Source organism: Panulirus ornatus, chromosome 21 (genome assembly GCF_036320965.1).
Source record: "Panulirus ornatus isolate Po-2019 chromosome 21, ASM3632096v1, whole genome shotgun sequence".
Lineage (NCBI taxonomy): Eukaryota > Metazoa > Arthropoda > Malacostraca > Decapoda > Palinuridae > Panulirus > Panulirus ornatus.
In genome coordinates, this window is record NC_092244.1 from 8,068,558 (window position 1) to 8,140,646 (window position 72,089).

The 72,089-nt window shown below is 39.4% G+C and overlaps 1 protein-coding gene across 1 annotated transcript; it reads left to right on the forward strand.

The window, feature by feature from the left end:
• Positions 1-6,203: 6,203 nt before the first annotated feature.
• On the forward strand, positions 6,204-58,965 carry LOC139756343 (citron Rho-interacting kinase-like). Its single transcript, XM_071675702.1, is given in 41 exon segments — positions 6,204-6,331; positions 9,316-9,537; positions 10,328-10,503; positions 11,910-11,990; positions 13,301-13,464; positions 14,985-15,171; positions 15,659-15,772; positions 17,816-17,975; positions 19,193-19,370; positions 20,234-20,357; positions 23,022-23,168; positions 24,802-24,942; positions 25,069-25,200; positions 25,659-25,985; positions 27,441-27,533; positions 27,731-27,908; positions 28,709-28,923; positions 30,579-30,710; positions 30,918-31,034; positions 31,469-31,582; positions 34,288-34,416; positions 34,722-34,819; positions 35,760-35,854; positions 35,857-35,978; positions 36,285-36,493; positions 37,118-37,256; positions 38,264-38,438; positions 39,036-39,231; positions 39,863-39,977; positions 40,390-40,538; positions 43,082-43,286; positions 45,146-45,259; positions 47,290-47,409; positions 48,531-48,678; positions 50,391-50,577; positions 51,600-51,754; positions 52,703-52,788; positions 53,810-53,936; positions 54,162-54,326; positions 55,449-55,590; positions 58,596-58,965. Coding segments are annotated over 41 exon segments (6,009 nt in total). The 5' UTR covers positions 6,204-6,318; the 3' UTR covers positions 58,714-58,965.
• Positions 58,966-72,089: the final 13,124 nt, after the last annotated feature.

Sequence of the window (72,089 nt, forward strand, 5' to 3'; positions counted from 1 at the left end):
GTGTGGGCCACATCCCACTGGGAACAAGAGAGAGAGACACACACCTGTGATCGGTGGTGGTCCCGGGATGCGGTGCAACTTAGGAGTAACGCGGATGGGTCCAGGATGCAATATGACCCTTAAGGTACAATTATTTTCGTGTGATTATGATTCTATTCGGGAGACTTTCTTGATCACTTGTTATTTTATAGAATTGCAGTGGCTGGTGCTGCCTGCAGTAGCCCCTCACCCCTGAGAAAGTAGACTCCAAGGGGTGATATTGCACTTCAAATGTAGCCCCCTTACATGTAGGCTCGCCCTGAGGGTGTGATATAATCCTCCAGAAGAAGGGTTGGCGCCCTGGTTGTGAAGTAGCCCTTTGGGTTTAAGGCAGCCCTCAGGGTGTGATGCTTCCCCTTTGGGTATAAGGTAGATCCTTTGGGATATAAGGAGGTCAGTGGTTTGAGGTTGTCCCATGCAGTAGTGTGTGTGTGTGTGTCTGTGTGTGTGGGTGAGTGGTTCTCCAAGATAAAGAAGTTGCCACCTGGGTCTTAGGTCGGCCCTTAGACCCGACAGAACCGCCCACTAGACGCGAGGTTACCCCTGAAAGAATGAGGTAATTCCACTGGGGTGTAAATCAACTCTTTGGTTGTAAGGTAGCTCGTAGATGTGAGATTACCCCATTCTCCTGGATGAACAGTAGTCCCTACGTAACCCCTCTATCCCCCAACCTACCCTCCGATTGAAGTGTAGTCCCCAGATGAAAAGACACCCCTCTGGATGAAAGGTATCCCCCTAGATGTGAGGTAAACTCCCCCCGAAACCTTTGGCTAAGTGACTGCCCTCTGGGTGTGAGGTGGCCATGGGCAGCGCCCCCCCAGCAGCCCCCCAAACTCTCCGTCCATTACCTAGATACCTCTCTTGTGTTGTCAGGCTTTACAAACTTACGCCTTAAGTTTTATAATCTATTTTTGTTGGAATTTTTTTTATTATATTTTTACTTCGGATGTTATATTATTTTTTTTCTCTCTCTCTCCTCTCTCGAGTCTCATGGCCCTTTGTAGATCATGAACAATTGTTTGTATTTTTATATTCTATGCCATGTATATTGGTTACAGGTTTGAAATCGATGACACTGTAATGAACTGTATTTAATATTTTCTCCGTTTTCTATTGGGGTGTGTATATAAGAGTAACTAATAGTAGATTAATCATTTTTACCCATAGTAATATTAATATTAATTGTAATGATATCAGTAATGATAACAGGTTGAAATCAGCTCATGAGGTATGTTAAGGGAGGTGCCATACAAGGGAACGTTTGTTATCGTAGGCTGTGAACATGACGATGCTGTTTGCTGATGATGATGATGTTGTCCCCCCGTGTCCAATTCATCACTCGACTCCTAATGTTAGCATTAGGCCACTAAAACGCTAAATGTGATATATATATTATTTTTTTTCTCTTGCTAAGCTCAAGTGCCAATAGCAATAGATTGAGAATGTAGCGATGTGATGTTGACGAAAAGCAGTGTCGCGATACATTAATAAAAAATGAAATTAGATGGTGAATCTGTGTAGCATAGATTACTGTTTACAATATGTATATACTAATGGGACGTGCACAGCAATGTCAGGTTATTACAGCCTTTACTTCTCTTTTTCTCTGCTGATTAGGTAATTATATATATATATATATATATATATATATATATATATATATATATATATATATATATATATATATATATATATATATACATATATATATATATATGGATTTAAGAAACCTGAAAATTTCGAAAAATCATTGTACCTCAGCTGATGGGACTGTTATCAGACTTGTAATGTATTTTTTCCAGTATTAAACAAATCTCATTCTGAACCCTCAGTAAATGAACCAATTAGTAAAACGAAATAATAATCCTGCTCTGAGATATCAGGCAAAAATAGAACATTTTCTCATTAACGGAACATACGAGTTAGATATTTTTGTAATATATATGCAGGGTAAATACTGCACATTCGATATTATTCAACGGAATTACAGGAGGGTTTTTAATTTAAAAAAAAAAAAGTATCACCTTTTTGCATGAAACTCAAACACGATAACGGAAATTTCTGTATTTTTTTTTTTTTTTAGAAGGTCTACATTGCTGTGGCCTCCGTCGACCAATTGCTTCCACCAGAATACTGTAGCTTAATGTTGTGTTTCTCGTGTTCGACACAATGCCAGTTACTTCTTTTGCTCTGTTTGATTGAGGAGAATCACAGGTTTTAAGTTGTTTTAAAGAGGAACAGAGAAATCATTACTGAAATTAGTGTTATATATATATATATATATATATATATATATATATATATATATATATATATATATATATATATATATATATATATATATATATACGTATATATAGGTGATGCAAGACCCCTCTTGCTTGAGGTTATTCCGCGGGTATAGAGTCGCCTTTGGCGAGGCTGCATCATCGTCAGCTGGAGAGAGTACTGTATAGTCTCGTCAAAGAACTTTTCGCCTCAAAGGAGTCTAGCCTGTCCCTGCAACTGTGTGCAGCGCAGCCTTGATGTTGCATGCTCCCTTGGACAAGTTGTCCCAGGGCTGTATAGCAGTAATGATTATATATATATATATATATATATATATATATATATATATATATATATATATATATATATATATATATATATATATATATATTCCTATGAGTCCACGGGGAAAATGAAACACGAAAAGTTCCCAAGTGCACTTTCGTGTAATAATCACATCATCAGGGGAGACACAATAGTAGAATCCCTTATACCGGGCTCCTTCAGGTTCAAGGCTGAACTACAATCAGTGGGCGGGATATGATGGAATCCCTTGGAGTTAGGAGTTCTTCGATGAGGTTGTGCTGTCTTCACTCCACTGACAGTACTGCCAAAGGAGATTGAACTCTTTGTGTAACCACATTGAGGAGGAGCCCGGCAACATATATATATATATATATATATATATATATATATATATATATATATATATATATATATATATATATATATATATATATATATATATATGACGGAGTTTAACTTGGCATTTATCGCAATAAAGTGTATATGTAGGTTTCGTAATATGAATAATTTAGTTATTTATAAGAGTGTATAGCTGTCAGATCTTACCCATTCCTTCAACCTGATCCTATATCTCTGTTATGATGTTGCCACTTGCCAACCTTTAAAAATCTCACATCATAAAAGTATTTCTGATGTGTCGGTAATTAGATTTTACTTAAGGTCGAAAAAACATTTACTGATACACTTTTTCATAATGCCTAGCGTGATACATGCATAAAAACTCACGGAATGTTGGTATACTTAATATAATTTGTTTTCCTGGACTGGAAAAGAACCCTGGATGATTGTATTGGGAAAAAAAAATATAAAAGGAATATTTATTTAAGATTATGCATGACGGTTAGAGAATAATTTATTTTTACGTTTGTGATTAGTCCATTAAACCCTTTGAGCATGTCAATACGATCCTTGAGCATGACGATAGCTCGGCCTCCTGAGTGGACCCTTGTGGGTTAGGTCGAAGGCCAAGTCTCATACCTAGGCTTGTGCACCATCTTGCTTATAGTGTCGTACCGACGCTTTCAAAAGGGCGAAGGTTTTTTCTGCATGATAAAGTAAGGTGACGCTTTGATAAAGGAGTACTAAATTACTTCATTGTGTTGTTGGTGGATAATGCCTGACAGTTATAGAGAATATATGAGATATAATTTTTTTCATTAAGTAATGAACTAACATTTTATACATATATATATATATACGTATATACATATATAAATATATAAGTTGTCTGTTATCGTTGTAATTTGTTTTATATTCTATATACAGCTAATATCAATGTATGACATTGTGGTTGTGTAGTACTATAGTGTAATCATAAATATATGCTTAACAACTTTGTCTATAATAAATATATCTGTGAGTATAGAGCTTTTTGATTAGCCTCAAATGACCAGTATGTTTCATAAGACATTTACTGAGTGCTTTGAAAAGAGAAATCACCTTTGAAAAGGAAAACGGATTGTGCTCTCAGATGGTATAAATGAACCTGGACATTAATTCCATCCTCCTCACCTTGTTCACCATCATTCTAACCACCCACTCCATCATTCTAGCCACCCTCCCTTCCATTCTAACCACTCTCACTGTCATTCTAACTACCCACACTTTTACCACCATTCACACCACCATTCTTGAATTTTGGCACTTGGAATATCGTTCGAAAACAAGGACAGGCAATTGAAAAGTTTGGTTTAATGATAATAACACTCATAGAACAACTAGCAGAACAGGAGGGGAAATAACAATATACCAGGATGGATGTCCACAGAGAACATAACATCGGCTATGAATCAGTCAGGCCCATTCACCGTTCCTCATCTTTGCGTTTAGTCAACATACATAGGGACCTGTGGGGTAAGCTCTCCACCAGTGTAAATACCTTTATAATGCATAGATATTGACACACACACACACACACACACACACACACACAACATAGAAGTATAGAGTTACGAGACAGCAACATGTGTAAAATTCTATGTAACACACACAAAGGGACTGCATCAGTTTACAAGGGGACCTAGTCAAATTCCATGGTTGGTGAAATTCAGTCCGAGTGAATGTAAAGCAATGAGGATGGGCCACAGTGGAAGAAGTCCTTAATATGAATAGTATATATCTGGAAATAAGCGTCTGGATGTTATAAGTGAGAGGAATTTGGAAGATGACATCTTCCCTAACCTGACGCCAGAGTCCCACACTGGGAGAACAGTTGGGAAGACGACTGTCTGCTGGCAAACATGAGAGTAGCTTCAAGTATATGGACAAGGAAATGTCTAGCAAGCTGGTCGTATTCTAAATAAGGTCAAGATCAGAATATGCTTGAAGAATACATAGATCTAATAGAAAAGGTCCAGAAGAGAGCAATTACCAATTGGTGAGTGTGTGTGTATACATATGTAGGAATGAAGTGTTATATATTTGCGAGGACAATAGACGGAGCAACACGAATGTAAAAACTTTCTGCTCGTAAAACACCAATCGTAATCACACACACATACACACTCACACACACACATTTAACTCGTAGGTTTACTATGGAAGAAAAGGGGATCAAAACATTGATTAATACATTAGCCAGCCATAACAAGACAAAGACAGACGGTAAACACCTTATAAAGAGAAGCCAATGAAAGAAAGCAAACATGTCATATCCCGCAAAATTCAAATGATAAAGGGGCAGGACATCCTCATGTGAGATCCGTGGCTCCAACCAAATTGCGCCATGTCTAGAAAAATACCGACATGCCTAAAAAACTTCAGCCATTATGCTAAACATATTTCAAAAACGTCTTGAAGCCTAAGAAAATTCTTGTATTCTTTTTAGTGCCTTCATTACTGACTTAAAATTCATTGTACTGTTGTGGGACAAAACCTCAAAATAAGTTTTATTTACATGTGAAGGTGCCTGTATTACAGCTGTACTGTCAAAATATTGAATTAAAGTGCTTGACACCATATGTATACTGAAAATAGAGTTCGCTAATCTTGTATACTTTCTTCGTGCTATTAATTTCCTGCCTATTTCAATCAAAACGGATCCTATAATCAAAGAAAACGACATTCCAAGCATCTAGCCTAGACTCCTCTAGCGCGTATTTCTTGCTATAGTGAAACCAAGCCATCCTACGCCATATATATTACATGTGTCTACAACCAACAGCATTAACTCTGGCCATACTGATTTACTGTTATGGTGTTCCCTTGCTTGATTGTACTTGTACTTCCAAAGCCAAGACGTAGCCTACGTCTGTATTAAAAGAATCAAACGATTTCCTAAATTGGTTGGGTAAACAAATTCTTCAAGATCCTATCAATAAAAAATCTCATATATATTATAATTTTGCTATAGTTCCTTCGAAACAATTCCTAGAAGGAAATAATTGATAGCTTTAAAGGAGCCCCAAGTGTACCAAATAGAATCAAATGAAACCCTATTAAAGACAAAATGGCCATTATTTATTAATCATATCCTACTTATCGTGATAGTATATGATAATAGAGAAACAACAGATATCGAATATTTTCAAATACTATTCGATTTATATTTATTTCAAAATCTGAACCTTCATTTGACGGTTTAGTTTGTCAACATCTCGACCAATCAGTGACCGACGGACGGCCTCCAGGTGTAGTTTGAAACTTAGAATTTCCGTCCTTGGGGGTGTGGTGGCGAGATAGATTAATAAACATTCTCCATGATATATGACATCCAGTGGTAAGCACTTAAGAGTGTTATTTTTGTTTAAGACAATTCATTTTTCGTTAGAGTAGATCATATCTTGTGAAATATATAGGTCGATTGATCGTGTCATTGTAAACAATAGTGAAGGAGTGCTCGGGTGTCACAGTTTGTACCCCAGAGTCCTGATGTTGTGGTACAGTATATACAAATTCATGTCACTGTGCATGATCTCCACTATGGCTGGGCACATGCATGCTGGTTGATTGGTGCATAAAATGTCGAGAAAGATAGTAATTTCGTCTTTGTTGATGATTAATGTAGATGGTCTTGAATGTTTATATTGTTATTCCACAATTATTCATTTTCGAAACCACATTAGCATTGCAGAACAAAATCACTTAATATTCAAAACTATTAGTGATGGGGAGCTAAATTACTTTAACTACAGTAGCATAATTTTAATGTCTATTATTTATTGATGTAGCCATGGATTATTTCGCTGATACCTTAGCATTAGTGGGCCAGTCGTTATTTTGATGACATATTTTGCTTTCTTGTGCATCTGTATTATTGTATATATAGACTTTCCTATAAAAAAAAAAATTGGTGCAAGTGTAATTTAGCTTTGGATTGTTCATAGCTTTGGATGTTGAGTGATTCTACTCTGCATTGCAAGTTTATAATACAATAACATTTGTGGAGCATGATGTAGAGCATTACATCCTATTAATTGATTTTTAATGAAAATGAAAAATTCTTAATCAAGGGGCCAATTGATTTCAGTAATATTGATGAAATCATATCAGTAGATTAATTTTAGCAAGTAAAACTTTATTCATATATATTTATATATATATATATATATATATATATATATATATATTGATTGATTGAGAGGGTGAAGGCATGTACAGAGCATCAGATTGGGGAAGAGCAGTGTGGTTTCAGAAGTGGTAGAGGATGTGTGGATCAGGTGTTTGTTTTGAAGAATGTATGTGAGAAATACTTAGAAAAGCAAATGGATTTGTATGTAGCATTTATGGATCTGGAGAAGGCATATGATAGAGTTGATAGAGATGCTGTGTGGAAGGTATTAAGAATATATGGTGTGGGAGGCAAGTTGTTAGAAGCAGTGAAAAGTTTTTATCGAGTATGTAAGGCATGTGTACGTGTAGGAAGAGAGGAAAGTGATTGGTTCTCAGTGAATGTAGGTTTGCGGCAGGGGTGTTACATGTCTCCATGGTTGTTTAATTTGTTTATGGATGGTTGTTAGGGAGGTGAATGCAAGAGTTTTGGAAAGAGGGGCAAGTATGCAGTCTGTTGTGAATGAGAGAGCTTGAGAAGTGAGTCAGTTGTTGTTCGCTGATGATACAGCGCTGGTGGCTGATTCATGTGAGAAACTGCAGAAGCTGGTGACTGAGTTTGGTAAAGTGTGTGAAAGAAGAAAGTTAAGAGTAAATGTGAATAAGAGCAAGGTTATTAGGTACAGTAGGGTTGAGGGTCAAGTCAATTGGGAGGTAAGTTTGAATGGAGAAAAACTGGAAGAAGTAAAGTGTTTTAGATATCTGGGAGTGGATCTGGCAGCGGATGGAACCATGGAAGTGGAAGTGAATTATAGGGTGGGGAAGGGGGCGAAAATTCTGGGAGCCTTGAAGAATGTTTGGAAGTCGAGAACATTATCTCGGAAAGCATATTCGAAGGAATAGTGGTTCCAACAATGTTGTATGGCTGCAAGGCGTGGGCTATGGATAGAGTTGTGCGCAGGAGGGTGGATGTGCTGGAAATGAGATGTTTGAGGACAATATGTGGTGTGAGGTGGTTTGATCGAGTAAGTAATGTAAGGGTAAGAGAGATGTGTGGAAATAAAAAGAGTGTGGTTGAGAGAGCAGAAGAAGGTGTTTTGAAATGGTTTGGTCACATGGAGAGAATGAGTGAGGAAAGATTGACCAAGAGGATATATGTGTCAGAGGTGGAGGGAATGAGGAGAAGTGGGAGACCAAATTGGAGGTGGAAAGATGGAGTGAAAAAGATTTTGAGTGATCGGGGCCTGAACATGCAGGAGGGTGAAAGGCGTGCAAGGAATAGAGTGAATTGGAACGATGTGGTATACCGAGGTCGACGTGCTGTCACTGGATTGAACCAGGGCGTGTGAAGCGTCTGGGGTAAACCATGGAAAGTTTTGTGGGGCCTGGATGTGGAAATGGAGCTGTGGTTTCGGTGCATTATTACATGACAGTTAGAGACTGAGTGTGAACGAATGGGGCCTTTTGTTGTCTTTTCCTAGCGCTACCTCGCACACATGAGGTGGGAGGGGGTTGTTATTCCATGTGTGGCGAGGTGGCGATGGGAATAAATAAGGGCAGACAGTATGAATTATGTACATGTGTATATATGTATATGTCTGTGTGTGTATATATATGTGTACATTGAGATGTATAGGTATGTATATTTGCGTGTGTGGACATGTATGTATATACATGTGTATGTGGGTGGGTTGGGCCATTCTTTCGTCTGTTTCCTTGCGCTACCTCGCTAACATGGGAGACAGCGACAAAGCAAAATGATAATAAAAAAATATATATATATATATATATATATATATATATATATATATATATATATATGTATATATATATATCCTTTTTTCCTTTCATACTATTTGCCATTTCCTGCATCAGTGAGGTAGCGTTAAGAACAAAGGACTGGGCCTTTGAGGGAATATCCTCACCTGGCCCCCTTCTCTGTCCGTTCTTTTGAAAAATTAAAAAAAAAGAGGGGGGGGATTTCCAGCCACCCACTCCGTCCCCTTTTAGTCGCCTTCTACGACACGCAGGGAATACGTGGGAAGTATTCTTTCTCCCTGATCCCCAGGGATATATATATATTATATGTGTGTGTTTGTGAGTAAATTTGGCCTTTCTTTGTCTATTCCTAAAGCTATCTCAGTAATGCAGGAAATGGCAATTGTGTGAAAAACTATTTTGTATATTCTTATGTATCTATCTATATGTTGTCAGGAGCAATGGCAGAACCTTTACTGGAGCCAATTGTGAAACGCATCAGGTACCTGTGCTCTGTGGTAAGCAGTTCAGGACTAGATGGTAACAAGGGCTCCGGGTTTTCTGATCTTCAGCTTATTGGCCAAGAAGGACTGCTGGATGCTCTTCTGGTGCTGTATGATGAAAGCAACACTGACCAACTAAAGAAAGAAAAGAAAGTTGCTGCATTTGTGGATAAATGTGAGAAAATATATTCTTTATTTAAATGTTTAGTAGTTATTTTATGAGAATAGCACTCATGCATTCATTGTTTATTGTGAATACTCACGACACCAGCAAGATAAGTGGGGGAACTATGTGTATATCATTAGATACAAGGTCTTGTTGCTGCTTTAAATTTTAGCCTTCTCTGTAACAAATGGGTTTTTTGATTTTTTCGGTTAGGTTATAATGGGTTCATTGCTTTTTTTTTTTTTAGATATTTTGATGAGAACTTAAGCTCAGTGAGTGTTCACATAGCCTAGAATGAATGTATATGCTCATAATAAAAATCCAGGTCTATGACTCATTGTTCTCATGGGGACTAGTTTTTTATTTTGAAATTGAAAAATATGTTTATGACCATCATTTCTGGCTTCACTCTTTTAAGTCAACAGGTAGCTACTGATTAGCTTGTAATGAATAGTGTAGTGATTACATCAAAAGTCATTAGCATCATCATCTGTGCCAAGCTAGTGAAGCAGTACCGTTTTATCAAATGACTGGCTGGTAAAGTAGATTGGCCTGGGACTGAGCTGCATTGCGGGTTATCCCTTTGACAGCACTTGAGCTCTCAGCAGTACAACTTGCAATTCGCAGAACTCCCCCTTTGTATATGTCAGTACAAGCAATAAGAGCCAGTTATCATGCAGATGATAAGTGGTATGGAGGGACAGATAGACAGAATGATTTGTCATGTTATGTTCAAATTAAGATTTTGTATATTTACGTGCATAATGTTTTCACATTCATTTTCCAACACTTTATCCAGATCGCAGCACTGTACATGATCTCCGAAAGTTACGAGTAAACTTGAATGATTTTGAGCAGAAGAAAGTAATTGGAAAGGGCCACTTTGGAGTTGTGCAGGTAGTCAGAGAGAAAGCCACCGGAAATGTTTTTGCACTGAAGAGTTTAAGGAAATCAGACACTTTATCACAACAACATGTGAGTAATTTTAGTGCTTTTCTGATAAATAGGCTTTGTTACAGACCTGTTGTCAGTCATAGGGCACAAAAGTTACTAAATTCACACTACATCCATTGGTTTTCCATGGGGCAAAGAGATCGTAAGGATTATTGATTTTTGTAGTTTATTAATGTCAAAAAGTTTTGAAATAAATTCCTTTACTGTAAGAAAAGTACTTCTTTTTGTTTTTTCATCAAGTTTCTTGCTTAATTTCATGTTACCTCTGGTTGTTTTAACCCTACATCTTTCAAAGAACTGTTCACTGTTTACATTATCAGTCTAGTTTAAACACTTTAAATGTTGTGATCAAGTTGCTCCTCACTATTCTTTCTTCCGTGGTGGACAAATTTAAGGCTTTTGGCCCTTTTCCCTGTAATTCACCTTTCATAATTCTGGTATAATCATTGTTGCCCACCCCTGGTCCTTCTCTGTTAGTTCTTATGTGCTTCTTTAGGGTGGTGACCAAACTTGAGAAACATGCTCTAGTTATGGTTTTATGTAGGATATAAACAGTTGGCTTAATATTTCGTTATCCATTTACTTGAAAGCTGTCCATATATATGCCAGCAGACAGTTTGTCCCCTTTACTCTTCTCATGTGGATTCTGGCAAAACATTTAGGCTGATGTCAACACTAAGTCTTTCTCATACAGAATCGAAGCTTATAAAGGCCTTTTTTCCCTGTGTCCTGTCCTCATTACTTTGCATTCATTTGGATTGTCATCAGCCATGTATCAGACCAGCTTTGGAGTCAGTCTGAGTACCCATGTAGGTTGATGCAATCCTCCTTGCTTTTCACTTCCCTTATGACTATTGCATCCTTCACAAAATGTTTAGGTATGACTCTATACCTTCTAGCAAGTCATGTAGGTTTTGAAAGTTGAAAACCTCTTCTCTCTAAGGCAGTGTCCAGTAAGGTTTTCTTGCTCCCTCCAGCCTTTCCTTCATTTAGCAAAAAACATGTTTACCTTTTGTGACCATCTTGGGTTGGCAACACAATGTGAAATATGTGCTCTGAAGAATTGGGAGCAGGTGGGATGGTGATGTTAACCTGATGGCAGTTGCTGATTAGCTGAGTGAACCCTGTTAGTCAAGCACATGACTCAGTGGTGCAAGGATTGACTAAAAAGGGTGAGGGAGATAGAGCATCCTCACTGATTTAATGGGAATATGTATGATACTTACCTGATATTTCTCAAGAATTATCTCATGCTCAAGGGACATTGCCTCAATGAGAAAAGATTTCTCAACCATCAGAACTATTTTGCAGATTAAAGTTTGAGATGATCTCCATGAATGTATCTGATAGTTACATAATGAGCTGCTTCTGAGGATAAATTTTGTAATGCAGCTTACTGAATGTCATAGCCAAACCTCTTTTTCTAGGTTGCATTTTATGAAGAAGAGAGGGATATCATGGCAAAGGCGACTTCCCCATGGATAACCCAGCTTCAGTATGCATTTCAGGTAAAGTATAATTATTTTCAGTGGCATCACCTGGGCCACTTTTCCTACCTGCTAGAAATGTTGTTTCAGAATCTTATGATCGATTCCTATTTCCTAGTGGAAAAATTCAGAATGTCTCTGTGATAAGGCTATGCTTATACATAATTACTGTATTCCAAATCATCATATTCAGAAAAATTAAGTTTTAGGAACTGGAATGATAAATATGTTTAATTAACAGTGATTTCACAGAATCCTATGATGAAGGCTTTTATAAACATGGAGTTAAGCTGAGTATTATTACAGTTATGTTTAAAGCTTTTAACTTTATGTAAAGCCCCTAGATTATGTTAACTTTTGGTTAGATGGGATACCAGTATTTGATAATCAGTAAATTAAAATGAAGTGAACATTGTATTTGATTTTGTTAATTGTTGAACATATGGGAAAAGTTCTAATGTTTTCTAGTGTTAGTACCATTATTTTTAGATAATGGAATATAAGTGATGATAATATTTCCTCTTCTAGAATTAGAAATTGATGGAGGAAAATGTCACACCTTAAACATTTCAAATTTTTCATTAAGATTGCATACTTGTATTCGTATTTGTGGAAATGTTATAGGTACTGTACTGCTGTTATCACTTGGTGCAAATATGCACTGGAGTTCTTTAGTTATGGGGACTGTTGCCGTGGCCACCCCTTTGAGGGAGTTCCATGTGGAACAGGCATCAGAGATTTAGATAGCAAATGTGCAGATGTCGGATTAGAGTTGGTTATCATCAGTAACTGCATTTCATCGTATAAATTGCATATAGATATGATAAGGTATATCATGCCTGAGGCAGATGCTAGTGATCAGTGAATGAATGGTTGGGGCTTGTGTGGTCTGCCACTTCTGCAGATTGCATGTATGTCATGGGGCTAGGGTAGTTTACTGTATGGCCATTGAGCCCAGTGGATTCCACTGATACCATACATTTTACTGAGGTCAAAGGCATGAATTCTCTTGGATTTGCCACATTTTAGGATGATTGAACTGATTTGTAACCCTCTATGATCATGTGTTATGGCAGATGCTCATAAGGCTCTGTCTTCAGAAGGGATATAGGTTTTCAGTTTCAAAACATTCATTTTTTATACTGATTGATATGTGCTGTAAACTGAGAGCCATTGTAGAAAACCTCGGGTAGGGTTATGTAACAAACCATACAAATTTGATTGGAATGGTTTCACATTGGTGACATGATGTGTAATAACAAAAAAGTGAGCCAATTTTTAATTTAGAGTGATTTTGGCAGTTTTGTGACAGTAAATAACGCTCTCTTCAGGATGATCAGCAGCTCTACTTGGTGATGGATTTTCATCCTGGTGGTGACCTCTTATCTCTTCTGGATCGTTACGATGGTTCTTTTTCTGAAGATATGACCTGCTTCTACCTGGCTGAAATTATATTAGCCATACATGCATTGCACTCCATGGGATATGTCCATAGGTATGGAAAGGGTTTATATAACTTTTATTAAATGAATATTCATTTTCTTAGCCTTATGCAGGCAAACATTGTGTTCTACACTATCATTATTAAAGTAGCAAAGCTCAGCAATGCTACGTAATTACTTTTGTTACTGCTTTTTCATTATAGTACAAAGAGTAAATTATGTGCTTGTGTTTTTAATTTTTTATATGAATGTATATCTTCATTCTTTCTCTCATACTTATTGCCTTTTCCTGCATTCATAAAGAACATCATGGTATTCCCAATCACTATTCCTTTTTTCAGCTTACAACTTAAAAAGCTGTTCACCATTTCTGTTCACATCACTGAATACCCCATTCCCCCCAGTTGTACCATCAGCTGCCTTATTACAGGTACACCACTGAATTACCAGCAACTGATGGTTCAGCACCTCCTTTAGTCCGGACAGAATTACGTGAGGGAACTTGAAATTACCGCGGCCACCAGACTAGTTTACTGGGTGGCCACAGATTGCATTGTGTGTAGGCGTGCCTATTTACATTCTTTACACCGCATTTGTTGGTGGTAATACCACAATTCTGTGAGATTCTTAGCTTATTTTGCTTAAATTTAACCCTAGCTATGGCTTCTAAGACATATGAGAGTGTCAGTTGTGGTGTCAAACGTAAACTCCAGTCCATGTCGATCCAAGATAAAGTAGATCTGTTGAAAATAAATGGACCGTGGTGTTTCGGTGCGTAAGCTGTGTGACATCTACAGTATTGGTTCATCAGCTGTTTATGATATAAAGAAGCAAAGGGAGAAAATATTGAAATTCCATGCAGACAGCGATTCCAAGAAGCAAATGACTGTAAGAAAAACTATGAAAGATGGTAAGGGTACTGGGCATGATCGAGTGATGATGGAATGGTTTCGACATTGCATGAGTGATAGAGTACAAATACCTGTATTTCATTTATTTATTTAATTTACATTTAATATTTGTTTGATTTAAATTTCTAGCAGTCCATGGTATACTTTAGACACATGGGAGATGTATAATTAGTAGATTAGAGGTGTGTTGATGAATTATTATGTGACCACAGTTTGTCTAGCAAAATGGTTAATCTGGCAAGGCGTTGGAGCCAAGAGCGTCGGAAAATCGGTGGTGTACCTGTACCAACTTTTACGTTCAAATACCCTGACTTTACCCCTATGACATTCCAGACCATCCTTCCCCCTCATCCTTGACCTTTATTTTACTCAGATCTAGAAAATCCAAGTTCCTTTCTTCAGACATACAACCTTTCTCTTTCTACTTATCTTGATTTCATCCAAACCCATTCAGACTCCCTAGGAAGATGAGCACTCCTTAATGTGCTCCTTCAGTTCCAGCCTATAGAAATTGAAAAACAAGAAGTGTAGGGTTTCCAGCTTCCCACTCTCACCCCCTTTAGTCACATTCTACAATATGCAGGGAATGATTAGGAAGTTATCTTTCTTCCCCCTTCCCAAGGATAATAAGTAATGTTTTCTCATACTTTTTATTTTTTTAGGGATGTCAAACCTGACAACATTCTCATCGATCGATGTGGACACATTAAACTTGCAGACTTTGGTTCAGCTGCAAAGCTCACTTCAAGTGGAGTTGTGCGAAGCAAGATACCTGTTGGAACTCCTGACTACATTGCTCCCGAGGTTCTGCAGTCAGTAAATGAAAGGGCTTGCAGTGTTTCCTATGGTGTAAGTAAACAAGTACTTTAAGAATTTATCTAAAGTTTTGAATATGGAGTTCCATATGGTGCGGGATATAAGTTTTCTGTTTCTTTGTGTTGTAGAAGGCAAATGTAATGATAACTTGGGGCTGATAACCTCATTTCTGGTAATTTTAATCATTAATGTAAATGCACATGGCCTTGATTGTATGTAGAGTAGGGCCCCTAGATGCCTCCTACACATTTTTCAGTCTAGTTGGCTGAGTGGAATGTGAGATAAGTGAAGATAAATTGAAAATGGAAATCGTAAATCTGCTAAGAAATGAAAACAGAAATAACAGGATGAAGGGCATTGAAATTTTTGGAACACAGGAGTACAGCTTGGTTTCATCATTTATGGAGACTCTTTGCCATGGCCACACCTTTGAAAGTTCCTGGAGGGAATAGGCATTAGAAGTATGTATATAGATAGGTGTTGGAAGGCCTCAAAACAAATTATTTTCATTTGGTTACAGACTGAATGTGACTGGTGGTCACTGGGGATACTGGCGTATGAGATGTGCTATGGATTTACACCATTCAAAGGAGACAGTGTGACGGTTACCTACAGCAACATCATGAACCATAAGGTTGGTCCACTAAAGCATGATAATGAATTTGTTTTCTGTTTTTCTTGTGAATGTTCTTATTCTTTAATATATGCCATTTTACCCTGAAAGTTATCAGACTTATGGTACTACTTGTAATTGAGTATCATTTTGTAAACTTTTACACATGTTTAAGTACTTGTATTTATGGATGTTTGTTTTTGTACTCATTCTTACATTTAAGTACTTTTACGGTGTGTACAATTACTACTACAAGAGTACTGCTTTAAAACTTATTTAGTCTGAATTATGTGATCTTGTGGAATGAATAACTATCCCCCCGAATGTCATGTTGTGTTTGTGACTGAGAAACAAGAAGCTAATGATTTTTTCCTTCGCTTTCCTTCTACCATCCTGCTCCAGGATTCCCTTTTCTGATTCTTCCTTATTAGTCAGGAAACCAAGGAGGATGGTGAGTTTGAAATTTAGTAAGGCACTTAGTGTGTTGATCAGTAAAGCAGCTAAGGAGTGTATCTGGAAGAGTTGGTGATGAGGGAAGGTATGTAGTGTTGATTATGTTGTAGAAAGTATTCTGAAGTTTTATTTTCATGGATTGTGTGCAAGAATGTTGGCACTGTTTATGATATTGTTTTGTATTCCGAATGATATTTGTGAATAGGGTGCTGTGTTGTTTTAAGTGTTTTGAGTTGTCATCCTTTTCTGTCTTGTTTAAGAGTTGTGTGGTTACATAAAGGAGGAAGAGTTGATCTGAGTGCAAGTTGGGGTTTTTCGATGAGTGCTTGGTTGATCATGCTGGTGACAGGTTCCAGTCTCTGTGAAAACATGTAGCTTTTATAGATCATATGTTGGAAATGAAATGTTTAAGGACAGTATGTGGTGTAAGGAGGGTTGATCAAAAAAGAAATGATGAAGTAATAGAGAGGTGTGGTAATGAGAGGAGTCTGTATGAGAGAGCTGAAGAGGATATGCTGAAATGCTGTGGAAATATAGAGAGCATGACAAAGAGCATATATATGTCAGAAGTGGAGTGAATAAGGAATTACAGGGAAACCAAGAAGGAGGTGGAAGGATGGAGGGAGAGATGCTTAGAATATATGAGAGTCTGAATATTTTGGGAGGGTGTGAGGCATGCAATAGATAGAGCAAATTAAAGCAATATGGCTTACAGTGGATGATGTGCTGTCACTGGGCTGAACCATGCCATATGAAGTGGATGGGGGATGCCATGGAAAAGTCTGTGGGACCTGGTTCTGGTTAGGGCTTCTAGTTTCAGCACATTATACACAGTAGCTGAAGTGTTTATCTGAGTAAATGAGGATTTTTCTTTATCTTCTTGGTGCTGCTTCATTAATGGAGGAAATGGCAAAATTGTGAAGAAAAAAAAATCTGATATGTAAGCTTTGATGTGGCGATAGTAGAATTGAATCCAGATTTGTACTGAACAAGGGGCTGGTAGAATTGAATCCAGATTTGTACTGAACAAGGGGCTAAGACCTGGAGTGCATTTGGATTATGTGTGGAGGAAGATGTTAATGTCTTCCTCTTTTAGAAGGAAATCCTTTGTAAACCTTTCACTGGTGTGACAGCCGAAGCAAGGTGTAGGTGCCTTAGTTGGTGATGAATGATGGGTTGACTTGGGGAAACACCAGACTCACATCCACAACTAAGGGCAGGGAACAACTGATATTATTACACTAAGTATAGGCAGTGCTGACAGGTTACAAGGAGCACACAAAATAAAGATTTTCATCACCATGTCACATCTGGAATCAAATGAATATTTCTCCCCTCTCTTTCAAATGTGTTATGGCTGTACATCAATGGTTTAGATGCTTTGTAAGAGGGTGTGTGATTTGATTTATGAGGTAGCTTATATATGCCAGCTGTTTATTTATCAAATGCAAGCATCAGTATTCATAATGAAACGATGTCAGATTTTCATCTCATTTACCATTATCATGTAGATAGATGAAAACATTCTCTAAAACTTTAAACATTTTTTTTTAACATTTTGTTGTATGATCTGGGAATGACATGGTTCTGATACTTGGTTCTCTATTTAAGAAAATGCTCAAGTTTGAGGATGATACTGAAAACTCAGCGAGTGAACTTGCCAAAGATGTGATTCGTGGATTGCTGGAGGAGTCTAGCCACCGCCTGAACCACTCTGCTCTCCTTCAGCACAAGTTCTTCCTTCATGTCAACTGGAATGATCTTAGAAATAGTAAGTATGTCTTTTTGATGGTGATTACATATTTTTACTACACAGGGAGAGTTTTACATATGCAGGGCCCTATCTCTTGAACATTCTCTGCTATCATGCATCTCCATGAATTTATGTATGGTGTTTGTATAAGCCAGGTTGTCAGTCATTCTGTTCCATTTATCCACTACTCTTGTACTGTAAAGTTACTTCAGTACATTTTTTTTAATAAATTTCTTACTTGATTTTATGTTATGTCCCCTGGTTGCTCATTCCCCTTGTCTCTTGAAGAACTATTTCCTTTCCATGTCATCAATCTATTCTAAAAACTTAAACAGTTGTGATCAGGTTACCCTTCACTGATTATACAGTTTTGTATAATTAGACAAACTTGTAAAGTTGTCATCTCTTGAAAAAATTCAAGAAATCTTCCTAACATTATGAGAAAAACCCTGGTTTAAAGAAATGGAAAATAATGTTTTGATTATTTTTTCAAACTTTGTTTTTGATATCAGATTGTAGACTATTTAGTTGTTTATCATGCCAGAAAATTTTGATGAACATTAGTATGTTTAGGAATTGTATATTGAATTACACAGAATTCATATCGACCTTGTATGAGAAGATATTCTTCGAGAGGAACTAAAACCTCTGTGATTTTATACCCCCTTAGTTTTTGTTTGTAGGAAGTACATGATTATGGCACCTATCTAAATTAAACTAATTTTTCTTGAAATTTTCACGTCTGATGCAATTGACACACATCAATTTCCCATAACTGTTTCAGAGCTGTAGATTTTATTAAGATATCAGTTCATATCACCAGTCAGCCATGATTGTTTTTACTACAGTTATATGTATAATCATTTAGCATAAGTCGCATATTCCATCTCAAAACACTTTGCTGTAGACCATTCAAACTTGTTTTTACTACAGTTACATGTGTAATTGATTAAAGTAGGTTCATCATCCATTACAAAACACTTTGCTGTTGACCATTCATACATATTTCTACTACAGTTAAGCATATGATTACTTAACATAAGTTGCATCTTCCATCACGAAACACTTTCCTAAAGACCATTCATACTTGATTTAGATTTTTTGTTTTGAGATATGAGTATTTAACAGTGCTAGAAGGATTTACATTAGTACTGTATTTATAATTATTGTAAGAAATGGAAAAACTTTTGTAATGATTTCTTTTCATTGTACTGTAATCTGCATTTTGTCTTCAGCTCCTCCACCATTTGTTCCTGTTGTAAATGGTGTTGATGACACCAGTAACTTTGAGGAGTTCGAAAATGAGAGGAGATTACCTTGTGTAGATGCCTTTCGTGTCCCTCAAGGCTTTACAGGAAAGAACCTTCCCTTTGTAGGCTTTACGTATAACAGGAAACAGCCAGATGGAGACGGGTGAGTGTTTTATATATACATTTCTGTGCACTGTGAAATATGATTCATTTTTAAGATAAGGATGGTCAAATAGGATACTGAATTATAATTACATACAGTTGTTTATTCCTGTTAATTCTTGGAATGATGGATTAGATAAAGAATTTTATATCTTTCAATCTATATCTATGATGCCCATTCCCCCTGGGAATTCCTATCAAGGGGATAACCACAGCAGAAGAGTCTCCACTTATCCCTATCCATACATGCTTTCTTTGCATCTTTACCTTCCAGCACTCTTCCATTCTATTTTCCCATGTCTCAGGTGGTCTAACTATTACACCAACCTCCCTTTAATTATACTATCATACACTCTCCTTGTAAACTTCATGTCTTGCATTCTTTCCACATGTCCACACCACCTCAAAGTATTATGTCTCACCCACTCTTCTACTCCACAATTTATTCCCTTTGTATTCCATGCCAAACCAAGTCCCTTATACACCCCCTTATTACTATCTTCATTCTATCTTGTGATACCACATGCTCCTCTCTATCCATCTTTCTATCTGTATTTCTGACATCTTTTATCTTCAGAAACTCCCTCATGGGTTACCACAGGAAGAGTTTCCTCTCAGATAACTTATTTCCACTGTATTATTGTCTAACCCTTTAGTATGTTCCATGGATTCACAGATCCTTTATTTGTTCTAGCCATGTTTTTTGGATTTAAGGTTTTCATTCAATTTGTTGTTCAGTTTCTCATTTGGAACTAATTTATGATACCACCTGGCTGTGGTAGGAAAGGAAAGTAGTGTAAAGACAATATGTTTACCTGAAAATTTTCCATGGAGCTAGATACCTCATGGCAATTCTGTCTGTAGGTCATCCACCCGAGGAAGTGCAGTGGCAAGTATCTCTGTATTGGATGAAAGCATCAGGGAACCATCACATCTTGAAGAGCAGCTTAAGGCCCAAAAGAAAGAGAACCATGAACTTAGATTACAGGTAAAGGTGAAATGTTTTTTATCATTCACATTTTTTTATTTTTACCTGAAGAGATTCTCATATGAAATTTGGAATACCTTATTTTAGAAAATTTGCGTATTTCCTAAGAAAGAGAATGTGGTATGGTACAGTTATAAAATACTGGAAATATATTTATAACTAAAAGATAGTTATTGAATAAAGAAGCTGAATAATTCCACTAGTACAGTAGATTGTTCAAGGTTATTTAAGTATGTTTGTATACATTATTGAACTACCTAAAGGTGTGTTAAACTAGTTTGACACCAGAATCAGTATGTACATGCTGAAGCTTTGTTACTGTAGAATGATAAAGCAATTGGTATTTTTGATAGTTATTTGCTTCTGATTTTACATTGAAGCAATATTTTGGGAGAAATAGATGGAATGCCATTAATCACATCACTGTCTAGGAGTGTAACCAGGAATTTGAAAGGGAATAGATTGGGACGGATATGCGATATGCATGCAAGCATCCACTCCCATGTATGTGTGTGTATGTGCCCACACTCATATATGCACTAGGGAAAACTGGTTAATATATTTACTTATAATTATAGCACACTATTATGGAGCATAGTAAAATATACTGGGAAGAGAAAGGCTAAATGGATGAAAATAGAATTAAGAAAATTCCCTATGTATGGCTCATGGTGAGGTGCCTGAGGATTGGCAGATGCTTGCATAGTGCCATTGTACAAAGGCAAAGGGGATAAAAGTGAGTGCTTAAATTGCATAGGTATAAGTTTGTTGAGTGTTCCTGGGAAATTGTATGGGAGGGTATTGATTGAGAGGGTGATGGCATGTACAGAGCATCAGATTGGGGAAGAGCAGTTTGGTTTCAGAAGTATTAGAGGATTTGTGGATCAGGTGATTGCTTTGAAAAATGTATGTGAGAAATACTTAGAAAAGCAAATGGATTTGTATGTAGCATTTATGGATCTGGAGAAGGCATATGATAGAGTTGATCGAGATGCTCTGTGCAAGGTATTAAGAATATATGGTGTTGGAGGCAAGTTGTTAGAAGCAGTGAAAAGCTTTTATCGAGGATGCAAGGCATTTGTACATGTAGGAAGAGAGGGAAGTGATTGGTTCTCATTGAATGTTGGTTTGTGGCAGGGTTGGGTGATGTCTCCATGGTTGTTTACTTTGTTTATAGATGGTGTTGTTAGGGAGGTGAATGCAAGAGTTTTGGAAAGGGGCAAGTATGCAGTCTGTTGTGGATGAGAGAGCTTGGGAAGTGAGTCAGTTGTTCGCTGATGATACAGCGCTGGTGGCTGATTCGGGTGAGAAACTGCAGAGGCTGGTGACTGAGTTTGGTAAAGTGTGTGAAAGAAGAAAGCTGAAAGTAAATGTGAATAAGAGCAAGGCTATTAGGTACAGTAGGGTTGAGGGACAAGTCAATTGGGAGGTAAGTTTGAATGGAGAAAAACTGGAGGAAGTGAAGTGTTTTAGATATCTGGGAGTGGATTTGGCAGCGGATGGAACCATGGAAGCGGAAGTGAATCATAGGGTGGGGGAGGGGGCAAAAGTTCTGGGAGTGTTGAAAAATGTGTGGAAGTCGAGAACGTTATCTTGGAAAGCAAAAATGGGTATGTTTGAAGGAATAGTGGTTCCAACAATGGTATATGGTTGCGAGGCATGAGCTATAGATGGAATTGTGCGGAGGAGGGTGGATATGCTGGAAATGAGATGTTTGAGGACAATATGTGGTGTGAGGTGGTTTGATTGATTAAGTAATGTAAGGGTAAGAGAGATGTGTGGTAATAAAGAGTGGTTGAGAGAGCAGAAGAGGGTGTTTTGAAATGGTTTGGTCACATGGAGAGAATGAGTGAGGAAAGATTGACCAAGAGGATATATGTGTCAGAGGTGTAGGGAACGAGGAGAAGTGGGAGACCAAATTGGAGATGGAAAGGTGGAGTGAAAAAGATTTTGAGTGATCGGGGCCTGAACATGCAGGAGGGTGAAAGGTGTGCAAGGAATAGAGTGAATTGGAGTGATGTGGAAAACCGGGGTCGAATACTTCCCACATATTTCCTGTGTGTCGTAGAAGGCGACTAAAAGGGAAGGGAGCGGGGGGGGGGGGGGGGGGAATCCTCCCCTCTCATTTTTTTTTTTTAATTTTCCAAAAGAAGGAACAGAGTAGGGGGCCAGGTGAGGATATTCTATCAAAAGTCTGGTCCTCTGTTCTTAACACTACCTTGTCTGTTTTCTTTTCATTTCGACAGGTGAATCAACTTGGTGTCTTTAAGTGAAGAAGTAAGAAGTTCTTTTTTTTAGTGTAGAAACTAATTATTATGTTGGAAAAGCTATGAAATTGTACTTTTGTATCATTAGTGGTGGAGTATAGCAAGCTGTTTCAAGACTTTGTGAAGTCAGACTATGAATATCTTAGGAATTATATGGTAGGTTTGCTCCTAAAAGCCCGTTTGTTTCTAAGTAATTTGTAGATAATTGTATGCTGCATTTTCACAGTAGAAATTTGTACTTTTAATAAGATATCTGATGTTCTGACTTTCCCTTGAAGGGGTTCACCTCTTGAAGGGAATGGGCATCAGACTTATAGATGTACATTCTCGGACATGGTCATTGACATGGTTCATTTGCCTAAAATATGTAAATATTTGGGTAATTATTTGCTTTCAGTTGGAAAATATGAAAGATGGTGAGGTTGGGCATCTTATGAAAGCAAAAGACTGCAAGTTGAAGGAGGCAGAGTGTCGAGTGGAGTACTTAGAGAAGGAGAGGCAGCGCTTAGAAGATTTAAACATCCAGAAGGAAAGGGCTGCTGCTGTGAGTATTCTTTTTTCAGTTAACGTGATAGAAATACATTTATTCAAAGAAAAGCTATGAATGTAGATATAGAATGGAAAAATTTAGAAAAGGAGCGGGACTGAACTTTTTTGAAGTTCTCAGAGGAATTTGATATTTTGAGCCTGACAGCAAGCTCATGATTTCTGGGGATAAGGTATTCATCCAGGATCTGAGTCATAGAGTGTGAAAGGGGGCAAAGGTCCTGGGAGCACTGAAGAATGTGTGAAAAGAGAACATTATCTGGAAGGGCAAAAATGGGTATGTTTGAAGGAATGGTAGTCCCAGCAATATTATATGGATGCAAGGCATGGGATATAGATAAGGCTGTGTGGAGGAGGGTAGATGTGCTGAAAATTGAATGTTTGAGGATGGTACATGGTATGAGGTAGTTTGATTGAGCAAGTGATGAAAGGGTAAGAAAGGTGTGTAATAATGAAAAGAGTGTGGTTGAGAGAGCTTTAGAGGGTGTGCTGAAATGGGTTTAAACTTATGGAGAGAATGAGTGAGGAAAGGTTGACAAAGAGGATATACGTATCAGAATTTTTTTTTACATACTTGATCGCTGTTTCCCATGTTAGTGAGGTAGTGCCAAAAACAGATGAAGAAAGGCAGCATCTGGTCATGCCCATTCTCTCGCTGTCATGTGTAGTGTACTGAAACCACAGCTTCTTCTCTATAACCAGGCCCCACAGACTTTTCCATGGTTTACCCTGGATGCTTCACTTGCTTTGGTTCAGTCCATGAATGGTGCACCGATCCCAGTATACCACGTCGATACCACATCGTTCCACTTCACTATATTTCTTGCATGCCTTTTACCCTGCCCCACAAGAAACAGCATTGCCCTCCTCTGTGTCAGCGAGGTAGCGCCAGGAAATAGACAAAGGAAGGTCACATCTGCTCACATTCATATATTATTTTTTCTTTTATACATATTTGCCATTTCCCACATGAGTGAGGTCACGTCAAGAACAGATGACTTAGCTTTAGAGGGAAAAATCCTCACATTGTCCCCTTCTCTGTTATCTCTTTTGGAAACTAAGACAAGTGGGAAGTATTTCCAGCCCACCACTCTCACCTCTTTTAGTCACTTTCTACGATAGGCAAGGAATACGTGGGCAGTATTCTTTCTCCCTGATCCCCAGGGATCAAGTACCTGTGTATGTATGTATATATTTTTTTTCTTAATATTTGCCTTTCCCGCATTAGCAAGGTATCGTTTAGAACAGACGACTGAACCTTTAAGGGAATATCCTCACTATGCCCCCTTCTCTGTTCCCTCTTTTGCAAAATTAAGAACGAGAGCGGATTTCTATCCCCATAGACTGGTCTTTATCACATTATGCCTTTAGGGCTTTAACCCATAGGTCTCTGTAACCTCAGCATTGTCATTAGTCCCTGCACACTGTCATCATTTTTTCCAGGCCAGCAGTTATCTTGATTATGTGATTCTGTGCACCATATTTCATGAATTTCTTAATAAAGAATTATTTAATTGAAAATAGGTATTAGTTATCATATTTTTGGATGTAGTCTGGTTAATTTCAAATATGATTGAAACTTTTTCATTGTTAAAATGTGCTGACCAGTGTTAATACTTCTTTTTATGTAGACCTATAAAAGAGACTTGGCACTTGAGAGGGCAGATCGAGCAAAAATTGAGAGCCAAACCATTGAACTGATAAGAAGCATGAAAAACAATTGGAAAAAGACTGAAGCAGAGAAGTTAGAAACACTGTCAAATAAATTAAAAGTATGTACTTTTGCTGTATATGATTGTATTAGTGATATACCTGAAGAGATGCAAATGTGAAAAAAAATATCAATAGTTGCATAACTTTTCTATTAATGGCTGAGAAATATTTACTTTTCTTTATAGGCATATGAGGAGGAAATAGCCCTTCTGGAGTCACAGCATAAGGAGGTTGGCAGAGCACTGTTAGAGAGGGAGAAGGAATTCAAAGTTACTGTGGCGGACAACTTAAAGCTTAAGAATGCACTCCAAGAACAGGTAAAGACTTATAGGATTCTATGTAAAGTACTTAAGAACTTCATGCTTGATATTTCACAGTTTGAAAGTACAAATGTAATTTTGGTAAATAAAACCATTATTTTATGTAATTATCCCAAATAGCCCTCCAGAGACCTCACATTAGGCATACTACATAGAAAGTACATCGAAAAACTTGATTGTTTTTTGTCTTACATAAGTTTCATTGTAAATTTATTTGATTGATTTTACTTAGAGAATAGTATTCTTTTATTATTCATTACTAGAGGATGAGTTATGCTCTGGAAAACTGTAGCACTATCTTTTATGTGTAAATTCCATTATATAAAGCACCTTTATCTATGGCCATTTTAGGTTAATGTTTCACTGTGTCACATTTCTCAGTATAATTAGAATAAAGATATTATGCTGTCATGACTTCTTGACCAAACTCTTAATGCACTTGGTTCGCCGAACAGGATAGGCAGACACAGATGAAACAGAAAGGAAATGTTGAAAACAAATGTATGGGAGACTGTCAAATAGCCCTTGAAACAAAGAAGAAGGCTGAGGAGATGACAGAAAAACTGAAAATGGAAAAAGAAAAATATTCAGCTATGGCTGGTCAATTAGAAGAGGTGATGATGGAAACAAATAAATTAGAGAAGAAACTTAGTGAGAAGATGCATGTTGAGGAGGAGAGGAAACTGGTGGATAAGAAGTTGAAAGAGATGGAGAAGAAATTTACTGAACTGGAAGTTGAATTGACAACATCACAGAAAAATTTACAGGAAGCTGAGAAGCAGGTATATCATTTTGTTTCTGTGTTTTTCTTTCAGTTGCACAATGTTTTGCATGCTTCAGAATACTCATGTTTCCTGATTAATGTTTTTAGAAAACAGTCACTAGAAATATTCATTTAGTAAGTTTGTTATTTCATATGTAAGTGAATTGGAGATATTTGCTAACATTCAACCAATACAGATATATATATATATATATATATATATATATATATATATATATATTTTCTTTTAAACTATTCGCCATTTCCCGCGTTAGCGAGGTAGCGTTAAGAACAGAGGACTGGGCCTTTTTTGGAATATCCTCACCTGGCCCCCTCTGTTCCTTCTTTTGGAAAAAAAAAAAATGAGAGGGGAGGATTTCCAGCCCCCCGCTCCCTCCCCTTTTAGTCGCCTTCTACGACACGCAGGGAATACGTGGGAAGTATTCTTAATCCCCTATCCCCAGGGATAATATATATATATGTATATGTGCGTGTGTGGGCGTGTACGAATATACATGTGTATGTGGGTGGGTTGGGCCATTCTTTCATTTGTTTCCTTGCACTACCTCACTAACACAGGAAACAGCGACAAATATATATATATGTGTATATATATATGTATATATATTCATTTATTATACTTTGTCGCTGTTTCCTGTGTTAGTGAGGTAGTGCAAGGAAACAAATGAAAGAATGGCCCAACCCACCCACATACACATGTATATTCGTACACGCCCACACACGCACATATACATACCTATACATTTCAACATATACATACACAGACATATACATATATACACATGTACATATCCATACTTGTTGCCTTCATCCATTCTCGTTGCTCCACATGAAATAGCACCCCCCCCGCGCACGTGCAAGGTAGCGCTAGGAAAAGACAACAAAGGCCACATTCATTCACACTTAGTATCTAGCTATCATGTGTAATGCACCAAAACCACAGCTCGCTTTCCACATCTAGGCCCCACAAAACTTTCCATGGTTTACCCCAGACGCTTCACATGCCCTGGTTCAATCCATTGACAGCATGTCGACCCCGGTATACCACATAATTCACTCTGTTCCTTGCATGCCTTTCTCCCATTTGTATGTCCAGGCCCCGACTGCTCACAATCTTTTTCACTCCATCCTTCCACCTCCAATTTGGTCTCCAGCTTCTCCTCGTTCCCTTTACCTCTGATACATATATCCACTTTGTCAGTCTTTCCTCACTCATTCTCTCGTATGTAAATGCCCATACATCTTTCCTCACTCATTCTCTCATATATAAATGCCCTTACTTGTATATGTACATATGTAAACATATCGACATATACATACGTATACATACACATACATACACAGACATATACAAATGTACATATTCATAATTGCTTGCCTTCATCCATTCCTGGTGCTAAGAATGATTATTTCTAATATGATACAAATGATCCTCACTTTTTTTTTCTTCAAGGAACAACTAGAGAAGAAGAAACTCATTGATCATCTTGAGGTACAGTTGGTTCAAGAAAAAAAAGAGTGTTGCCAGCTGCGTCACCAGTTACAGGTAATTTTCTTTTTTCCAGACTTATTCTCTAAACTTAACAGTAACTTTGCACTTGAGATGTAATTCGTCCTGTGCTGATATTTACCTGTATTTTATTCTCGTTATATTTTTTGTCGATATAGGAATGACAAATCCTGCTCATATACAAAATGAGTTATTCAGTTCTTTGTTGCCATTTCTTAAATTTTCTTTTTCAGGAAATTTCAGGACAGCTGAATGAATCAGTAGCAAGTTTAGAAAATCTGAGTTCCAGTTACAGCTTAAAGGAAGAAGAACAAGAAGCAAAGATCAAAGAACTAGAGTATGAACTGAAGAACATTGCTTCAGAGAAGGTCAATCTTCAAAGTCAGCTCTTGGTGATCAGGAACAGAGAGGGTAAGGTTTTTGAATTTTTTCTCGTGAAGCTACAATGAAAGTTATTTATCTTAATCATCAATAGACCAAATATCTTGTATTTGAAAATAATAGTTTTCTTACACACTAAGTTGCATAACAGCAGAATTCCTGCCCATTACTTAACAGTAGCTTGCTTACAGGAATTTTACATAAACAAAACTTATTAAGGAAACAAGCTAATTTACAGGATGGCTCATCCTTGCTGTAATAGAATTTAGAATCTCTCACAAGAATTTTTGTATCTTTTTTTCATAGTTGTTTACTGTTTTCTCCCTTAGTGAGGTACAACCACAAATAGATGAACAGTGGCCTCATTTGTTCACATCTACTGATACCCCACGTTTACCATTTGCTTCTGTTCATTTTGTCCAATGCACGGGTTTCACCCTTTTGAATGCCCTTAAAAAAAAGCAGTAATCTTCAAATCCTGTTTGATTCATTTGCTGAGTAATTTTCTATTTTGGTGCACAGGAAACAGTGAAATATTTTTTTTCTAGTTTATGAATAGGTGCACAAGAAATATACGTTTTTCATTGATATGTGTATGTATGTATATGTGTGTGTATGGGCGTTTATGTATATATGTGTGTATATGAGTGGATGGGTCTTTCTTCATCTGTTTTCCAGTGCTCCCTCGCTGATGTGGGAATTGGCGATCAAGTATGATAATAAAAAGATATGTATACTTTTTCTTTCGTACATATTCGCCATTTCCCACATTAGCGAGGTAGCCTTTAACAGTGTCTAATCTTCTGGTTGATACTCAAACATTTTTGCAGGAGAACATAAGTCAAAGATTGCCGAGTTGGAAGTTCTTCTTTCAAGGTTAACTGAAACTGTGCAAAGCATTGAAAGCAAGAAATCCTCATCTCAGGCTTATGAAGAGACTTATCAGGCAAAACTGCAGTTATTAGAGACGCAGCTAGAATCTGTTCGCACTGCTCATTCCCAAGATAAGGACAAGATGACAAAGTTATCGGAGGAATTAAGAGAGGTAAGAAGTCTTAACTGAGTTTATGAAAAATGAATAACATATCTCCTCTATGTTGTATTTTGTGAACAACACAGTGATTTAAAGATGGATTTAAAGGCAAGTTAACAAGTTTCTTGTAGGAACTACTTTTCCTTCAAACATACCCATTTTTGCTGCTCTGGAAGATAATGTTCTCTCCTTCCACACATTCTTCATCGCTCCCAGAACCTTTGCCCCTCCCAACCCAGTGACTCACTTCCACTTCCATGGTTTCGTCGGCTGCTAAGTCCACTCCCAGATATTGTTGGAACCACTATTCCTTCAAACATACCCAGTTTTACTGTCCAAGATAATGTTCTCACCTTCCACGTATTTTCCAACGCTCCCAGAACTTTCGCCCCATCCCTCACCCTGTGACTCACTTCCGCTTCCATGATTCCATCCACTGCCAAATCCACTCCCAGATATCTAAAACACTTCACTTCCTCCAGTATTTCTCCGTTCAAACTTACCTCCCAGTTGACTTGTCCCTCAAGCCTACTGTACCTAATAACCTTGCTCTTATTCACATTTACTCTCAGCTTTCTTCTTTCACACACTCAACCAAACTCAGTTGCCAGCCTCTGCAGTTTCTCACCTGAATCAGCCACCAGCGCTGTATCATCAGCGAACAACTGACTCACTTCCCAAGCTCTCTCATCCACAACAGACTGCATACTTGTCCCTCTTTCCAAGACTCTTGCATTCACCTCCCTAACAACACCATCCATAAACAAATTAAACAACCAACATTCACTGAGAACCAATCACTTTCCTCTCTTCCTACAATGTACACATGCCTTACATCCTCGATAAAAACTTTTCACTGCTTCTAACAACTTACCTCCCACACCATATATTTTTAATACCTTCCAAAGAGTATCTATATCAACTTTATCATATGCCTTCTCCAGATCCATAAATGCTACATACAAATCCATTTGCTTTTCTAAGTATTTCTCACATACATTCTTCAAAGCAAACACTTGATCCACACATCCTCTATCACTTCTGAAACCTATGGGCATCTATGGAAAGTTTTGTGGGGCCTGGATGTGGAAAGGGAGCTGGGGTTTTGGTGCATTATTACATGACAGCTAGAGACTGAATGTGAATGAATGTGGCCTTTGTTGTCTTTTCCTAGCGCTACCTCGCGCACGAGGGGGGAGGGGTTTATTATTTCATGTGTGGCGGGGTGGTGATGGGAATGAATAAAGGCAGACAGTATGAACTATGTACATGTGTATATATGTATATGTCTGTGTGTGTGTATATATATGTATACGTTGAGATGTATAGGTATGTATATTTGCATGTGTGGATGTGTTTGTATATACATGTGTATATGGGTGGGTTGGGCCATTCTTTCCCCTGTTTCCTTGTGCTACCTCGCAAATGCGGGAAACAGCGACAAAGCAAAATAAATAAATAAATAATGTGTGTATATGAGTTGATGGACCATTCTTCGTCTGTTTCCTGATGCTACCTCACTGACGCAGGAAATGGCGATTATGTATAATAATGATAGTAATAATGATAATGATGATAATGATAATAATAATATTTAGGAATTTATTGGCAATTTTGGTGTATATTTTCAGTTAATTACCATAATGTAAATGTTGTTACATCCATAGACAAAACAGGAACTTTCTGATAGCAAACTTGATGTCCGTGTTGCTCAAAGGGAGTTCAAATCAGCCCAAGATACCATCTTGTATCTTCGTGAAAGAAACAAAGAGCAGCGTAGCCTACTTGATGAAAAGGAGGTAGGACTTTTAAGATTTTGATATTAAAAGGGGTTGACAGTGTATAAATGAACTGAGGGGTTGTATACTCCTGGTCCACCAAATGGAAATTGAAGTGGAACTATTGATAATAAATTAAAAAGATTTTTCGACACATGATACATTACCCCATGGAATTATGAATAAAATAACCTCTTGATGCACATTGATTAGTGTCTTTTCAAACAGGAAGCTATTCAGAAAGCTGCTGAATCAGAGGCTGACTTAAGAAAAACTATTGATGATTTGAAAAAAGAAATTGAAGCACAGGAGGCAGAAATGGCCAAGAGAACATCTGACCATCTGGTGAGTAATTGGTGCATTGCAATATTCTTTCTTGATAGTCATTATGATTATTGTAATGGATGTGTATGGCTAATATCTATAAGGAAGGAGCCTTGGGTGATTGGAGGCATAGAAAAGAAAGTGGTAGGAAGTCAGGAGAATGCTGCACAAGCAGAAAAAGAGAACAAATGAGAGATGGGGGTGATTATTAGTGAAATTCAGAGACAATAAGAATATATTTTGGAAAGATGTAAATGGTGTATATAGTGCTGTTGTCTGGGCCTTTTCTGTTAACTCTGTGCTACTTAAGTGTGGTGACAAAACTTGAGAAACATTTCAGTGTTGGCCTTATTTAAGATTTGAACAGCTTGCTAAATATTTCCATATCCACGTACTTGAAAGTGAGAAAGTGTATATAATATAGAATACTATAATCATTTGTAGTTTTCTTTCAGCAATTGGTTTCAAGCTTGAAGGAGAAGATTAGGGAATTGGAGGATGTTCAAAAGTCGTCAGAGAACCTGCAGAAGCAGTTGCAGCAAGCCCACCAACAGGCTGATGGTCATAAGGTATGCAAAGTGTGTGCATATTTGTGGGTTGGTGGGTACATGGTTAATGTCCATTACCTGTTTATACAAAATGAGAGGATTCTGTATTCATAATGATCCCATCTCAAACTTTTACTCTCATATGATTATTTCTTCAATTTTTTATATCATTTGTATGTATAGATTGCTTGCTAATCTTATTACATTCATACTGAAATAATTTATATTTTTTTGGAGTCACTGATATCCTAATTTCTTACTGTGTCCTTTCCAATTGCTAACAATCTTGAATTTGAAGAACTGGTCCCTACTGATATTATTAAGTAGGTTCAGAAACATGAAAATTTTTGTCAAATTAGTTCCTAAAATTGTTATTGTGTCACCCTTGTACTCTTTCTCTTCCAATAGGGACAAATTTATGGCTGCGAATCTATCCCTGTAACCCTGTAATACTTCTCCCTGATTACATTGACAATCTTGTTGCCCTTAATTGAAACTTTTACTGAAGATCTATATAATTTTAAAGTGGTATAACCAAACTGTTGAAGATGGGAATGAGTGAGAAAGAATGATTCCTATGCATTCTCTACATGCCATAGAAGGCAATTAAAAGAGGTAACATCTGGGGGCTGGAAACACTTTCTCCTTTATTTCAACATTTAGAAGTTGGAACAGACAGATGGGATCAAGTGAGGAGTGCACATTATCCTTGAAGGCTCAGGATGGGGGTGTTTGAATGTGTGTGGATGAAACTAGGATGATAAGACAGGAGAGATAGATAGTGTGTTTGAGAAGAGGAACCTGGATTTTCTAGGTTTGATTGAAACTAAGCTCAAGAAGAAGGGGGAAGAATGGTTTAGGAATGTCTTTAGGGGTTAAAGTCATGGGTTACTGTGAGGACAAGAGCTAAGGAAGGGGTAGCACTTCTGCTGAAGGAGAAATTGTGGGAATGTGTGAAAGTGTAAGGAAGTAAGCCTCTGACTGAATTGGGTAGAAATGAAATTGGAGCATTAAGTAGGTGATTAGTAATGCATATGCATCTGGGAATGAGAGAAGTGAGGAAGAGAGGTGAGGATTTCAGGATGAGCCTACTGGTGTGTCAGCAATTTTGATGTGAGAGAAAAAGTGTTATTTATGGATGACATGAATGCAAGAGTGGTTAATGTGGCAGTTGTGAGTGTAATTGGCGAAAATGGGTTACATGGTGTAGTGGATGAAAATGATGAGCAGCTTGGGGAATTGCGCTGGAAAAGGATTGGTGATTGGGAATACCTAGTTTAAAAACATGGAAATACATAACTATATGTGGATGATTGGGAAAGATAGTAAGTGGTCAGTATTGGATTATATACATACTAATTAGCATGCCAGAGATACTTTTGGATATGAATATGCTGACAGAGGCAGCTTTTGGGATGTCTGGTACTTGATGGAGGTGAGTAAAGGTTTATATAGGTGTTCAGAAAAGAGGAAATGACATTGGTGTGACGACACCACATCTGTTTAATTTTTCTATGATTGGGGTGGTGAGTGAGGTGACTGCAATGGTCTTAGAGAGAGTGGTAGTTTTGTAATCTGTCAAGGAAGGAGAGGCTTGGGGAGTGAGTCATTTGTTATTTGCTGATGAAAGATTCAAGCGAGAATTTGCAGAAGTTTGGTTGAGTATGTGAAAGTAGAAAGTTGGGAATAACTGTGAATAAAAGCAAGTTTATTAGGTTTAGCGCTGAAGAGAGAGAAGTTAGTTGGAGTGTGAGGATGAACGGAGAAAACTTGGAGGAAATGGGGTGTTTTATATACCTAGAAGTGGTCTTGGTAGCAAATGGGACCATGGAAACTGGAGTGAGTCATAGGATGGGTGAGGTGGTGAAGGTCCTGTGAAGATTTGGGAATGTGTGGAGAGATAATTATCTGGGAGGGCAAAGACAAATATGTTTGAACACATAACAGTACATTTGGTATTTTATTGATGCAGGTTATGGACAATAGATGAGAACATACGAAGAGGGTGAATATGTCTAAAATTAAATGTTTGAGGACAATATGTGGTGTGAGGGGATTGATGAAGTCAGAAATGATTAGATGAGAGAGAGGTGAGGTAATGAGAAGAGTATAGTTGAGAGAACTGGAGAGGGTGTACTAAAATAGTTTGTACATATGGAGAGAATGAGTGAAGAGTGGATGACAGAGGATACATGTCTCTGTAGTGGAGGATACCAAAGTGTGATGAAAGGATGGAATGGAAATGGTTTTGATTGTTAGAGGCCTGAACACGCAGGAGAGTGTAAGACTTGCATGGGATAGAGTGAATTGGTGTGACTGGTGTATGGGGGCAATGTGCAATCAGTTGACTGAACCAGGGCACTTGAGTTGGCTGAGGGAAATCATGGAAAAGTCTGTGGGGCCTGGTTGTGGGTGGAGAGTGTATTTTTGTGCATTACACATGACAGCTGTAGAATAAATTGAGTAGATGAGGCCATTTCTTCATACAGGTTTCGAGTTTATATAAATGTTAAAGAATGAGAAAACTTGTGTAATTAAATCCATGAATATCATTTGGAATTATTATTAGTGATGGGATTTTAGAAAACCTATAACTCACTTTGAGACTAGAAGACTCATATGATCGTCAGTTTCTGTTATCCACACAGTTAAGAAAATTTGGGCTTTATTATACCTGTTTTGTCTATTGATTTTGTTTATGTCTGTATCTACCTCTACTTATTCAGCTTGAGAAGAGAGGCTTGGAGTCTCAAATGAAAATGATTGAGGCAGCTAGGGAGGAAGCGAAGCAGGAAAAGGTGGCCATTCAAGAGGAAATCAGTGAATTACAGAAGAAACTGCAACATTCAGAAATGGTAGGTAGTGTAAGAAAATGTAAATCTGTATCATAAAATATTTAGGAGTACAATGGTTTAGTCATTTTATTGTTTTAGTCTTAACCTTAGGGTCCCAGGATTCATTTGAGCTTATGTCAGAGGATTTATTACAAGAATACATTTGCTAGTAGGAATTGATTAGTTCACCAGTATGCTGCTGGAGATACTAACTTGGAAGTTGGGGTTTTTTCATGATAAGTATACATTAAATGTTAAAAGGCTATCTTATAACTGTTACATTTAATTCTAAATCATTTTTATTGCTTAACAATTTTCAATTTCAGGTGATAACACAGTTGAAGCAGGTGTGTTCTGATCAAGATGAGGAGCTATCTATTATGGAATCTCTGTCTGAAAGGATTTCCCAGCAGGAACAGGAGGAGTAGGTACCCAATTAATAAGTTTTAGAAAAATACACCATATGAAGTGGATAGAAAGTATACCCAAAGAAAGGTGTGTCAGACTTCTTTGCTGTGGTTGCCCAGATTTGATGTAAATGTACTTCATTTGGGCCATACATAGCATAAAATATCAGAGTACAACACTCAAACATTACGTAGTATTATTCATTTGTTAGACGTCAGCAGTATAAAAAATTATAGTAAAATCACTTCAGTAACAAGGATTTTGCAAATAAGAGAATACATTCATAGTTAAATAGCACACAGGTATGTACAATGTATAATTTCTTGTTGTTTTTACTGCTGTTTCCTGAACCTAGACACCTCATTGTTTTGATTAGTGTATCAATGTTTAAGGCAAATGTTACTGGGATTACATGCTGTCAGTGGGCTGAACTAGGGCATATGAAATTGTCGGAGGAAACTATGGAAAGGGCTGTGGAAACTTATTGTGGATAGGGGACTGTGGTTCAGGTGCATTGTGCATGACAGATTGAGAGTGGATGTGAGAGAATGAGGCCATTTCTTTATTTTTTCCTGGCACTACCTCATTAACATAAAAAATGGCAAATATATATATACATGGAAAAACATGATATACATAATTTTTTTCATACTTGTTCACCATTTTGTGCATCAGCAAGGTAGCATCAGGATCAGATGAAGAAACGCCCTCATTCGCTCACATCCACCATCTAGCTATCCTATATGATGAACTAAAACTAAGTCCCACAACTAAGCCCCACAACTTCATGAATGAAAATTGTACACTAGACCACATTAGTTACATTCATACTTTCATCTTTTGCAACCAAAAATGCAACAAAGGACATGACTTTGCTCTTGAGTTGATTGCTAAGGTTCTCAAATAAATCAATGTTTCCCTCTGTGGCTGCATTTTATGGGAGGCTTATATTTCAGGGTAAAACTGCAGAAGGAAATAGAGAAACTCCAGGGTGAAGTCAGAGAAGCCAAAGCATCTGTTAATGAAGAAAAATCACTCAAGTTCTTCCAGAAAGGAAAGTAAAAGAACTTGAGAGTCGCTTGAATGTTGTGGATGAGGAAACTGATCAGCAAATTGTCCATCTCAACAATCAGTTAAAAGAGTCAGGGAAGACTAATCTGGAGCTGCATGAGCAGGTATGAAAATGTTCTATTCAGTAATCATTTGGTATTTCTGGTTATATGTCTTTTGATTGCATGTTTATATTCTTCCTCTTTGTTTTTGCACAGTGCTGCATTGTGGTTTAGGCTGAACTTTTTCCACTCATGGCATGTAAGACAAATAAGCTGTTGATTTTTTTTAGTTATGAATTATGAATTTTTATAAAATTCATCTTTATTAAAGCTGTGATGTACATATTCTGTGTTGTTTTAAATTTGTCATATTTCTTGTTTATTTTTAGTGGGCTTTTAGCTATACATATAGATGTTTTGTTTTAACAGATTGAAACCCTAGACAAAGAACTAAGTGAGACAATGGTACTTATACGAAATTTGGAGAGAAAATTATTGGAAGTACAAGGCCAGTGTGATCTTGCTCAACAGGAGTCAGCTGGGCATATTCATCACATTCACACGCTAAAGGATTCAAACTTTAGACTAACAGAAGGATTAGAAGAAGCAATATGTAAAGCTGAACTCTATAAGAAAAAGTTTGTATCTAAGCATGCTAGTATACAAGATCTAATTTCATTTTTTCATACATTTTTTAACCAACAGTATCACTTTCATGCATTAAGATGGTCAGCTACCTCATGCTAGTGTTTCAGTCTTAACTGGTAGTTTTAATACTAATGAGATATTTTTTCAATAGTCTTAATACTGTATAGAGATGGTTTTGATATTTTGATGGGAGTGGTCATTAATGTAAATATTGCCTTATTAGTTTGGTTTGTACATGTGGAGAGTTTCAGCTTTTGTACATGTGGAGAGTGTCAGTTTGAGGGATAACCAAAACAAGTATTTTTAAGTGTAATGCATAGGAATTGGCTAAAGGGAAGGCTGCGAGTAAGGGCAAAGGAGAGCTTATGAGTTTATGTGGCAAGGGTGAGCACAATAGGTTAGACCCCAAATCAGGACTTATATGCATTAGGATTTGATCATTTGGTCTTGCTCTTAAGGTTCAGTAAGTGATGCAGATCAGCAGCCTTATATCAATAGATTCTCATCCTCCTTTGCCTTTGTACAAGAGTACTCTTCATGCAACTAAGATTGGGCTGCATAGCCTTTTTCCCCCTGATGTATGTCTCTCATCTTAAGCTAAAGAATGTTTTTAGGATCCAGGATATGGAACAGGTGACTGCAGATCATCAAGCTCTGTATGAGGACAGCAAAGTGAAAATGAAAGGCACAATTGATCAACAAACTAAACTCATTGACTTCTTACAAGCAAAGACAGACAGTAAGAAAAAAAAGGTCAGTACATATTTCAACTAACTTTTTACATTTTATTATGTATACTTTTATGCACCTGATGAACCTAGTGTAAGTAAGATTGAAGCTAATGATGATGAATAAATATATACATGCTTTAAAAGAATCATGATTTTCTTATTGCTGGACAAAATCGTATCACTGAAGAATACTCCAATATTTTGTTGAGTAAAGCACAAGTTAGGAGAGGATGATGAAGAAGTATACGTATATGAAGTAGAGAAATAGCCTATGCCTCACAACCATATAAGATTGTTGGAACTATTATTCCTTCAGACATAGCAATTTTTGCTCTCCTTCCACACATTCTTCATTGCTCCCAGAACCTTTGCCCTCTCCCTCACCCTGTGACTCATTTCTATTTTCATGGTTCCATTCATTGCTAAGTCCACTCCCAGATACCTAAAACACTTCACTTCCTCCAATTTTTCTCCATTTAAACTTACACCCCAATTGACTTGTCCCTCAACCCTACTGAACCTAATAACCTGGCTCTTATTCAGATTTACTCTCAACTTGCTCCTTTCACACACTTTTCCAAACTCAGTCACCAACCTCTGCAGTTTCTAAGACAGAGATAAAATTTCAAGTTACTGGTACTATTCTAATACTTGTAAAGAACATGAAAAAGCTTCTGTTGTGTTTTGTAACATCATATGTACATAATTCTTTTTTTTTTTTTTTTTTTTTTTCATACTATTCGCTATTTCCCGCGATAGCGAGGTAGCGTTAAGAACAGAGGACTGGGCCTTTGAGGGAATATCCTCACCTGGACCTCTTCTCTGTTCCTTCTTTTGGAAAAAAAAAAAAAAACGAGAGGGGAGGATTTCCAGCCCCCCGCTCCCCTCCCTTTTAGTCGCCTTCTACGACACGCAGGGAATACGTGGGAAGTATTCTTTCTCCCCTATCCCCAGGGAATAATTTAATAATTCTTATTATAGTATTTTTGTTAGCCAGCAAATTCCTTGATTCTCATCTTAATTTTACAGAATCTTAAAGGCAAGTTCTTTGGTGGTAAGGAAAACAAGGAGAACACAGGCTTCTCTATGCCTCATCAATACCGAGAGCTGGAGGACCTACTGGCTCGGGAACGTATGATAAACAAACAGCTTGAGGAGCAGCTTGCCAAATCCCGTGCTGAAATTGTTGCCTTAAGGGCTTGTGGTTAGTATTTCTCAAAAGCTTAACAGACGAAAATACCACATTTTAAACAGAGTAACAAAAGAATCTTAACACATTTTGGTAAAATTCTACATGTTTTAATGTTAAAAATGTATGATTAAAGTTTACAGTTTGAGGAAAGTTTTGTGTAATTGTAACTTGGGGCTATAAAGGAGACTGGTATTGTTTGAAGAAGTTGGTCTCCTATTCCTGTACTGTGTGCTTGCCTCTCAGTAATTTTAAGGAATGGGTCTCAGATTTGTAGACGAAATGCTCTTTGATACATGAATAATTAGCTTAATAAGAATTGTTCCTTCCCTACCCTCCTGGTTTGCATTTGTGGCCCTGGTCAGAATGAGCTCTTATTTGTTAACTCGACACCCAGGAAGTGTGGCGCATGTGTAGGAAAATGGGAGTTTTCTCTAGTTTGCACTGACTGTAATTATTTAAGGGCCATTTTCTTTGTTGTTTTTAAAAAGAAATGGGTCCATGCAGCTTCAGGATGGACTAATTGAGGGCAGTGATTGCTACTGAATTGTGTAAAACCTGGGACTGTCTCTTTGTTTTTACTAATCAGTTTTTCTTTTATTACTTTCTTAGGGGGAGATAACAAAAGTGTTGTGGGTACTCCTAGAGCTCCTCGGACACCGCTTTTGCCATGTACACCCTTGCCTTCTCATACTGCACTTCCATCTTGGACACCACAGAAAAAGAGGACTCTGCAGAATGTCATTGATTCACCTAGTGTCCAACAAAGTGCATCAAAGCAGCGTATGAGACATAATATTCCTCATAGGTATGATGTAACATGGTATCAAAAATGCAGAGTACAGTTGAATCCTTTAACACCTTCAGATGTATATTCATGAGTCAGTAGTGCTTCTCGATTGATATTAATGCATTGAGTTTCTCACCTTAATATCAAGGCTGCACACCAAGCCTACAAGATACCATTGTGCAATAATTTCTCCTTAGGGTTGGTCTTCCACCATCCATGTCATTGAGAGCACACATTCGTGACTTTTTGAGGAAGGAAATTGCATGCATCTGGTTACACCCGGAGTTAAAAGTCACTTTTGGTAAAGTTGTATCATTAGCAGTGAAAGAAAAGGGGTACAATATTATTGTAGAAGTTCTCACTTGAAAGGAGTCCATCTTTTCCCAGCTCCTGATTAAAGCACAGCCATGAAGCATAGGACTGACATTTTTTCATATATTTGTTCATGTGTGATTGCTCTGTATTATCACATACACCAAATGGTAAATCTTTTAACATTACCGTTAGACTGTTTTTATTGTAATACATGTGTCTGTAGCATTCATTCATTATTACTCACATACTGGAAACATATCTCTTATCATGATTTATTACTCACTTTGAATACAGAATATTTTACTTGTTCCAAATCAATATATAAATTTTTCAGGTGGCAATCGGGATTACAAATGCGTGCAGCAAGGTGTTCTGGGTGTTTAGACAGCATCCCATTTGCTCGTAATGCTGCCAAGTGTCATGAATGCGGTATTATTGCTCATAACAAGGTATGTGCATCATTTGTCTTATTATTCATAAAGTTTTGATGCAAGAGTCTTCTCTATCTCCTTGTACTAAGAAAGGGTGATCCTGGACTTCATCTGCTTGTGGTTATTCTGCGAGTGATGAGCTGATTTGGACTAGGCAGTATGGTCATTAATGGGTGGAAAAATTGCAGTCTTGTCAAGGATCTTCCTACTTCAAAGGAATTAGTCATTTCCCTGCTCATGATTGGATGCAGCTTTGAGGCTGCAGGAGTCCCATGAAAGGGGTCCTGGGTTTGTTTAATTGAAAACTAAGAAAGGCATTCTTGTCTTTATATTCATTAAAAGTTTCTCATGTTTAAAAATTTTTTTGCATATATTGGGTTGGGTAGATGTGGCCCTGTATTTTCTTTTTAAAGTTGTTTATATTCCACAGTGCTCATTGGAGTTACCATCCACTTGTGGCCTTCCTGTCCAGTTTGCAGAACACTATTCAAAGGGTTGGACTTCAGACTCACCTGTAAAGGCACAGGAATATCAGCTTAACACAGGGATATTGATCCAGGGTTGGCTGAAGATGCCTAAGTAAGTAGCAGTACTAAATGCACCATGAATACATTAACCTACCAATCTTAAGTTCTCAGTACCTTAGATATATTTTCCAAGAATAATCATCTCTGAAATATGTCCCTTGTTCTTTTTCTCTAGAAAACTTTACGTCCATTGAAGAAATGTCCAACTTATGCCAGCCTGAAAATCCAGTTTCTTGTGGAATGGCATTAGATGCCTTCTGACAGATGAAGAACACCCAGTCCACCTACCTATCTCATTTCTAAACTCACTCTTACCAGCACATTTCCAAAGACTTTGTTTTGCATGTTTTCTTCCATTTGAACCCATGGCTTCACACTCAGGTAGTTTTACCTTTTACAGAATACATTCATCAAAAATTCTGGTCTGATGTTCATTGCATTTTTCTAATCTTTCCGAAAGATGAGCATGCCATTTGCATGTTTCTACTAACAGGGTACTAATTCCTCTTCGAACTTTTTTTTTTTTCCCCTTCCCCAGTTGCCCTAACAACTGTTTGTGTACAAATACATCTTTTCAGTGTGCCACACATGGATCAAAATCTTTCACTGGCCCTTTTGTCATACCCAACAATTTCATTGCTTTTTGTTGCCTCTTACCCAGTGCGAGAGGTGGTTGTTTCTTTCACTGTGGATAACTTTGAAATGTTCAGTTCTTCATATTTTGTCTTCTGCAATAGCCCTTCCACCATAATCTCTCAGCATGATTATATATACCTTAACATGATTAAAGCATTTGATTTAGTTGATAGAGATGCTTTATAAAAGCTGTTACAAATATATGGAGGGAGGGGGAGCTATTAGAAGCAATGAGGAGTTTTTACCATGAGAATAAGGCATGCAAGTGAGTAGGTAGAGAGGAGGATGAAGCTAGAGATGGATCTGCAACAGGGGTATGCGATGTCACCATGGTTTAATGTTTATGGATGGGGTGGTGAAGGTGATTGTAGTGGTTTTGAGGAGAGGGGTGGGGTTACCTGGAAGGTAGTCAGTTACTGTTTGTTTACTGATGACATGACACTGGTGGTGGATTCAAGTAAGAAACAACAAAAGGTGGTTTCTAAGTGTTGGGAGCACGTGAGGACGGAGAAGGTTATGAATAAATGAAGGGCATAAAGTTCTGCAGTGCTAAGAGACGGGTTAGTTTGGGTGTGAGTTTGAATAATGAGAACTTAGGAGACGAGAAGCATTTTAGATACCTGGGAATAAGCATGGAAGTGAATGGATTCTTGAGAGGTGAAGTGAGCCATTGGATGTGTGATGCGGCAAAGGCCCTGTAGGCATTGAGGAATGTGTGGAAAGAGAGGTCACTGTCTGTGAGGGCATGTTTGATGGTATAACAGTCTCAGTGGTGTTGTGTGGACGTGAGGCATAGGCATTATTTGACAGAAGTATGGACGAGGATGAATATGTTTAAGATGAAACGTTTAAGGTCAGCGTGTGGTGTGAGGTGGTTTGATCAAATAAGAAATGATATGGTACGAAAAAGATATGGTAATAAGAAGAGTATGGTTGAGAGAGCTGAAATGGTTTGGACATATGGAAAGGGTGTATGTGTTATAAGTGGAGGTGACAAGATGAGGAAGACTGAATTGGAGGTGGAAGATGGAGTGATATCGGTTTCGAGTCCTTTGAGGCCTGAACATGCTGAGGGTGTAAGGATTACACAGTATAGAGTGAACTGGAGCAGTTTAGTATAAAATGGGTGATGTTCTGTAAGTAGACTTAACTAGGGCTTATAAAGTGATCAGTGTAAAGCAAGAAATAAAAAGGTGTGTGGGGCCTGGTTGTGGAGAGGGGACTCTGATTTGTGGTGCATTTTATATGACAGCTAGAGAATGAATGTGCACGAATGAGGCCATTCTTTCACCTGTTTCTGGTGCTACTTCACAGGAATGGGAAACAATGAACAAGCATGAACAAATTAGAAGGTTTGTCTGTCAAGGCTATTTATGTAGAGAATTGTATTCAGTTCTCAGATTTAGCTGGTTCTTGCCATTCCCATTCTTCTTCTTTTCTTTCATACTATTCGCCATTTCCCGCGTTAGCAAGGTAGCGTTAAGAACAGAGGACTGGGCCTCTGAGGGAATATCCTCACCTGGCCTCGTTCTCTGTTCCTTCTTTTGGAAAATAAAAAAAAAACGAGAGGGGAGGATTTCCAGCCCCCCGCTCCCTCCCCTTTTAGTCGCCTTCTATGACACGCAGGGAATACGTGGGAAGTATTCTTTCTCCCCTATCCCCAGGGATAATTCCCATTCTTATCTGGAGTTTTTCTAAGGGGGCTTTCTCTACCTGTTAAGAGAGTCACATGTTTACACATGTTTACATACAGATTTTACAGCATTGCAATATTTTTTCTCCTTCACCATATGGCCATTGTTTTACAGTGCTGTCCAGTGACCTAGAGAAAATTTTCTTTGTATTATTATTGTCTTCATTGACTAAGTTTTGTTGCTTATATAAGTATCAGGGTAAAATATGACAGTGTGAAATATTCATTAAGAATATGCATTTTGAAATTTTTCATTTCTTTGCTAGGGCAGGCAAAGCATGCTGGGAGAGCTACTTCATTTGCCTTCAAAAGGAAGAAGTTCTGGTGTATGAACATGAACCAGTAAGAGGCATGCAACCTCGTTCAAAAATAAGTCTCTCACAAAGTGACTGTTGCATAACAATTATATCAGCAGTTCCTAGATCTGAGTTACCTAATATTAGCAGTGTGGATCTTCCTTATGTTCTTAAGGTAAGTTTGATTTATTTGGGATTTTTTAAAGTCTAACAATAAGCTTTCCTCCCCAGCATAAAATGATTTAGTGCTTAGATTATCATTAAGTATTCAAATACAGCCACGGAGTTTCAAGTGTTCCATATCTACAGCATCAAGTATACCTTGAGAAGCATCCGACAATGAATCAAATAAAAAACATCAGTTTGATGTGATTGATATTAAATTTCTTGTGTGTTGGATACAACTGAGTTGGTTCTTACTTTCTCCGACTACCTTCATTCTCTTCCCTCATGACTTTCCATCATCATCTACAGATCACAGTGGGAAAATTTTCTCATAGGGAGAAGACCTGAAAATCATATTGAAGCATTCTGGCGCTATGCAAGCAATAACAAACTTGCAACGCGACAACAATTACATCGCTGGCTCAACCAGAACACTAATGTTTACACCTCCACAGAAGTCAGCCGTTAACTTATTACTACAAGTGGATCATAGGGTGGGGGAGGGGGCGAAAATTCTGGGAGCCTTGAAGAATGTGTGGAAGTCGAGAACATTATCTCGGAAAGCAAAAATGGGTATGTTTGAAGGAATAGTGGTTCCAACAATGTTGTATGGTTGCGAGGCGTGGACTATGGATAGAGTTGTGCGCAGGAGGATGGATGTGCTGGAAATGAGATGTTTGAGGACAATGTGTGGTGTGAGGTGGTTTGATCGAGTAAGTAACGTAAGGGTAAGAGAGATGTGTGGAAATAAAAAGAGTGTGGTTGAGAGAGCAGAAGAGGGTGTTTTGAAATGGTTTGGTCACATGGAGAGAATGAGTGAGGAAAGATTGACCAAGAGGATATATGTGTCGGAGGTGGAGGGAACGAGGAGAAGAGGGAGACCAAATTGGAGGTGGAAAGATGGAGTGAAAAAGATTTTGTGTGATCGGGGCCTGAACATGCAGGAGGGTGAAAGGAGGGCAAAGAATAGAGTGAATTGGAGCGATGTGGTATACCGGGGTTGACGTGCTGTCAGTGGATTGAATCAAGGCATGTGTATGGGGGTGGGTTGGGCCATTTCTTTCGTTTGTTTCCTTGCGCTACCTCGCAAACGCGGGAGACAGCGACAAAGCAAAAAAAGAAAAAAAGATGTATTTTGTATGTTTGTACATCTGTGGAGATTTTACTGTACACCATCCCTCTTGGTTCAGTGAAAATGAAAATAAACTGCAGAGGATAAAGAAAGATGTTGAATATGGCATACTTCCTTTGAAGGAATTGCCATTTTGAGAAAATTCTTTTGTCATACTATGTTGTCATGGTGACCTGTCCCTGTATGTGGCACCTGCATTTGCAGTGTTACCAAGGAGGAAGTATATATGGAATGCCAAAAATAATGTAGTCCCAGCATCAAATATGAACTGTTTGACAACAATGGAAGGAGTAAAATTGTTGGAGAAATTTTAGTTATTGTAAATAGTCTGATGTATTTTTAAAGGAAGCCAAGTTATATATTTCCCGAATGTTTAACTCGGGGTAAATATTTTGAAGTTATTTGGTATCTTTTTTTTTGGCTAAAAACACAAAATAACCAGTAGGTTCTGTTACTTGAGCATGATCATGGAAGTATATTTAGATTTTTGTATTTCACTTTGTGTTATGTATGAATCAAAACAAAATATATTTGGTACTAAAAACGATGTGGTTGATATGTGATTATCTGTTGTGCAGCCAATTGACTTCTTCCTATATATTACAGGCTGTAAAAGAATGACTCTATTTTGTTTTTACAGTAATGTATTTTCTGTGTAATGCACATATTCCAGAAGATTGTATGGAGAGTCATTAAATTAATTTTACCTTGGTTATTCACAGTAATATACTTTGCAGATTGAGGTTGTTGCAAAGAGCTTGTCTGGGCACTCGGATACTCTTTACTTCATGACCACAAATTTTGAGGAAAAGCAGTCATGGGTATCTGCGCTTGAAGGAGTTGTAGCTGAGGTATGTTTCTCAAGATGTGTATAAATAATTATGTTAGAGTATGATTATTTAACATTTTAACAGACATGAAGGTAAATTATGCAATGTATAAAGAACAGATAAGAGGAAGTTTATGAAAAGTGTGTGAACTTGTGTAAGCTATATAGTCCATAAATGATTTTAAAGTTCTGTTCCTCTTTCCAATTTGAAGAAATATTAATTGGCGTGCTCAAATTACAGAGGTATAAGTTTGTTGAGTATTCCTGGTAAATTATATGGGAGGGTATTGATTGAGAGGGTGAAGGCATGTACAGAGCATCAGATTGGGGAAGAGCACTGTGGTTTCAGAAGTGGTAGAGGATGTGTGGATCAGGTGTTTGCTTTGAAGAATGTATGTGAGAAATACTTAGAAAAGCAAATGGATTTGTATGTAGCATTTATGGATCTGGAGAAGGCATATGATAGAGTTGATAGGGATGCTCTGTGGAAGGTATTAAGAATATATGGTGTGGGAGGCAAGTTGTTAGAAGCAGTGAAAAGTTTTTATCGAGGATGTAAGGCATGTGTACATGTAGGAAGCGAGGAAATGATTGGTTCTCAGTGAATGTAGGTTTGCGGCAGGGGTGTGTGATGTCTCCATGGTTGTTTAATTTGTTTATGGATGGGGTTGTTAGGGAGGTGAATGCAAGAGTTTTGGAAAGAGGGGCAAGTATGAAGTCTGTTGGGGATGAGAGAGCTTGGGAAGTGAGTCAGTTGTTGTTCGCTGATGATACAGCGCTGGTGGCTGATTCATGTGAGAAACTGCAGAAGCTGGTGACTGAGTTTGGTAAAGTGTGTGAAAGAAGAAAGTTAAGAGTAAATGTGAATAAGAGCAAGGTTATTAGGTACAGTAGGGTTGAGGGTCAAGTCAATTGGGAGGTGAGTTTGAATGGAGAAAAACAGGAGGAAGTGAAGTGTTTTAGATATCTGGAAGTGGATCTGGCAGCGGATGGAACCATGGAAGCGGAAGTGGATCATAGGGTGGGGGAGGGGGCGAAAATTCTGGGAGCCTTGAAGAATGTGTGGAAGTCGAGAACATTATCTCGGAAAGCAAAAATGGGTATGTTTGAAGGAATAGTGGTTCCAACAATGTTGTATGGTTGCGAGGCGTGGGCTATGGATAGAGTTGTGCGCAGGAGGATGGATGTGCTGGAAATGAGATGTTTGAGGACAATGTGTGGTGTGAGGTGGTTTGATCGAGTAAGTAACGTAAGGGTAAGAGAGATGTGTGGAAATAAAAAGAGCGTGGTTGAGAGAGCAGAAGAGGGTGTTTTGAAATGGTTTGGGCACATGGAGAGAATGAGTGAGGAAAGATTGACCAAGAGGATATATGTGTCGGAGGTGGAGGGAACGAGGAGAAGAGGGAGACCAAATTGGAGGTGGAAAGATGGAGTGAAAAAGATTTTGTGTGATCGGGGCCTGAACATGCAGGAGGGTGAAAGGAGGGCAAGGAATAGAGTGAATTGGAGCGATGTGGTATACCTGGGTTGACGTGCTGTCAGTGGATTGAATCAGGGCATGTGAAGCGTCTGGGGTAAACCATGGAAAGCTGTGTAGGTGTGTATATTTGCGTGTGTGGACGTATGTATATACATGTGTATGGGGGTGGGTTGGGCCATTTCTTTCGTGTTTCCTTACGCTACCTCGCAAACGCGGGAGACCGACAAAGCCAAAAAAAAAAAAAAAAAATTAATTGGCGTGGTGGTGACGGGAATAGATTAAGGCAGCAAGTATGGATATGTACATGTGTATATATGTATATGTCTGTGTATGTATATGTATGTATACAGTGAAATGTATAGGTATGTATATGTGTGTGTGTGGGCAGTTATGTATATACATATGTGGGTGGGTTGGGCCATTCTTTTGTCTGTTTCCTTGTGCTACCTTGCGAACGCAGGAGACCGACTAAGTATAATAGAATGAAAAAATTAATTAATTTTTTTTTTACCAATTCAACTTTATCATGTTTAAGGATTTTTTATTTATGGAATTCTTTATTTTTCCAACAGTTGCAAAAGAAGGATGATGATAATGGTAGCCAGACAGATTGCATTCAGTTAATTACACTTCTATCAATGGACAACCCAAGCCCTCTCGATGTCTGCACAGCAGTCTTTCTAAACAAAACAGTGAGTTCTCTTCAGATCTATTTGTACTTATGCAATTAAAAAAACAAAGAAAATCATCTGTCAGAGGTTGATAGAAATGTTGCAGTCTGCAGTAAAGTGGAGGATGAGGATAATCAGATTAGTGCAAGTTATTTAGAAAATACAACAGGATAGGATGGAGATTAAGTAAATGGAAGTAGTTGGAAAGGACAGTTATATAAATAACAGGAGACTTGATGGCCCATGATTAGGCTATCTGCTGGAGGACAATAGCAGTGTTTTAAGGTCGTAATTATATTTGTGTTAGAGACCAGATAGTGAAGTGGAAGTCACTTCCATACCCACCAATCTCCTTATGGGAGTGGAATGAATAGTGGGAAATTTAAAGAATAGGAGAAAGGAGAAAAAAAATTAGCAAAATAGAGGTGAAGAGGGGGAGCAAACTGATGTACTGGAAGAACAGACAGTTAAGAATAAAGTACTATAATAAAAAGGAAAAACTGGGAAAGATAAATTTTTTCTTGTAAAGTGGGAGGGAATCGACAGGCTGAAGAAATAGTAAATACTTATTATTGACAGCTTAACTTCTGGGGCATCTTATCACCATGAAAAAGAATTTTTGGTTCATGGGCAAAAAATACAGTCAAGTGTGTCTTGATTCTGATGGTATATCTCATAAAACCATAAAGGAACTGGTAAAACTTTATACCTTAATGAAAACAAAATCATGTTAAATACCTCTTCATTGTAGAACTCGGCTTGGTGTCATGAGCCTGATATGTCTAGTGCCTCTTTGGCCAATCACTAATCAAACAGTGGGTCTTTGATCACATGGCCATGCTCAGCTAGGCACCGTCCCTCAAGGGTGGCATTGCTGGTTCAGTCAGTGTTTATAGTGCTTGTGGGAATATGACAGTCTTGTTTTTAATGTGAGAAATTGCTTTAACAATGGAATAAAGTTCTACTCCAGCTCTCAGGATTTGATTTAATCATCACTGATATTGTCTGACCTATACTGTCTTTGACATTTGAAGGATCTACAAATGCTCATTTTCTCTTGCTGTAGATACTTGAAAAGATTCATGTATATGTATGAAACGTAGATGAAGGTTTCTATGCTTATATGATATTTCTTGTTACAGACAGCTGTTGTTGGAGCAGCAGAGGGGCTCTACTCCTTTGAGGTAGATACAGATGGAAAACTGAAGTCTCGGGCACGTATTGAGGGGTTTTCAGCTGTTCATCAGATCCTTCTGGTAGAGGGAGCTGCTATGGCACTGTTTATAGCAGGTGAGGAATACTGTCCATACAGTTAATTTTTAACGAGTCAGCATGGGGTTGAACCCACATAGGTTAGAATCTTTGGCATGGCAGTCAGCTTCCACCAAACCCATGTGTTCATCCTCCCTACGAAGCTGGTCGATAAATGGGTATCTGGCTTAGGGCATGGTGTGCGTGTGGGCATTTATACATAGGAGTAAATACATGACACAGATGTAACTGGTCTTAGACAGGATAACATAAATGTTAAACTGTCTCCCCATTATGCATAAACAGCAATCATACACACACACACATAGAGTAGAGAATATTCAAGAGTTTGGGCCAGATGAGTGTAAAACATACAGGAGGGTGAAAGGCATGCAAGGAACAGAGTGAATTGGAACGATGTGGTTTCCCGGGGTCGACGTGCTGTCATTGGATTGAACCAGGGCATGTTAAACGTGGTTTCAGTGCATTACACATGACAGCTAGAGACAGTGTGAACGAATGTGGCTATTTTTGTCTGTTTTCCTGGTGCTACCTTGCTGAAGCAGGGGGTAGCAATGCTGTTCCTGTGGGGCGGGGTAGTGCTGAGAATGGATGAAAGCAAGCAAGTATGAATATGTACATGTGTATATATGTCTCTGTATATGTTGATATGTATATGTATTTATGTGTACAGTACATGTATGGGAAACCCTCCCCTCCTTGTATTTTAACTTTCTAAAAGGGGAAACAGAAGAAGGAGTCCTGCGGGGAGTGCTCATCCTCCTCGAAGGCTCAGATTGGGGTGTCTAAATGTGTGTGGATGTAAACAAGATGAGAAAAAAGGAGAGGTAGGTAGTATGTTTGAGGAAAGGAACCTGGATGTCTTCATTATGGAAGTTGCATCTTGGACTTGAGGGGTCATGTGTTATGTTGCATCAGTGTTTATAATTTTATAGAGATGGATGATGTCTCGAGAAAGTGTTACTCTTATTTGTCTCAGGATTGTAGTTTCATATGGTTGTATGTCTGGAAGGCTGCTGTTTAACCCATAAATACTGGTTGAATAACTGAAAGTTGCTCATGATTTGAATCTAAAATGATATCTTTAATTTCCTCCCTTTGTAAAATGAAATATATACATGTGAATGTAAAGGATATGAACAAAACAGTGAGTTAATATTATTTATACAGCCGTGGTATAGCTTTGAAGTAGTTTATGCATTGGGCTCCCAGCAAGGGTTGGAGGAAGACCAGGAAAGAGCCTCTGATGCACATTCAGTAGTGACTCATCACCATTTATAATATGTACACTTACAGGGTATGGAGAGGCATGTTAGCTAACAGTACTTATAGGGCAGTGTAACAGGCCTAAAGATAATGTATAGTTACCCTGGCAGAGGTGTTGGGAGCCGAGTTGTTGTGTAAACCTTATGGCTCACATTCATTAAATTATATTCCACATGTGTTTTTAGTTACTGTTTGCACACATTTACATGAATTTTTCATTTTTTATTTATATATTTACACTCTAATATATAATTACACTTAAGTTGCTTCTGGAGAGTGGTAGCCTCCATTGTAAGCACTTAGCAGCCATATACATACATCAAAATACTGGCAAGTTTAAATCACTTCAAAAATTGATGTTTATATGCATTAAACATTTTATTTGATATTCATGTACTTTGAAAATTATATATATTATTATATTGATTTTGTAATTCTGATCATAGTTTTTCATTTTCTTGTAGGTAAAGACAACATGGTGTTCATGAATGATATAGGTTCATTAACAGTCACAGCTGAAGCTATGCAGCTGACCAAACCAAGCTTGAGTCCTGTACGTGTGGAACCACTACAAGGATGTCATCTTTTGGCTAGTGGTTCAACAAAATCAGGACAGATATTTGTCTGTGCTTCTGCCACTGACCGGATAAGGTACGGTAATACTGAATCCTAGTTAGATGATTCTGTAATAAATTTTCTTGATACCAAACCGTTGTTTTAATCCATATTTTTGGATTATTTTTGCACATATTTCAGCATGTTAGTTTTGCATTTAACCCTAACATTGAGAGGTGGGAATCATGCTGAAAGGGATGACAGATGAAATGCCTGATCATTTGTAAGCTGTGTTGAGTGAAAGTTGTGGGTTGATAAAGAAGACAAAAAAAGTGATGAAAGTGAGTGAGCTTGGAAAAGTGGCTTACGTGCACAGATACAAGGAGAAATTGATTGAAGAATGGTATTGGGTGAGAGGAAATGAAACAAGTGAGGTTCTTAGTATTAAGGGAAGCAGTGCTTTGTTCATGGGAAGGACTGATAACAAGAGACCTGATGGTCCATGATGAGGTTATCTGCATCATCCTCTGTGGTGGAGACGATATAAAAGTAGAAAGGTGCAGACAAAATTTGTGGAATGCAGAATGTGGACATACGAGAAAGCAAGGCGAGAGGTGGAATGAAAAAGTTACATTGCTTGTGAAACAGAACTGAAGTGAATGGAAGACATCTGCAAGGAAGGATTATGTTTAATCAAAAATGCAAGAGAAACCAGTGGGAGGTTAAGAATAGAGTATGAGAGCAAAAAAAAAAAAGGGTGAGTGAAAGATGGGAAGAAAAAGTGTCTATGAACTTTAGACTCCAGGGAGCTGATACGGTTAACCTTAGCTCCTAGTATTATAATATTTAGCAGGTCATACAGGCTCAGCTTTAAGATGCAGGCCATCTGGCTGGGGTACATACAGTGATCACATGGCCTGCTATGCAAGTTGATCTCATGGTTGGCACGCAGACTAAACACTTTTCCCTGTTGCTTTCAGTTGGGTCATCTGGAATCTTGGGTACCCTCATTTTGGCTGGCAACCATCCTTGTCCAAGCCTGCCCATCCTTATTAAAACAAAAACATGGTTTAATAGTATACTGTAAAATGGTTTCTAATGAAAGTCTTTGTTAACAGTATCCTTCTTTGGAATGATTTGGAGGAGAAGTTTACTGTGTGTCGGCAGTACAGCACCCAGGAGCCATGCAGCTGCCTGCACTTCACCCAGGCTTCACTTATTGTTGGAGCTGAGAAGTTCTATGAAATTGACCTCAAGACATTTGATATTGAAGGTATTGGCTTTTGTATTATGTGCACTCTTGAATAATCATAACTTTTACAAAGCAAGGCTATCTCACGTTTTACCCATGATTGGTTAATCTGCTATCCTTGGATGAATTTCTGTTTAGAAAATATGAAAGTGGTAACAGTAAAACAAGATATATTTTTTATGTGCAAATTGTCAAAATGTTGGTGGTGCTGGTGTTTGAGTTGAGTACTTGAAATATGTTGCGATGAATTTTTTCACTTTTTGGTGATTAGGAGCTGAAAATCCCTGTACAGTTGAATTAAATTACTTATTAGGTTATTCAAGGTTTATAACCACCATAATTATATGACCATAGACTTTTTTGTACATTCATCTTAATTGATCATAGTCAACAAAATATGCAGCTTGTAACTTTGGTTTTAGGCAAAGTATGGTTTACAAAACATTTCAGTATGTAGTTTGACAAAAGGGAAAGGTTGGTAGAGGGTGAAGGGTTACTGATAATCTGTTTGCAAAAGCAAGACAAGGGACATAGTTTATTTGCAGTAGTATAAGCATTTTCAAGGTCTGGGTGAGAATGTTATATTTGGATTGTAGAGTGTTCTCAGACAATGAACCACTCTTTGGGAACTCATTATAAGATTTTAGAGATGAACCCATTGTATATATGACTCTGGTATGCCAGCCAGCTGTAAGTTGGCCAGTCATTGTTTGCGAGGTGTGTATTATTATTATTGATATATTGATGTTATTGTACTCCACCAGCATTTAGTTGCACTATGAGTGAAAAGTTGCCTTCATTGAGGTTATATTATTGTCACTGCAAAAGGAGAATGATATCATCAAGGAACTTCTCATCCATCATTTTATTACTCCTTATTTGAAAAAAGTCTTAAAGCTGCAGGAGCCCCTTAAGAGGGGGTCCTGTCCATGTATAATTATGTATGTAAGATGATAAATTTTTTTCCAGAATTTCTTGATGAATCAGACACCACACTGGCATATGCCATTTATGGATCGGCTCAAATGTCTTCATTTCCAGTGGCAATCATGCAGGTAGGTGTTAATTAGATAAAAGTGTTACTTCATACAAGACCATAGGATATAAGTTGTCTCATATATTTACATTTATTCTTTCCTAAGCTGACAGTGCACTAAGCTTACATGGATACAAGGCAGGACCAAGGTTACAAAGGGTGGTGATTTGTGTGTCTGTGTGGGGAAAGCACGGCATTTGAGAAATAAAGCGTTCAGTCTTCATTGTGAAAGTTGTATTATGTGTATAAGGGCTCTTATGGTATGTTGAAATCATGATTGTAATATTGCAGCAAAGGATGGTTTTCAGAGCACAAACAGGAAAGGATAACTTGTTTATGCCTAAGGAGTGTGTGTGTGTGATGGGTTGGTGTTTAAAACTTTCTTGAAAGTTTTTTAACACTCATCTGATCATTTTGGTGTGTATGTGCTTTGTTTGTTGGGGGAAGGGAGTTTTGTAAGTATATGGGTTTTTGAAGTGTGAGGCAGGGGTCAGTTTTTCATTTTTACTTTTAGGGGTTGGTGGATGGTCGAATGTTTATGGTTATTAGGTATCAGGTGACTGTTGTAAGAAAGCAAAGTCTACTGCTGTAGCAAAGCCTGTATTATGTCATATCATACTATGCATGATTATGAGAATGAAGATTGGAAACTGAAGATAGAATTTTAAAGATTCACTTTAGAATATTAACAGAAATGATAAAAAGAGAAATAAAATTAAAAAATAAGAAATACCAAGGACATAGTACAGAGTTCAGAAATCCTGTATGAAAAAATTTTGGTGGATACGGATGGAAATTTTGGGCATATGATGGAGAGAATGGAGGTATATGTGATGGACTAAGGAAGGGTTTGAATGAGGGGTACTAGTATGGGAGAAATTATGAAATTTTGGAAGGGTAGAGGTGCATTGGCCTTGTTGATGGGTATTGGGAACCTGCATAAAAGATGTAATGCAGACTGTGGATATGTAGACAGAAATTTACTGCTTCCCATTTTGAGGGCTAAAAGTGTGTGACACATTACTTCCTTGGTTTTTTAGGTGTCTAAGCCTGGGAAGTATGAAGAATACCTGCTTTGCTTCCATGAATTTGCAGTTTTTGTTGATCCATGTGGACAGCGATCTAGGGAACATGACATAAAGTTCACTCGATTACCGATTGCTATTGGTAAGGACCATTACAATTCTTGTGTAAGGCTGTAATGTTTAACTTGTACATTTAATGTAAATGAAAAGCAATTTTAAGTACATTTTATGTAGATTGGAACTCAATATTCCCTGCTTATATAGGAACCTCTTGCATGAAATTCCCATATTTTTTATGCACTTTAAGGAAGCTGTTAGAAGGAAGTGGTTTTGGTGGATTTCATAACCATAGGGTTTAACTTTTCAGTGTTTCAGAGTCCTTACTTGTACATTGTACATCAAAATGCAATGGAGGTGATTGAGATTCGTCCTGACAGCTTTACCAAAGTTTCTAATGATGCCGACTCAGACAGTGATGCTAGTCCCCCTGTCAGAGTATCTTCAAAGAATATAGGTAGACCTTCATATTTAGGTAAGTATTAACAGTACTTTTGGAAATATTACAAAATCAGACAAGGAGGGGCAGCTCTTTCATTGATCTCTCCATATTCCAACTAAAAGTAATTTTTTAGAAAATGATGTAGAGTAGTTAGTTGACAATTCTTTTTATATTGAAAGTTCTTTTAGAAGTGGATTTTTATCCCTTTAAACTCTTAATAATTGTGTTTGAGAGTGATGTAAATGGAGAGAAAATATAAGGGGGGAATATAAACTGAGAAGAGTGACTTCTTTGATTTGTTTTTGCCCCCACAATGCCCAACATGGTATGGGCAGAATATCCCCTAATCAAGGCCATCTTGGATGAAAAGAAAAAAATAAAACATGAGACAAAGAATGTCGAAATTAATCTTGGCTGGTTGATAATATGGTTACCCATCTTAGGCTACATATTACAAAATCTTCAGAGATGTTTCAAAGCCCATATAAATGTTGGAGGGAGCCAAAAATACTGGAGTGCAGATGGAATAGGTATATCATCGTTGATCCTCGGAAAATCCTAGAAGGCATGGTTCCAAACTTATGTTTGGAAATAACATCCCACTGGTATCACAGACTTTGTAGAATACTACCTCTGAAATCCAGAGATGTGAAATATCCTAAAGGAAAGATCACCTTAAATAAATATCTGGGGCTCAGACTTGGTACCTTGCCAGTTACCATCAGCAGCAAGATGGAATGCACATTAGAGTTTAAGAGTGCAGTGGACAGGTACCTACAAAGTGTACCAGACCAGCCAGGCTGTGGGAGCTATGTAGGCCTGAGGGCTGTACTGCAGCTTCTAATAGCTTGGTCAACCTTTGACCAAATTCAAATGCCTGGGCTCAGCTTGGGCTGATGGGGTGAAGATCCACCAACTGCATCAGGTATACATATTGTTAACAAGATGGCCTTAATTAGGGCATTCACTTGCCTGTCAGAAAAAAAAAAAATTTTTTAGGTGAAATCTTGAGATTTCATTCAGAAGTCTGGTTTAAGTAAAATGCTTACAGTACCATGTCCAGCTTCTTGCAAATATTTGTATGATGATACATGTTCTTTATGTTTTTTTCATACCATTTTGTAACTAATCATTTGCATCTATTTATACTTCAAGGTCCATCTTTAAATCCAGCAAGCATTATCATTTCTTCACGAAGTTCTGACAGACTGGAGCTTGTGCAGGTCTCTGTAAACTTCCCAGATGACATGGACCTTAATTCCACTTGGGATACTCTGCCCTCATTCTCCCTCAATAGGTTTGTTATAACAAGTTCATAATTTTAAAATCATTACCCCAAATTTTATATCTTTTAGGTACTTTTATGCTTTGTCATCCTTCACAAGAACTTTCACTAAATCAAATAGATGTACGGAATTTAAGTCCTTCAGGCTCAGAAAATTTTTCTATGTGGAACATTGTAAATGAAACATAGATTTGATGGAACTGAAAAATGTAACAGACTTGAACTAACAGTTTGGGCCATACACATTCTTGAAATCATTATTGTTACTGTTAGTGTTGTTTGAAAAATATATTTTATTTTATTCATTTTGCTTTGTTGCTGTCTCTCGTGTTAGCGAGGTAGTGCAAGGAAACAGACGAAAGAATGGCCCAACCTACCCACATACACGTGTATATACATACACGTCCACACACGCACATACATACCTATACATTTCAACATATACATACCCAGACATATACATATATACACACCTGTACATAATTCATTCTTGCTGCCTTTATTCATTCCCATCGCCACCCCACCACACATGAAATGACAACCCCCTCCCCCCGCATGCGTACAATGTAGTTCTAGGAAAAGACAACAAAGGCCACATTCATTCACACTCAGTCTCTAGCTGTCATGTATAATGCACTGAAACCACAGCTAATGGCGAATATGTATGAAAAGGCAGTTGCCTTAGCTGTGGACCAACTTAACCACTTTGCAAACTACTTCAGCTAAGGTTTCAGGCATGAATGATTGGAGAATTGTGAGTAATTGGCACTTAGAGAATGGTAAAATGCATTTGGCACCTCCTGTTAGTTACCCCTAGTCACAGTGGATCTTTGTGTATTTAAGTAAGCCCCAGTGGTAAGACTGGAAACATCTGCCAAAGCATTCAACAAGATGGCATAGATCTCATATACTTGAACATTCACCATCTTCCACTATGAAAAGTGAGTAAGAATTAGCAGCCCAGCTACCTGTCATGATTCTCATAAGGTTAATATTACAAATACCCTTGATATTCACTAATATACTGACTGTTGAAATTTTAGACAATGATTGCCGCTACCTCAAAGACATATTGAGCCACAGGTGAGGTGGTGGTAAAGGTCCAAATTGCTGACAGCCATTTTTCAAACATCTTTAAACATACTGGTGTTGACTAGGGTACTATCTTACTCATACATACCTCTGTACACCCATAAATTATCAATGAAAGTAATGCAAAAAGCAGTATTATTATATTTTATTTATTATACTTTGTTGCTGTCTCCCATGTTAGCGAGGTAACAGACGAAAGAATGGCCCAACCCACCCACATACACATGTATATACATAAACGCCCACACAACGCACATATACATACCTACACATTTCAGCGTATACATACATATACATGCACAGACATATACATATGTACATATTCATACATGCTGCCGGAATGAATGAAGGCAGCATGTATGAATATATACATATGTATATGTCTGTGTATGTATATGTATGCATACATTGAAATGCATAGGTATGTATATGTGCATGTGTGGTCGTTTATGTATATACGTGTGTATGTGGGTGGGTTGGGCCATTCTTTTGTCTGTTTCCTTGCGCTACCTTGCTAATGCAGGAGACAGCAACAAAGTATAATAAATAAAATATAATAATACTGCTTTTTGTATTACTTTCATTGATAATTCATGGGTGTACAGGGGTATGGATAAGATAGTACCCTAGTTGATATTGGTATGTTTAACGATGCTTGAAAAATGGTTGTCAGCAATTTGGACCTTTACCACCACCTCACCTGTGGCTAAATATGTCTTTGAGGTAGCAGCAATCATTGTCTGAAATTTCTACAGTCAGTATATCAGTGAGTATCAAGGGTTTGTGAGCAGTCTGAAGAGGGGTAATTTGAATACCTGCACAGAATGGCAGTGACTGCAGTTCCTTGAAGAATGTATATATATTAGTTAAAATGAATGTACATACTACTGAGAATATGTGGTGACTGCAAAGTACAAGTACAGCATGAATGAGGGTAAAGTTAATAAATGTACTGGAGTTCTTGTGGGAGTGATGGTAAGGAGGAAAAGCAGTAGTGGTACAGTGCCTTATACTTCCCGATTGTACACATGATTTATGTGTATATTGAGAATGGATAATCAGAATTTTGACATATTCAGTATTCAGACTGGTTTGTAAATGAAAACAGAGAATGTTTGGGTTGCAAGCACTAAACACTAGCCCTGTCTTTTGGCAAAGTGGTAGGAGCAGTAGATAGAAACGTTTAGGAAGGAGCATTAGGTAGAAGTAGTAGGTAAGGACATTAGGCAGGAGCAGTACATGGTAGTCTGAAGGAACTTTAGGCTGGAGCAGTACATGGTAGTCTGAAGGAACTTTAGGCTGAAGCCTCTGGAAACACTGTGCTAGAGTTGCCTTCTGCAAGTGGTCTGTTTAATGGTGAGGCACTACAGGCCAAAGCAGCACTGGAGTTCCCTACTTATGGAGACTCTTTGTCGTAGGCACCCCCCTGAAGAGAGTTCTAGTTGGGAACATTCATTAAGAGACATAGAAAGATAGACAGATAGAGTTGCGAGACATGTAGAAGCAATCAACACCTTTTTTGCATACTTTAAAAGAGAACTAAGTAATGGCGGAAAATGGTTCCTGGTGGACCCAAGAATGAAAAGTGCAAAGTGCATGGCAGCAGAAAATAACAGTAGTAAAAAAATTTCCTATGAGTAGAATGCTAAGTGCCTAACAACATGGAAAAATCTCACTGTAGGTACTCGCAGGCAGGTAGGTACTTCCTTCCCTTATTCTGTTCTCCACTTCCTCCTCCATACACTTCATTTTTCCATTCTCTTTTGAACTCTCCTCTTCCCATTGTGGTGGATATGTAAGTATAGAGAGACAGCAGGTTTTATCTTGACTATTGTTTGGGAATAATGCACTGAACATTGTGAAACATATTTTGTTGGTATCAGCAATGTTACTGCACAACTTCAAATTTTCTTCTTCTTTTGCAGAACCGAAAAGGCAGAAGTATCAATGAGCAATACTGCAAGTTCAGAAAATGAACACAAACGGGTTCAGTTTCACCAGACTTCACGAACTTCCTGTAAACGCTCCAAAGTTGGTATCTGAAGTACACTGGGACAAGCTATGAACTTCTGCACCTTTGTGCTCCAGGTGTCAGCTAGCCAGAGTGCAGCACATACAACAAAAACCAAACAAAGAAAATGAACACAAACGGGATTCAGTTTCACCAGACTTCACAAACTTCCTGTAAACGCTCCAAAGTTGGTATCTGAAGTACACTGGGACAAGCTATGAAATTCTGCACCTTTGTGCTCCTGGTGTCAGCTAGCCAGAGTGCAGCACATACAACAAAAACCATTGTGTTCTATTTTTTACTGCCCTATATAAACAAGGCCCAGTCCTCTGTTCTTAACGCTACCTCGCTAATGCGGGAAATGGCGAATAGTTTGAAAGAAAGAAGAAAATAAATAGAGAAGTCTGTAAAGGCTTTTGGGAAAGAGGACATGATAAATTATGGGCAAGAAGAGGGTGGTGAAAGTAAGTGAGCCTGGAAAGAGACATTGAAAGACATACCAACGGAGATTGACTGTATAATGGCAAAAGACAAGTGGAAGGCACTTACGTAAGCAGTGCTAATATGGGTGGCTAGTGTGTAGCATGCAGGTGGGAGGTGGGCATGTGAAAAAAGGTAGTGAGTGGTGGGATGATAAAGTTATGGTGCCACTGAATGATAAAAAGAGTGGTGTATGAGCATTACTTAAATCAGGGTAGGAGTGAGAGTGATGGGAAGATGAACAAGAGAAAATGGCAGGAGGTCAAGAAGGTGCAAGGCCTAAATTAAAGGGCATATGAGAGTTTGAGTGAGCAAGTATCTGCAAATTTCAGGGAAAATAAAATATTTTGGAAGTAGGTTAATAGAGGAAAACAAGATAACATCTAGCCAATGTGGAAATTGCAACAGAGGTGAAGTGGAGATGGAGGATGAAAGATTGGTGAATTTGTATGATGATAGGGTGGTAGATGTAGGGTGTTTGTGTCTAGGAATTATATGACAGAATTATGGTAAGGGTTTGGAGAGAAAGAAGAGGTGATGAAAGCAGTGAGTAAAATGAAATTTGGTAAGCATGTAGTGCTTACAGCAGCAGGGATATGAAGACACCTTTACAAAGAGAAGTTCTTTGGCAAGACTGTACTACCATAAGTGACTTTTCACTTGTGGTGTAACCTCAAACATGCAGATTTCTGATAACACTGAGTGTATATATATACATTCTTTCTATATATACACAAAGAGAGACTTTCTATGCTGTTTTCACACTTTTTTAAAATGAGAAATTCTCTGGCAAGAGTGTACTCCTAGTGAAACAGCCTCACCATAAGTGACTTTTCACTGGTGTAACCTTAAACATGCATATTTCTGGTAACATTGTATGTAAATATACAAGAAAGAGATAGACACACACACACTATACTGCTTTCACACAATTTTTTTTTTTTACTTTTTATAAATACTAGTCAGTCACTGGGATATAACTATATGGTAATTTTAGATTTTGATTCTAAAAATATGTAAAGAAATGCATCTAACATTGTCACTTGTACAGTATTCATTAACATTTTTACTTTGACCTTGTTCACACACACACACACTGTATTTATATATTATAAACCTGAAATAAGAAAGTACATGTAGATATTTATTTACCTACCATAAAGTCTTCACTTCCAAAGTAAAACATTTCATGCATATATATATGTATGTGTTTACAGAGACACTCTCTACTCTGCTTTCACCCATGAAATTTTTTACACATTAATACAAGCCAGTCACTGGCATGAATCTATAAGGTAATTAATGGATCTCATGTTGACAGTTCTTCAAAGTTCTTCAAAGAGCTCAGAGTATATAGATGTGTCAATCACTAATACAGCTTTTATAATACCATTTTCTATTTACAGGAAAGCTAATATGTAATGACCATAAGACACCCTGAGCTTATGTGATAACTAATGAAGCTGAAATGTGGGCAATGTTCTGCATTGCCCAATGCTATACTGGCTCCCCTCTAGCAGTGTTCCACATGGCACTGCAGCTATGGTGGCTCCTCCGATAGTATCCCACACAGCAATTCTGCTATGGTAGCTTCATCTGGTAGTGTCCCACGCAGCACTTCTGCTATGGTGGCTAGTCTGGTGGTGTCCCACACAGCATTGCTGCTATGGTGGCTCCTCTGGAAGTGCCCCACGAGGCACTGCTGCTATGATGGCTGAAAACCTGAAATAGAAAGTAGATTAAGATTAAATCAGGTTTTTACTTACCTAGCACAATGTTTTATCTCCACTTTCAAAGTAGGAAACAAAAGAAGGCAGAGCAGTTACACAGATGGATTAATGAAGTGATGCCTGGATATTGTACTGCATTTCACACATTGCTAGAGCAGGTGTAGAAGTTTATATAAAAGGAAAATCAGCTACTCTTCCCCATTTCTTCATCCATCTCTGACATGTATATCCTCTTTAGTCAGTCCTTGTTCACTCATCTCAGTATACCTGAGCCATTCCAGCACACCCTGGTCACCCCTTCTCAATTCTCCTGTGGTTAGTGCTATACATTCCCCTTGCACTGTCATTCCTTACATGATAAAGCTACCTCACAGAACACACTGTCCTCAGGTATTTTCTTTCCAACTTGTTCATCCATCTCTTTTCTTTAGTACTGCATCCATACAGCAATGTTGGGGCTACTATACCTTCGAACAAAACCATCTTTGCTCTCACACTGACTTCTTCCACATGCTCCTCAATATACCCAGGACTTTTGCCCTCTCTCCAGCCCTAAGACTCCATACAGCCCCCAGTTTCATCTACTATCCATTCCCAGGTACCTAAAGCACCCCATACCTTCCAGGTACTCCCCATCAACCCATTCACTATTTTTATCAGCTGTGCTGTGTCCCACATGGCACTGATGCTATGGTGGCTCACCTCTGATAGTGTCCCACATGGTAACACTGATATGGTGGCTCCCATCTGGTAGTACGTCACATGGTAATGCTGCTATGGTAGCTATGCTGATAGAATTCCATATGGCACTGATGCTACGGTGATGTTCTACGCGGCACTGCACCTATGTTGGCCTCTGGTAGTCGTCCACAGAGCAATGCTGCTATGATGACTCCCCTCTGGTGGCGTCCCACACGGCACTACTTTTATGTTGGTTACTCTGAAAGTGCCCCACAAGCCACTGCTGCTATGCTGAGGCTCATCTGGCAGTGTCCCACATGATTTTGCTAATATGGTGGCTTTCCTCTCGTACTGTCCCGTGTGGCACTAATTCTATGATGGCTCCGATAACAGTGTCCCACACTGCACTGCTGCCATAGTGGCTTCAACTATAGTATGTCACATGGCACTACTGCTATGTTGGCACCCACATAGTAGTGTTTCATTTGATATTGCTGCTATGGTGGCTGGCTCCTCTGGTAGTGTCCCACACGGCACTTCTGCTATGGTGTCTCCATTGTTGGTGTTCCACACGGCAATGCTGCTATGGTGGCTTATCTGGTAGTGTCCCACATGGCAATGCTGCTGTGGTGGCTCCTCTGGTAGTGTCCCACAAGGCACTACCACTATGGTGGCTCCTGGTAGTCTCCACTCGGTAGTGCTGCTATGGTGGCTCCTATGGTAGTGTCCCATATGGCACTTGATATGGTGATTACTCTGGTAGTGTTCCACACGACACTGCCGCTGTGGTGGCTCCTCTGCAAGTGTCTCACAAGGCAATGCTGCTATGGTGGTTTCTCTGGTAGTGTCCCACACAGCACTACTGCTATGGTGGCTCCTCTAGTAGTGTCCCACACGGCACTGCTGCTATGGTGGCTCTTGGTAGTGTCCTACATGGCACTGCTGCTATGGGGGCTCCTATGGTAGTCTCACATGGTACTGCTGCTATGGTGGCTCCTCTGGTATTATTCCACATGGCACTGCTGCTATGGTGGCTCCTCTGCCAGTGTTCCACTCGGCAATGCTGTTATGGTGCCTCCTCTACTTGTGTCCCACACCAAGTCTGCTATGGTGGCTCCTATAGTCGTGTTTCACACGGCACTGCTATTATGGTGGCTCCTCTGGTAGTGTCTCACACGTCACTGCTGCTATGATGGCTTCTCTAGTGGTGTCCCACACGTCAGTGCTGCTATGGTGGCTCTTCTGGTAGTGCTCCACACAGTACTAATGCTATGGTGGATCCTCTGGTAGTGTCGCACACGGCATTGCCGCTATGAGGGCTTCTGTAGTGGTGTCCCACACGACACTGCTACTATGGTGACTCCTCAGGTAGTGTCCCACACGGAACAACTGCTATGCTGGCTCCTCTGATAGTGTCCCACACGGGACTGCTGCTATGGTGGCTTCTCTGGTAGTGTCCCACACGCCACTGCTACTATGGTGTCTTATCTGGTAGTGTCCTATACGGCATTGCTGCAATGATGGCTCCTCTGGTAGTGTTCTAAGCGGCACTGCTGCTATGGTGACTCATCTGGTAGTGTCCTACACGAGACTGCTGCTATGGTGGCTCCTCTGGTGGTGCCCCACACGGGACTGCTGCTATGGTGGCTCCTCTGGTAGTGTCCCATATAGCATTGCTGCTATGATGGCTCCTCTGCTAGTGTTTCACACGGCACCGCTACTATGGTGTCCTATCTGGCAGTGTCCTACACGGCATTGCTGCAGTGATGGCTCCTCTGGTAGTGTTCCAAACGGTACTGCTGCTATGGTGACTCATCTGATAGTGTCCTACACAGCATTTCTGCTATGGTGACTTCTCTGGTAGTGTGCCACACGACACTGCTGCTATGATGGCTCTGGTAGTGTTCCAGACGGCACTGCTGCGACGGTGGCTCCTGTAGTGGTGTCCCGCACGGCACTGCTGCTATGTTGGCTACTCTGGTAGTGTCCCACACGGCACTGGTGTTATGGTGGCTCCTGTTAGTGTCCACACGGCTCTGCTGCTATGGTGGTTGCTCTAGCAGTGCCCCACACGGCACTTCTGTTATGGTGGCAACTCTGGTAGTATCTTACACGGCACTATTGCTATGATAGCTCCCCTGGTAGTGTCTCACAAGGCATTGCTTCTATGGTGGCTCCTCTGGTAGTGTCCCACACGGGAATACTGCTATGGTGGCTCCTGGTAATGCCCCACACAGTACTGCTGCTATGGTGGGTCCTCTGGCAGTGCCCCACACGCCACTACTGCTACCGAGGCTCCTCTGGTACTGTACCACACGGCACTGCTGCTATGATGGCTTCTGTAGTGGTATCCCACATGAAACTGCTGCTATGGTGGCTCTGGTAGTGTTCTACATGGAACTGCTTCTACGGTGGCTCATCTATTAGTATTCCACACGGCACTGCTGCTGTGGTGGCTCCTCTGGTAGTGTCACGCACTCCATTTCTGCTATGGTGGCTCCTCTAGTAGTTTTTCACACGGCATTGCTATTATGGTGGCTACTCTGGTAGCGTCCCACACGGCACTGCTGCTATGGTGGCTCTGTTAGTGTTCCACACGGCACTGCTACTATGCTGGCTCCTCTTGTAGTGCCCCACATGTCACTACTACTACCATGGCTCCTCTGATAGTGTTCCACACGTCACTGCTACTATGATGGCTTCTCTAATGGTGTCCAACATGGCACTGCTACTTTGGTGGCTCGTCTGGCACTGTTATACACATGCACTGCTGCTACGACGACTCCTATGTTAGTGTTCCCCATGGCACTGCTGTTATGGTGGCTCCCGTGGTAGTGTCCCATGCAGTAATTCTGCTATGGTGGCTACTGTGGCGGTGCTACACACGGTAATGCTACTATGATGGCTCCTCTGGAAGTGTCTCACACGGCACTGCTGCTATGGTGGCTTTGGTAGTGTTCCAAACGGAACTGCTACTATGGTGGCACCTCTGGTAGCGTCCCACGCAGCACTAATGCTATGATGGATTCCCTATTGGTTTCCCACACGGCATCCCTACTATAGCGGCTCCTCTGGTGCTACGATGATTCCTATGTTAGCGTTGCACACGGCACTGCTACTATGGTGGCTTCTCTGTGTGGTAGTGTCCCACACAGCAATTATCCTATAGTGGCTCCTCTGTTAATGTTCCACACGGCACTGCTGCTATAGTGGCTCCTCTGGTAGTGTCTCACACGGCACTACCGCTACGGTGGCTCCTCTGGTCGTGTCCCACACAGCACTACTGCTATGATGTCTCCTCTGAGAGCGTTTCAGACGGCATTTCTGCTATGGTGGCTCCTCTGGTCGTGTCCCACACAGCACTACTGCTATGATGTCTCCTCTGGGAGCGTTTCAGACGGCATTTCTGCTATGGTGGCTTCTCTGGTAATGTCTCACAAGGCTCTCCTAGTATGGTGGCTCCTCTAGCGGTGTCCCACATGATACTGCTGCAATGGTGGCTCGTCTGGTATTGCCCAACACGGCACTACTGTCATGGTGGCTCCTGGTAGTGTCCCACACGGCACTGCTGCTATGGTGGCTTCCCTGGCATTGTCCCACACGGCACCGCTGCTATGTTAGCTCCTCTGTTAATGTCCCACACGGCAATGATCTTAAGTTGGCTTCCCTCTGGCAGTGTCTCATGTGGCACTGCCGCTACGGTGGCTCCCATCTGATGATATTCCACGCGGCACTGCCACTCTGTTGGCTTCCCTCTGCTAGTGCCACACGCAGCATTGCTGCTATGGTGGCTCCTCTTGTCCCACAAGGCACTGCTGCTATTGTGGGGGTCCCTTTTGGTAGTGCCTAACACGGCACTGCTGCTATGGTGGATCCCCCTCCGTTAATGTCCCACACAGCCATGATGCTATATTGGCTCCTCTCTGGCAGTGTCAAACACGGCACTGCTACTGCTCCAGTGGTTCCCCTCAGGGCAGTGTACGCACACAGCAGCCGATATACCAAGACACTGTGGTGTATTCCGTGACGTTCACCCTTGCTTAGTGGCCAAAAGACATCTTACCAAATAATTCTAAACTTTTTTGTGTGGTTGGAAAAAAAATAGGAGTGGGAGATGTTGGCTTCATCCATATGTCTTGAGCAGCTAGACCAACGAAGAAATTCTTGCTTCCTCCTGATCTACGAGCCGACCTTCCGTCCCTGGCCTTCCTTCCTTCCTTCCTTGAGGTTTTGTCGTCAACGTTTCCACACGCCTCTGAAACAGAAGATATCATTGTTTAAAAGCTTACACTGGGTATCGAACCTAACCAAATATGGTGTAGGATCTTATTATAGAAATAGCTTGTGAGGCTAGTAGTATCTTATCAAAAAAATAGCTTGTGATGCTGGTAGTATCTTATCACAGAAATAGCTTGAGGCTAATAGTAAATTATCATAGAAATAGCTTGTGAGGCTAGTAGTACCTTAACACAGAAATAGCTCGAAAGGTTAGTGGTATATTATCATAAAGTAGCTTGAAACATGCGATGGGGGGGCGTCCTTCACGAGTGTAAAAATCTCCCTCCCAGTAAAGTACAAATGGGTTATCGCAGTAGGGAGAGTGCGGTGCGGAGATGACTAAAGTGCTTCATCGTATCAAGACATGACAAGACTCACCGGCTCTTCAACACGACCTTGCAAAATAACTGTGAGGGTTCGTTAACCTACCTCGGAATCTAAGCCTGTCTCCTGACTGTTGCGAGGGCGTGGGGTGGATACACCACCTTCTAAAGACGAAGTGGGAGGAATTATAATGTTATATGCCGTGCATCCCGCTGCCTCCTCCTGCAATATCTCCAAACCTTCGCGTTTGTGTCGGAAAGACGTGGGGGCAACAGACGCACGAGGAGCGACACGTGGAGTCATTAGCATACTGATGGAACACAAACGCAGGGAGCACACGACGATCAGGAACCTAAGCTTTGCGCCTACAGAGAAGTCTCCCTGACTCACCGTGCAGCCTGGTACTATGTTTATACTGGTAACAGATCCATGGTCATCATGACTGCTGGATGAGTACGCGGGATACCACTGTACCTTCAATCCCTGAGCACGACGGTAGGACCCCCTGAGCACGACGGTAGGACCCCTTGAGCACGACGATGTGACCCCTGAGCACGACGGTAGGACCCTTGAGCACAAAGGCAGGACCCTTGAGCACGACGGTAGGACCCCTGTGCACGACGGTAGGACCCCTGAGCACGACGGTAGGACCCTGAGCACGACGGTAGGACCCTTGAGTACGACGGTAGGACCCCTTGAGCACGACGGTAGGACCCTTGAGCACGACAGTAGGACCCCTGAGCACGACGGTAGGACCCCTTGAGCACGACGGTCGGACCCTTGAGTACGACGGTAGGACTCCCTGAGCACGACGGTAGGACCCCTTGAGCACTACGGTAGGACCCCTTGAGCACGACGGTAGGACTCTCGACCACGAAGATAGGACCTTTGGGTATAATGGCGTGAGTCTTGACCTGACCTTTATCGGTCAAGTCAAAGGCCAGGACATCATGTCCATGGGTCATACAGGCGTGCTGTAGCCAAGCCGACATAACAGCAAATGTGAGAACAATCAGATACAGACATAACCTACAAAAGTTATCGATAAAATAACAGCCATATATATTAACCTTGGAACACTGTTATGCATTGTTTCGTATTCAGATTAAGGCTGATATTAGCAGCCTATGGCAATATAACGGGAGGGATTTGTGTAGCGGTGAGGTAAGGGGGGCGGAGGCGGACCGCTAGTGTATGGGGCGCGGCGCACGATGATTGGACGGATCAAGAGCTCACATCGGCCACGCCATCTACCGGTGAAGCCTCGCCCAACACAGCCTCATCAGCTTCCCCAAACGTGTACGCCACGGAGTCTGATGGTGGCCACACTAAGGCACTATGTGGAAACACTAGGAGCTGATCTGACTGCAAGGGTTATCTTAAAACCTCTGGATTACAAGCAATACCACCTTTGGAGCACGACGGCGCAGACCTGTACACGACGGAACGAACTGCTGAGCAGCCTAAGGACATGGCCTCTCACCTCATGTTTACGGGTCGAGTTAGAGATCACTCCACTGTACCCAGGGAAGGTTCCGTCGTGCTCCGTCAAAGAACTTCCTTACGTAAACATCAACCCCATATATATATATATATATATATATATATATATATATATACGTCTGATGAAGATTGTGGTGAGAATCTACATCCTCCAGGTAAGCAGATCGAGGCTGGGCGGAACAATACACGTGACGTCACCCGCAAGAAGCAATTGTGTTGAGTGGACCAACCACTGTGTTGATGCTGTTGTTTCTGGCCTATCCCTAACACCGCCATGGTTACCACTGGTCACTTAGCTATACAGCAGAGGAGAACAACGGCACACTAGAATTCGTAATCTTTCTTTCATACTATTCGCCATTTCCCGCATTAGCGAGGTAGCGTTGAGAACAGAGGACTGGGCCCTTGAGGGAATATCCTCACCTGGGCCCCTTCTCTGTTCCCTCTTTTGGAAAATTAAAAAAAAAAGTGAGAGGGGAGGATTTCCAGCCCCCCGCTCCCTCCCCTTTTAGTCGCCTTCTACGACACGCAGGGAATACGTGGGAAGTATTCTTTCTCCCCTATCCCCATATATATATATATCTTACGTGCATAACACATTAAGGTGATGCGACCAATACAGTAACAATACTGAAAAATAAAGCTTAATTTGGGTGCGTTCCAACCCATAATCCCGACTGCAATTAGGTTTACCCGAAAACGGACTCAGCATGGGATCAGTTGGGTAAGCCAGGGTTTAAAATCAACAAAATAAAACCTTCTTGTGGCGAGGTATACTGAAAGGTGTGTATGTGTGTGTGTGTGTGTGTGTGTTAGGTTGAGGGTATACTTACCCAAACAAGTGTTATTCCCACAACAAAACAGACCGTTGACAACGCTCACTGATGTACCTATTTTGTTTATAACAGTTCGGTGTAGATAATTTTATATTCCACCTTCTTCGGCGACTATAAAACTATGTTTATTCAACTTCGTAAATACAAATTCCTATTTTTTACGTCTAATTATAATCTAGACACTAAAAGTATTACATTTGCATATATGAAATTACACAAAAAACATAAATATCTAATTCTCACAGTACTAATTTAATTTTCTTTAAATAAGTGAAAAAAACCTTTTTTTTTTCATTTGAACGTGTGCACTTAACCAGTAAACTGTACTACTGGTGATCTGCATAATCAAAAAGTTTAGAAAAAAAAGGGGTAAAAATCAATACATATATGTATATATTTCGAAAACGAGACAGTATTGCCTTTGTATTCTGCAAAAATTCAATTTTGGTCTATATGTAAAATACCCATCAGGAGTTTTACATTCACGGTAAATTAAACCCTTTCCCAGAGAGGACTAATAATACCTCGATATTTCGCGTGATGTCCGCATTTGGCTGCAGACTAGCTACCTCTTCTGGCCATCCACCTCAGTGTGCTGGGACATTGAGTGACGCCAGCCCCATCTATGTGGTAACCAGGGAGCACACACACACACATACACACACACACATATATATATATATATATATATATATATATATATAACCCCAGAATCCATTTCAAAGGGTTCTTGCAGCTCCGGGACTGCGCTCCACGCGAGAGCAGGGAAAGGTGGTCTCTTTAATGGGGCGGGGAGGGGCAAAGTCCTTGACTTCACCGCTGACGATGACAGAGCATCGTCGAAGGCGATTTTCCCGCTTGCGGCGCTTCCGCTTGCAAGCGGAGGCTGGTAACACCTGTCTATCTATCTTTTTTTTTTTTTCACTTCTGAAGAGTATCTATCAGTATTTGATGTCTGTAAACAAAAACTGTTGCCAACAACCTCTACAAACAGTAGCCACGGTACACCCGAGCAGTCACAAATTTAGAACGTAGGGCAACGTAAGCGGACGCTTCCAACACCACGAACATACGTCACACAATGCAATCAGTTATTCAATTTCCTGATATGCGCATTTCTCTGAACCCAGGTCCATTCCATGGTATACATATTTGAATACTGTATTCCAAAAATAGAGGAAAAAAGATTGATGTGATTCGTATATACATAAAAACCTCCACAATGCACGTATATCACTGATGATAAACAGTGGAAAGTGCCTACGTTAACAAAGTGAAAAAAATATCGATTGCATAAATATCTCCGAATAGCAAAATAAACTAATTTTCAGCGTAATACCTCGGCTGGTCTGCTCAAGCTTTCCAGCTGAGGTATCTAGCAGCTTTAACAGGCTAAACAACTGCTGCCAGGGGAGGAGGTATGCTACATTGTCAACCTCGGGAACCTCGTCTGAGGAAAGCTTCAGTCTGGGATCGTAAACTCGTTTTCTTTAATGACACTTTAAGGAAAACAGGTTCTCTCAAGCGAGGACTAAAGTTTTCCCTCATAGGGTACAGGTACTCCACAACATATCCTTGCCGTTCGCCGTCTGGGAAGACCTCGTTCTCCTCGAAAGTCGCCATGCTCACAAGGGTACGTGCCTTAAATCGTCTTTTCAACCAATGGAGCTGTGAATAATCAATAATCTCCAGCAGATAATCTGTAAATCACAACCGTCTGCAACATCACTTGAGCCAATGAAGGTTTGTAGAGTATGTAAATTTTCATTCAGCTTGAGATTACCACTGGATCCTGTTTATAAAGTTATGAATAATAACAATCATATACGAACGGTGATTATAATTTTGTAATCTTTCTGACCTTCGCCAGGGTAGCGAGTCTTCCCCCAAGGAACTGGGCCTCCTTGCCCTTCGCTAGGGTAGCAAGTCTATCCTTGGTAACGTAGCTTCCCAACCCTTGACCAGGGTAACACGTTTACCCCTAGGGAACTGGGCCTTCCAACCTTCCCGGTGGCGTGCAATCAGGGAACCCCAACAAGCATATAAGAATGACATCACTTACTCATGCACCTTCTGCAGATCCCACCACATTCTACGACGGTCCGGTCCCCCTGATAGGGCAATCTCGAGTCCATCTGATTCTCCGCCTTGAGCAATGTGCCATCTCATCAAAGACCCAGGCAAAGTTCCTCTGGCGATGGGAGGTCGACCGTAAGCTGCCTCTCGAAGTGCGGGGGCGCCCCAACAGTCCATCGCTCCGCGAACATGAGAGACACGAGCCCCGACTTACTCTCAGATCTTGGAGCTACCTTTGAGTCTGGGGGGGGGGGGACATCTGCAAGGGAAAGTCACTTGCAATCCATCAACAGAATCGGAAGACTTAAATTTGTGCTTCGTACCTAAGCTGCCCCAGTTACTCTCTTCACTGCGTCGTTCCCAACGAATGCTCGAGTTTCAAATCGTTTTCTGGATGTGAGAAAACCTGCTCTAAGGAGGGACTGCGGCGTATTGAGGTATATCACCTTTGCTTGTGTTCTTGTCTCCATCAGGTGATGAAAGCTATCTATGAGCTTTTTTTTTTCTTTCTTTCGTACGCTGTGAATCCTGTAACTTCCCACAGCGTTCACATCTCAGCTCTGCCTCACAAAACCTACGGTCGGCGTAAAACAATCATGTCCTTTTCCTTTCCTACGCGTCTCTCCTCTGCAGTGCGTTGTTGAGTGAACGACTCGGTTTCAGAAAGCAACCACTCTACCCTTAAGACACTGTTGTCCATCGGAAAGCACCAGATCTGAAATAACGATTATATCTTACGAAACGAAAGTCTATAATGCCTCTCTATCAATTACTATTCCTGCTTACTGCCTTTAACATCTTTATCAACTTGATGATGCCTTCTAAAATAAGACCATAATGACTATATCTACAGTAAAACACTTCTGACGTTCTTATTTCTGAGTGAGTGACAGACTAAGAGGGTATACAACTCAGAAAAGGCTATGAGGCAGAGGTCGACGAAGACATGGATAGACGGAGTGATAGATGACTCTGAAGAATGATCGGGGCCTGAACATGTATTGAGGGTGTAAGGGTGTGTGTGTGTGTGTGTCAGGGAAAGAGCAAAGTGGAGCGATGTGGTATATGGGGGGGACGACCTGCCGGGAACAGGATGAACCTCGGCTTATGAAGCGGTCAGAGATACCACAGAGAAGAGTGTGTAGGGGTTTAGTTAAGGACTGAAGGCTCTCGCTTCGGTGCATTACACACGACACATCTTGAAAGTGTATGCGAGCAACTGGGGCCCCTTCTTCGTCTGTTCTTAACACTACCTTGCTATGATAGAAATAGCGAACAAGTATGGAAAAAAAGTACATATATTCCACAACCCCAGCACCCCTCTAGTGGAGCTCCTGTAGTTTCAGCATTGCGTTCCAATCAGGAGCAGGGGAATGATGAACTCCTTTGAAGCGAGAAGTTTCTCGATGAGAATGTACTCATTTTTTGTCCACTGACATGATACAGCTTCGCGAAAAAGATTCTTTTTTACTCGCAATGTAACCACGCATGCAGACTCCA